The 67,960-nt window shown below is 41.7% G+C and overlaps 4 protein-coding genes across 6 annotated transcripts in view; all 4 read left to right on the forward strand.

Moving 5' to 3' along the window:
• Positions 1-6,356, forward strand: part of LOC138374621 (zinc finger protein 805) — a 15,682-nt gene extending 9,326 nt beyond the window's left edge. Inside the window, exons 3-4 of the mRNA XM_069457596.1 lie at positions 995-1,090; positions 4,572-6,356. Of these exons, the coding sequence (XP_069313697.1) occupies positions 995-1,090; positions 4,572-6,202 (1,727 nt within the window). The 3' untranslated portion in view covers positions 6,203-6,356. The remainder of the gene's footprint in view (positions 1-994; positions 1,091-4,571) is intronic.
• Positions 6,357-21,385: 15,029 nt separating this feature from the next.
• Positions 21,386-38,327, forward strand: LOC138374545 (zinc finger protein 460-like). Of its 3 annotated transcripts, XM_069457471.1 has the most exons (5): positions 21,386-21,713; positions 24,499-24,625; positions 28,701-28,793; positions 36,236-37,538; positions 37,706-38,327. In XM_069457471.1, exons 1-5 carry the CDS (start codon positions 21,684-21,686, stop codon positions 37,905-37,907), a joined length of 1,755 nt encoding a protein of 584 aa, XP_069313572.1. In that variant the 5' UTR covers positions 21,386-21,683; the 3' UTR covers positions 37,908-38,327. The 3 variants fall into 3 exon arrangements, with proteins under 3 accessions (XP_069313572.1, XP_069313571.1, XP_069313573.1); XM_069457470.1 differs by having other exon boundaries at positions 36,236-37,806; XM_069457472.1 differs by lacking the exon at positions 28,701-28,793 and having other exon boundaries at positions 36,236-37,806.
• Positions 38,328-50,132: 11,805 nt separating this feature from the next.
• LOC138374619 (zinc finger protein 304) lies at positions 50,133-56,585 on the forward strand. Its single transcript, XM_069457595.1, has 3 exons — positions 50,133-50,223; positions 52,386-52,512; positions 54,403-56,585. The coding sequence occupies exons 1-3, from the start codon at positions 50,188-50,190 to the stop codon at positions 56,226-56,228; spliced, it is 1,989 nt and encodes a 662-aa protein (XP_069313696.1). The 5' UTR covers positions 50,133-50,187; the 3' UTR covers positions 56,229-56,585.
• Positions 56,586-65,677: 9,092 nt separating this feature from the next.
• Positions 65,678-67,960, forward strand: part of ZNF547 (zinc finger protein 547) — a 5,977-nt gene continuing 3,694 nt past the window's right edge. Inside the window, exon 1 of the mRNA XM_069456963.1 lies at positions 65,678-65,800. Within this exon, the coding sequence (XP_069313064.1) occupies positions 65,678-65,800 (123 nt within the window). The remainder of the gene's footprint in view (positions 65,801-67,960) is intronic.

The raw sequence follows: 67,960 nt of genomic DNA on the forward strand, positions 1-67,960 counted from the left end.
ATGCTTGTCGTTTCCTCTTTAGCATAGTGCTTGAGAAGCCAGGATCCGGAGCAAGACCCCTGGTGTCCAGTCCCAGCTCTGCTACTTAAAAACTTGTGGCCTTGGGCAATTTACCGAACAAACTATCTGTGCCTCAGTGTGTTCATTGGTCAAATGAGCAATTGTCCAATCTCCTTCCCAGGGCTGTGTCCAGGGTAAATGTGTTATTGTATGAAAAGGGCTCAGAAGAGTGCCTGGGTGACCAGAGTGTGTGCAGGGGAGCCCTTGGGATTCCCGCTGCCACTGATACTCTTGTTGTCATCCTCGTCATGATTACCATCATGGTCAAGAGAGGATGCAGCACATTCTGGGCATTGTGGTGGAGCTTTGTGGTTAAACAGCACAAAAAGTGGAGATGCCACCACCTGGGTTTCCTTATTGGCTTGGCCACTCGCCAGTTCTGTGCTCTTCAGGAATCACTTTATCTGCCTGAGCCTGGTTTTCTTTGTCCATAGAATAGTATTGGTAGTGATATAGACTTCCTGGGGATGCTGTGAGGAAATCCTCAAGTTGAATCCTCCATTTAGTCCATGGTCTAGAGGAAGGGTGCTATAAAACATTGGTTAGGGTGTGAAAAAGGACTGGGATCAATGAAGACACATACCTTATTTTGAATGAAATGAGTCAATATTTGAGTCAGTTTTTCTCTAAAATATTCCATAAATATTGTTCAACTTTGAAACGACATAATGCCTTTGTATTGCTTGGCACAGTCCCTTAGGGGTGGTTCTATCCTATAAATATTAGTTTTTGACTTGCTATTAAGAGTAAAGCTTCCATGGCAACATAGCATGACATGCTCTTGGTTTCCAGGTCATGTAAGAGCTTTTAGTTTGGGTGGATGGGAGCAACTTCATTCCAAGGTCTGATCCTCATCCTGAAGTCCCAGATTAGATGGAGGGTATTTATTTCTTTTTACCAAAATCATGTGTCTACTTTCTTTCTCCATCAACAGGTTGTCCCATTCCCAGATCTGAGCTGATCTACCAGCTAGAGCAAGGGCAGGAGCTGTGTACAGTAAGGAAAGACCTCTCTCAAGGACGCTGTCCAGGTAGGAGCCACAGTCTTGACAACTGGGAGGCCCTGTAGGCTTGAGACTGGGAGGAGACCACTGGTACTGGAATCTCAGGGAAGCTTCTTGTTGTGGCCTCTCTGGGAATTGGGGGCCCTGGGGCCCCTTGACATGTGGTCCCTCTCTTCTCCCAGCCCCATCACATATGTCTTCGCCCCTTGGGGAGGAGTGAGAATGATGAACTGAGATTTGTCTTGGGGCTCCAAGTGTGTGGGCCTGAAACCTGGCTTGTCCATCACTGGCTCTGGCTCTAGCAAAGTTGCATGACCTCATGTCTTTGAATATATTTTCAGCTAAGTTAACACTAGCTGCTTCTGCAGACAGACTCCAAAATCTAAGTAGTTCAGCATAGGAAAAGGCCCTTTCTTACTCTCCCAATTTCTCTCTCTAGCTATATCCTACCTACCACCCTTTTCCTCTTTGTCCATCGCCCATTCTCTGAGTGTCAGTCAGACACCGAAACAGGTCTTGCTCATGTCTTCCTGCATCTCCTGTTTTGTAGAATCTCTAGGTGACTTTTGGGCTTCTCTGTCCCACATCTGAACTGCTGAGGGCACTGAGGCTGTCATGTGTGTTGGTTGGTGCCCCTGCAGAGTCATGATCTCTCTTCTGCGTTGGTCCACTGAGCCAGACTATGTCTTTGTGCCATCTCTCTCTAGCCCTTCAGAGTCTGTCCCAAACCTTCTCCCTTCTTCAGTTCCACATCTCCACTTTTGTATCTCAAAGGCACCTAAACTCTCAGGCTGAACGAGAAACTTGTGATCCTTCTCACTTCTTCTACCTCACAAGTTATTGAATGGTCCTGCCATCCAAGCAGGGTAGAAGACTGGATCCAGCCTGAGATGACTCATCAACACCTACATTTCCATCAGTCCCCACATCCAGCCATCTTCAAATCCTGTCCATTTTACATCATGCAGGTCTTGTGAATTCATCCCCTCTGCCACCTTCTTCAAATCTGTCCCCATACTTTATTCCAAGGATTCATCATCTCTTTCCTAGGGAATTTTAATAGACTCCAAATTGCTCTATCTGTGTCTGCTTTGTGCCTCTGGTCTGCTTTGTGTCCTGCATGAGGTCTGGCACTCAGGCCTTGTTCCAAACAATTAGCACTTCCCCATCCACCAGTGTCTCAAGTTTTCATGTTGAAAACAAAGTCCTTATATTGCTTAGACATCAGCCCTTACGTGGTCATCTCAACCTCTCATAATGCATAGCTTCTGTCCCCTAGGGGAAGAGGTGTTGTCCCTGACCACAGCGAATTCCTTCCCCAGATTCCAGATCACACCGCTTCATGGACATTCCTTCTTCACTTATATTCTGCTTGTTTTGTAAATTCTTTCTCAATGTAAAAATGTGGTTAAGTTCCTTACACTTGAAGAAAATGAAATAAATACTCATGGCTCACAATGTATTCATATATTTATTCACATTCTGTGCACTTAATTGTTTACATACTTTCTCATATAAACAGTGATGCTGTGGACATTGATGAATATTCATCTTTCATATATGTAGGGGCATTTTTTCATAGTATTTCTTGGAGTGAAATTACTGGGTTATAGGCTATAGAGATGTTCGAGTTTGCAGGATCATTTCCATTGTTTTCTGAATGGGCCTCTGCCAGTTTCCATTCCTCTAGGAATGTATGGGAGGTCCCATTGATCCATAACTTATCCAGTATTTGATATTGTAAGGCACCTTAATGTTTGATGATCAAATCCACACAAAATAGTGTATCTTGTGTTCTTATTTGCATTTTTCCCATTGCTAAGGCTTAGCATCTTACAAGATTTTTGGCCAATTTGTATTTTCTTTTGTGAAATGTCATTTCATGGTAATTGCCTGTTTTCCTGTTAACTTGTTTGCTTTTCTCTTTTTGATTTGGTTTTTGTGCATTTCAGACACCTATGTTTTATCAGTTATATTTGCTGTAAATATATTCTTCTAGTTTTTTTAAAAAAAGTCTTTATTCTCTGGAGTATCTTTTGTTGAATAGAGGTTTTTATTTTAGTGGTCTGATTTATGAGTTTTCTTATAGGATTAGTGATTTTGTGTCTTATATAAAAATGTTGCTTTACTCCAATATTGAAAAGATACTCTTATTTATTTTATTCTAAGTTTTAAAACTTGGCATTTTACATTTAAGTCATTATCAACCTGAACTTGAATTTGTGTATAGAAGGTGATATAGTTATTTTCATTCCCCTTGTGGGTAGCCAATTTTTCTTACCTTGTTTCCTTAATAGTGTCCTTTTTACCACTGAGCTGCTGTTCCTCCCCTGCCATCTACCAAACCTCCATCTGTGTGAGTGGATTTCTGAGTTCACCATTCATTTTTTATTGCCATTTTGCATTGAACGCAAATACAAATCTCTGTGCCAGTACCACTCTGCCTTGTGAGCCCTGTACCGGGAGTGGCACTGCTCATCCCGTCTGTTACCTAGGTCAGAATCTCAGGAATCAGCTCCCTCTACTCTCATCTTTTCCTACATTCTCATCAACACCATCCTCAGTTCCTTTGTACATTCTGTCTCCTAAGGCCACAGTGCTCTTTGTACTTTCTCTTTGTGGCAAATCCTTTGCAGTCAGTAAGTCTCTCTTCATTGGGTACCTCCTACTGGAAAACTCCCCTGATTTCTTTCTACCCAGTGTTAGCCAAACTCAAGGTTAAGGACACAGTTTTGCAAGACTGCTAAGTCTATCCAAATCCTCTAGTTCCAACTGCAAGTTCAGGGATTTCCCAAAAGTATCCTCAGTTTTCATAATTTGTTAAACTTCCCTAAAACCTATTATGCTCACAGTTATGTTTATTGCAGACAAAGGATACATATTACAACAGACATGGAATGTGGGGCTGAAGGAGTTCCAAACACAAAGCTTCCATGTCCTTAGGGACTCGTTATCCATCCAGCATCAGTCTATGGTGAGGCACGCAAAGTATTGCCGACCCAGGAAACTCATCAGAGCACTGGTATTCAGTTTCATTGAGCTTCATTACATAAGCACTGTTGATTCAATCATTGCCCATGTGATTCAGTCTCCAGCCCCCATCCCTTTTCAGAGGTTCAGTGGATATCTTGTGGCTGAGAACCCTAATCTATTCACTAGTTGATCTTCCTGGTGAGGCTAGCCCTTAACCAGAGTCATCTCTTTAGAACAAACTACCTAGGGGCCTATAATGAGTTACCTTTGTGTAAATATTCCATCTGGAATTGAGGGGTATCTCCACTCTAGACCCTGTCTCCTTATCCAGCCCCTCTACCTGGTCTCACTTTCAAGGAGTCAAGAATCCAAAGACCAGAAAGAAAGAAATTACAAATCTGGAGTTCAGAGATAGCAAAACATAGCAGATATTAAGACACTATTTACAACTTCATTTTTTTCACCAAAACAGTGATTTTGTTTCTTCTGTTTTGACATTACTAACAGACCCTTCTGTTTGTTGGATTTCTTTCAGATGACAAAGGAAAACTCAAGACTCCAGAACTTACCACTGGTGAGCCAGCTTTGTCTGAGGGAGTCTCACTCTGGGGACAACTAATGGAAAGGGTATCAGGGGAACTCCAGTTGGGGCAAGCCAAGGACCCAAATGGGCCATGTGAAATGCAGGAAGCACACTGGAGACCACCAGTAGATCCCCAAAAGGGGAAGCTTCCTGGGAAAACGAGCTCTGAACATGATAATTTAGGGACACCTGATGGTATGTGTTCAAGGATTGTACAGGAGCAAGTCTCTTTAGGAGATGCTGTCTATGACCGTAACTCACATGGATCAGGTAAAGATCCCATATATCAGGAAGAGGAAAATATCTTTAAATGCAGTGAATGTGGAAAAGTGTTCAACAAGAAATGCCTTCTTGCTCGGCATGAGAGAATTCACTCTGGAGTGAAGCCCTATGAATGCACAGAATGTGGAAAAACCTTTAGCAAGAGCACATACCTCCTTCAACATCACATGGTCCACACTGGTGAGAAGCCCTACAAGTGCATGGAGTGTGGAAAGGCCTTCAACCGCAAGTCACATCTTACACAGCACCAACGGATTCACAGTGGAGAGAAGCCTTATAAGTGCAGTGAATGTGGAAAGGCCTTTACCCACCGCTCCACTTTTGTCTTGCATAACAGAAGCCACACTGGAGAAAAACCCTTTGTGTGCAAAGAATGCGGCAAAGCCTTTCGAGATAGACCAGGTTTCATTCGACACTATATCATCCACAGCGGTGAGAATCCCTATGAGTGCTTTGAGTGTGGCAAGGTCTTCAAACATAGGTCATACCTCATGTGGCACCAGCAGACTCATACTGGGGAGAAGCCCTATGAGTGCAGTGAATGTGGGAAAGCCTTTTGTGAAAGCGCAGCCCTGATTCACCACTATGTTATCCACACTGGGGAGAAGCCCTTTGAGTGCCTAGAGTGTGGGAAGGCCTTCAACCACAGGTCATACCTCAAGAGGCACCAGCGGATTCACACTGGGGAGAAGCCTTACGTGTGTGGTGAGTGTGGAAAGGCCTTCACCCACTGCTCTACTTTTATCCTGCATAAAAGGGCCCATACTGGAGAAAAACCTTTTGAGTGTAAAGAATGTGGAAAAGCTTTTAGCAATAGGGCAGACCTCATTCGCCACTTTAGCATCCACACTGGAGAGAAGCCTTATGAGTGCATGGAGTGTGGAAAGGCTTTCAACCGCAGGTCAGGCCTCACAAGGCACCAGCGGATTCATAGTGGAGAGAAGCCCTATGAATGCATTGAGTGTGGGAAAACCTTTTGCTGGAGCACAAACCTCATTCGACACTCCATCATCCACACTGGAGAGAAGCCGTATGAATGCAGTGAATGTGGAAAGGCCTTCAGTCGCAGCTCATCCCTCACTCAGCATCAAAGAATGCATACTGGCAGAAACCCTATCAGTGTAACAGATGTGGGAAGACCTTTTACAAGTGGACAAACCTCAGTCAATATTCAAGAACTTTTACTGGGGAAAAACTTTTTGAATGTAACCACTGAGGAAAATCTTTTGCAGGAAGAAACATCTTACATAGCATCTGATCATGCATACCAAAGAGAAACCCCACAAGTATCTTCACTGTGAGAAAGCCTGTTGCAGTATATCACTTGTCACCTAAGGAGTCATATTAGAAATTCAGCCAGTTTAGAGCCTTATTCTCCATCTAAGAATTCACCCAGGAGAAAGATTCAGTGGTTATCTGTGCACTTAGGAAAATCTTTAGCTACATCTTTCTCCTTAGTTTACAGTGCAATGTTATCTCAGGAATTTTTACAAAAAGAAGGAGGTGACAGAAAAAAGAAAAAGAAATACAAGCACTGCTTCTTTCATACTACTCTTGTATATACATTCATTGCTATCCAGTGTAAGGAAAGTTAGACAGCTGAGGGCAAGTCTAGAATCTTAGTGAATGTCTTCTTTGTTCCACAACATTGTCTCTATCCTGGAGAAGCATACTTTTTTTGAAAAATACGAAGGCTTGAGTTATGAAATACTTTTATATTTAAAGAGATAGGGAAACATATATGAATGGGCACATTTTATTGCATCACTTAAGACTGTTTAGGTCTTTATTTTTTAAAAAACCCCTTTTTTAATGTGGTTCTTAACACCTAACACTCAGAATTTTTGATTCCCATTTGTTGGTTTACTTGATTACTATAGCTATATGGTAAATCTCAAAATTGAGTAACGTGATTTTTTTCTCTTTATGCTTTTTGTTTAAAGTGATTTAGCATTCCTAGTTCTTTTGACTTTCCATATATACTTTGAAATTAGTTTTTCTGTTTTTTTTTTTTTATTTGTTTGTTTGTTTGTTTTTTTTTTGAGACAGAGTCTTACTCTGTTGCCCAGGCTAGAGTGAGTGCCGTGGCGTCAGCCTAGCTCACAGCAACCTCAAACTCCTGAGCTCAAGCGATCCTGCTGTCTCAGCCTCCCGAGTAGCTGGGACTACAGGCATGCACCACCATGCCCGGCTAATTTTTTTCTATATATATTTTTTTTTAGCTGTCCATATAATTTCTTTCTATTTTTAGTAGAGATGGAGTCTCACTCTTGCTCAGGCTGGTCTCGAACTCCTGAGCTCAAACGATCCGCCCACCTCGGCCTCCCATAGTGCTAGGATTACAGGCGTGAGCCACCGCGCCCGGCCTAGTTTTTCTGTTTTTACAAAAAATTTTTGCTTGGATTTTGATAGAAATTAAGTTAAATCTGTAGATCAGTATGTCAAGAATCAGCATCTTTACTATGTTGAATCTTCCAATTCATGAACATGGCATAACTTTTTATTTATTTAAGTATTCCTTGATATATTTCATTACTGTTTTATAATTTACACACTATAGCTCCTATACATTTTTCATATGATTTACATGTTCCTATCTTTCTTAGTGATTGGAAATGGCATTGATAGTTAAACATTCAGTTTCCACATCATGTTTGGTAGTATTCAGAAATATTCTTTTCTTGTGTTATTGCAGTAGATAGGATTTCCGGTGTGATATTGAATAGAAATAGTGAGAAATCATCCATGGCTTGTTCCTGATATAAGGCAGAAAATGTTCAATTTCTCATTAGTGTAAGTTTTTTGCATAGAGTTTATTTATCAAGTTTAGAAAGTTTCCCTCTAGTCCTAATTTGCTGATATTTTTGTTACTATCAATGAGTATTGGATTTTGTCAAATGCTTTTTCTCCATCAATTGATGTAATTATGATGTTACTTCCATAGTCTGTTGATATGATGTATTAAACCAGCCTCACATCTTTGGAATAAGTTCTACTTGGTCATGGAGTATAATTTTATTTATGTATTTTGTTACACTATTCCATTTGCATGTATTTTGTTGAGGAATTTTTCCTCTAATTTCATAAGTGATAATGATCTGTAGTTTTCTTCCATTTTCTTTGAATTATTATTATCTGGTTTCGATGTCTAAGTGATTCCAGCCTCCCAACATGAATTGGAAGGAGTTCTTTTCTCTTCTGTTTTTTGGAAGACAGTGTGTAGAATTGGTGTTATTTGTTCTTTTAATGTTTGGCAGCATTCTCCAGTGAACCATTTGGGCCTGGAGATTTTTCTTTTGGATGATTTTTAATTATGTATTTATTATATTTAATAGAGAACTATTCAGAGTATTTCATATTGGATGACCTTTTATAGTTCTTTTCAAGGAATTGTTCCATTTTATGTAAATCTTCTAATTTGTTTGTAGCATTGTTTGAAATATTCTCTTATCCTCTTGATAGCAGCAGGATTTGTACTTAATGTCTCTTGTATTTTTAATATTGGAAATATATCCATTTTCTTGTCTTTTTAAATTTTTTAGACATTTATCAATTTTGTTGCTCATTTCAACAGAATTGATATAAAGAACCAGCACTTTATATCACTGATTTTTCCCCACATTTCTGTTCTTAATGTCACTGATTTCTGCTCTGGTCTACATGTATTGTATTCTTTCCACTTACTTTAGTTATTTTTGACTCTTAGTAATTTCTTGAGGTGAGTGTTTAGATTATTGATTTGAGGCGTTTTGCTTTTTTGATGTAAACATTAACTTGTATAAATTTACCTCACAGCACTATTAGCTTCATCCTACAAGTTTTTTTTTTTTTTCAAGAAAACTGTTAAAACTTTATTGAGATAATTTTAAGTCAAATATCCAATATAGCAGCAGTCTGTAGTGTTTCAGCTTGTCTTCCTTTAAACCTGTGGTTGTCCTTCACCTCCTTCGAGCACCTCCACGGGCTTTAGATTTGGTAGACTCTCCTCTTTGACGTCAGGACCCAGGCATTCACCCCCATCCTTTGGCTGAGACAGTGCCTGGAGATCAGCTTCCAGGTCAGGGCCTGGACCCTCAGGTGCTCCTGCATCTCTCTTCTCTCCAGGAGTAACATCCTGAGTTGCAGTTGGTGGCTCCTCCTGCGGAGGCTCTTCAACACTGGGTTGTTGGGCAACCACAGGCCCAACCCGCTTATGAAATCCTTGCTGGTTTCTTCTTAGTCTAGGCCTGTATGTTGATCCTCCTCGGTGACTCATATTTCTCACTGGGGTCCGGGTCTCAGAGAAGGAAAACGAAGACGCGACCTCTCTTTCCGCAGCCCTGCGTGCAGCAGCAGCATCCTACAAGTTTTAATGTTTGTAATTACATTTTATTCAATTTGAAACTTCTTGATTCCTTTTGAGACATCCTCTCTAACCTATGAATTATTTAGAAGTATATTGTTTAATTTTCTAGTGTTTGGAGTATTTCCTGGTATCTATTTGTTCTGTGTTTCTAATTTGTTTCATATTTGATCTTACTGTTTGTATTTGTGAATTTTTTTTTTTTTTTTGACCCAGGATATGGTCTATCTAGTATAGCTGCTTGAAAAGAGTGTGTGTTCTGCTGTCATTAGATGAAGTTTCTGTAAATGTTTATACAATCCTTTTGGTTGGCAGTGTTATTGAGGTCTGCTGTCTTTGCTGATTTGCTGTCTAGTATTTCTGCTAATTGCTGTGAAGGGGTGTTGAAGTCCTGAACTATATAATTGTGGAATTATCTGTTCCTCCTTTAAGTTCCATCAGTTTTTGCTTTACATGATTCAAAGCTCTGTTGTTTGGTACATATACATATAGATTTGCTAAGTCTTCTTGGTATATTGCCCCTTTTATCATTATATAATGTCCTTGTGTGTTCCTATTAATTCTCTTGGCTCTGAAGTATACTTTATTTGATATTGATATGGTCACTCGTGCATTTTTTTGGCTAATGTTGGCATGGTTTATATTTTTTCATCATTTTATTTTAAACCTTATCTATGTAACTACATTTTAAAGTAAGTTTCTTATGAACAGGATATACTCAGGTCATGAAAATATATCCATTTTTCATATTTCTGTTCTTTAATTGGTATATGTAGACTATTTGAACTTAAAATAATTATTGATAAGTTAGTGCTTATGCCTGCTGTTTCATGATTTGATTTTTTTAAAAATTTCCTGTTTATTCATTTTTGTTTCTATTTTTTGGTCTTCCTGTAAGTTCAACATTGTTTAGAATTCCATTTGATATATCTGTAGTGTTTTTTAGTATATCTGTTTGTATTATTAATTTTTTAGAGGTTGCTCTAGATATTAGAATGTGCATGTATAACTTATCACAGTTTAATGGTATCAACAATTTAGCACTTGGATGTATAGAAACCTTACTTCTATTAGGTCCCTTTACCTTACCTATTAATATAATTGTCCTAAGTAGTTCCTCTTCAAAAAATAAGTGTTATGTTAGAAGATGTACTTTTTGCTTCATTTGTCAAACATTTTACAAAAGCATTGTCTGCTTCTTTACCCATTCCATTGTGTTTTCTTTTTACATGGAATCGCAAGTCCTCTTCTGTTAACATTTCCTTTCTATTTGGTGAACTTCTTATAGCCTTTCTCCTAGGGTAGTTGTGGTGACAGATGGTCTCTTTGTTTTTCTTTCTCTAGAACTGTCTTTATGCTCCCTTTATTCCTGAAGAATATTTTTGTGGGATATAAATTTTGAGGTTAGCAGTTTTTTTCTTTTGAGAAGCATGCCTGTTTATTCTGTCTGCAATGGTTTCAGATGAGAAATCTGCTACCATTGTTCCCCAAATTGTTGTTTCCCATTTCTTAATGCATTATTTCTCTCAAGCTGTGTTCAAAGTATTTTTTATTGTCTATAGTGTTCAGAAGTTTGATTATGATAGATAAGGCATGGAATTTTTTGAGTTTATCCTGTTTGCTGTTTGCTCAGCTTTTTGATCTGTAAGTTTTGCCTTTTGCCAAATTTGGGCAATTTTCAACCATTTCTTCAAATATTTTTTCATCTTCATTCTTTCTTCTCTCTTTCTGGGACTCCAATAACATGAATGGTAGATCCACAGGTCCCTTATGATCTCATTTCTTTTTCCTTCTTCCAGTCTGTTTTCTCTGTTTTTCATATTGATAAATTTCTATTGGCCTTTCTTTAACCTCTATGATTCTCTCCTCTGTCATATCGAATCTTCTATTGAGTTTGTCCAGTAAGTTTTCATTTTCGTTTTTGTGTTTTGCAATTCTTTAATTCCCATTTGGTTCTTTTGTACATCTTCTATTTCTTTAGTTCTCTGGTGGTTTGTCTTAATATTTGGATAGAAGTCCTACATTATCTGAAGGGATGGAAAGACCTGTAGTCTTTTCTGTTGGGATCCTCAAATATTTTTGTGAACGGGTCTTATAACTGAGGGTGATAGGCAGATCATTCAGAGTTGTGTTCTCTAGGGCAAGTTTGTGTGTAAAATTCCCAACCTCTCTCAGTCTTGTGTTCTCAGAGGAGAAGGGTCCATTTTCCTTGTAAGATCACCCCTACCCTTTGTGGTTGGATACACACTCCCCTCCCTGAACCAATTTGTCTAGGCTATCTTTTGTACTCTATTGTTTAGTCTTTATTTTCTCCTTATTAGTGACTGTCTTTCCCATAATCTATGGCTATGTTCAAGTCTCAAGCTTCATCTCCAGCCTATTTCCACCCTGCTTTCCCATCAGTCTCTGCCCATTCCTTTTCTTTCTTTCCCTCACAGACATGCCCTGTGTAACTGTTCTGTTAACTACCTGTCCCCAGCCACTCACTCACATCCCTTTTATTCCACAGATACTGCTAAATGGCTCCCACCACTGTCTCCTGACTTGAGCAGGTCACACAAAGATTCCTGTTGACCCCCCTCATCTTCCTTTTGGGACCTGTCCACCTGTATACAACCTATGTACTACCCCTCTCTGTCTTGAAGATCCTTTCCTGGCTTCTGTGAATTCCTTTCTCCTGTATAGTGTTGGTGTCTTTCTTCCATCTATTAAACAATTTTACTTCTCAGGATCCATCATGACTGTTGCTTTTCTAACTTGTGTACCTCATGGGTAAATTAATTTCCCCCTGAAGGCATTTTACTCTCAATGATCTATGTAGTTTACCTTAATCTGTGTCTCCAGATTGAATGTTTCTCGTGTTCATTACCCACTAGTCATCCTTCTACACCTTCTGTGTGTTCATACACAATGAGCCTATATGCATGTGTCCTGTGCCTGTGGCATTGGCCATGGGGATGTACCCCTAACAGTCATAAGAGCAAACAAACATATGGTATTACTGTGTATGAGACATGTTTTTTTCTTTTCTTTTTTTTTTTTTTAAGAGACAGGGTCTCGCTTTGTCACCCAGACTGGAGTGCAGTGGTATGATCATAGCTCACTACAGCCTGGAATTCCTGGGCTCAAGGGATCCTCCTGCCTCAGCCTCCCAAGTAGCTAGGACTACAGATGCACAGCACCTCACCTGGCTAATTTTTTAATATTTTTAGATATGAGGTCTCACTATGTTGCCCAGGCTGGTCCAAAACTTTTGTCCTCAAGCAATCCTCTCAACTTGGCCTCCCAAAATGCTGGGATTAAAAGTGTGAGCTTACCATGCCTGGCCTCAGACATTGTTTTGAATGTTTTACACATTAGCTCTTTTAACCTTTACAACAACCTTATGTGGTAGGTAATGTTATTGCCCCTCTTTAACAGATTAGAAAACTAAGGAACGGAAAGATTAAGGAATTTGTCAAGGTTTCGTGATTATGAAGTTTAGATTTAGGGATTGGAAGCCAGATAGGCTGGCTTCAGAATCCATGTCCTTAACCGCTTTATTCCCTTTCACAGAATGGGCCTTTGTTTCCTGGTCACCATTCATTTTTACTAAAATGGATCAAACAATGCTCATTTATCTGTAATGCAGTATTCTCATTCGACAGTGTATCTTGGCTGTCCCTTCAAGCAAGTGAGATAAACCAAACTCACTCTTTAATGTCTTCATAATCTGTTGTAACTATGTCGAAAATACAGATTATCTGGGTTTGAGGAAATGGAGGTTGGGAAGTGGGGAGGAGGAGTAGAGAAGGGCGCTTAGGCTTGCATTTGGTTTTAGGTTTTGTGTTTGAGGTACTGGAAGAATATATCAGTGAATCCCACTAACTTCTGCCTTGTTACCCAAGTCATACACATTGCAACCATCTCTCCTTTTTCTTTCATCATCCCCACATCCAGCCACTGCCACTTTCTCTTCTACCTGTTTGTTCCTTAGTGGACCCTTAATATGTGTGTGTTTTGGTGAATGGTGACACACAACAGGATATTTCTGTTATAATTTTTGGTTCTCTCACAGAGTGTTTACCACAAAGCTGTGCATGTAGGTGGCACCATATATGATATACCTTGATCTTGAAGAGAATCTATATGGGCTTTTATGGACAGATGTATGAGATTTTAGAAATCATGATGAATGATGGTGTTAGAATCCACAAGACCTTCCCCCAGGTTCAGTGATTTTCTAGGAAGACACAGGACTCAGCATTTTGTCATACCCAATGGCTATCATTTATTACAGCAAACGGATACAAAGCAAACTCAGTAAAAGGAAAAAGCTTATAGGCTAAACAGAGGATACCAGGCACAACCTTCTAGAATCCTGTCTCAATGAACTCACACTACGTGTACTTAATTTAAGCTCTGTCTGGTACTTAAGACACCACCTGTGAAATGTCTACTCGGGACTCTTATTGGGTATTCATTGCCCAGAGTTTATATTGGACACATTTTCTAGCACACACCACAATGCTCTAGAAGAATAGTAGGTGTTCAGCATAAGGCACATTGTTTGCACAACAATTTAGGTGCCTGAAACTAGTTCTCATTTCTGGGAACAGTGGGAAACCTCCTGAAACCTAAAGTCAGGGGTGAACCTTGCAATATCAAGGGATAGCAATCTCAGGCCTGCTGTATTGTCCTTTTTCACAGTAACTTAAGTGGACTCAAATGCTAAGTTCAAATTTCTGTAACAAACATTAGGCAAATACAGTTTTCTACAACAAAAATAAATCATAACTTTGAGATGAAGTCTTATATACTTGTTAACCATTGTAACCAAGAAACAAATTCACAGTGGATTTTTTTTTTTTTTTTTTTTTTTTGAGACAAAGTCTTGCTCTGTTGTCCTTACTAGAGTGCCATGGTGTCATTATAGCTCACTGTAACCTCCAATTCCTGGACTCAAGCAATCCTCCTGGCTCCCCAGTAACTGCTGGCTAATTTTTCTATTTTTTATAGAGACAGAGTCTTGCTCTTGTTCAGGCTGGTCTTGAACTCCTGAGTTCAGGCAGTCCTCCCGCCTCGGCCTCCCATCATAGTGGAAGTTCTTAAACTAGCCAGGATTCAATTTAGTGATGACAGGAAGTGTTGTGAGAGTGGACCTTGCCTCTGCCTAATATCCTACATAGATAATGGCTTTAGGTGATTTGACTTGGAAATATTCCCTTTATTAACCTTTATTTCTGCAAAGATGTAATGGCCAGGTAAATGCTGTGTATTTCCATAGCATATATGTCAATTTCTCATCTACTCTTTGTTCTTGCTATTGAAAGTTGTAGCCTCTGGCTGCAACAAAGAGATAATATGGGGTTCATAATTCCTACACCATTAAATGTGGATAACTTGAAAATAAAGAATATGTTGTCGCAGGCTTCATAACTTTCGTGGATGTCTGTGAGTTTCACTTGGAGAGGGAGTGGGAGCAGTTGGCCCTAGCTGAGAGGGCTCTCTACAGAGATATAATGCTAGAGAACTATGGGAATCTGGTCTCTTGGCATGTGTGCAGCTACCCTTTGTGCACAGATTGAGGCCCACATATGTCCTTTCCTCTCTCCATTGTGGGAAGCTGAGGTACCTTGGCAATGCTCAATGACATATTTCAGTCTTGAGGATTAGAGATTTTTAATGTTTGCTCTGTGATTATTTTTGCTTATAAGCAAAAGTGTGTGTTACACATCTCACCAATTGAATGGTCCCAGCTAAATTGTAAGCGGGCAGCTTATTTTGCCTCTTTTGGAGCACTGTCAAGAGTGTGGCCTGGCAGACAGACTTCCTGCTTATACTTCCTGTTACTGCTCTTTTCTACTGAATAACTTTAAGGAAATTCATCTCAACTCTGCCTCCTTTTAATTTGGAGATCTGTGTATTCAGCATGTATTTTTATTCTGCTATTTTGACAAATGGTACCTTGCTGATCCTGAAGAGACTGCCCATCCCAGGACTAGCTATTAATAATTCCAAGTGGTGGTAAAGGACTCCCCTGGGTATGCACCTTTCACGTGCAAACTAAACAATCCAGAGCCTATAGCTGGCAACTACCTCCTTTATCAAGGAATCACACAAGGAGCCACCATCTCACTGCCATAACCGTCCCAGAGCAACTAGGGACAGTCCCTGCTGAAATTCAAACTAGCCAATCCTAAGCCTGTGTAGCTTGCTTAGTTTGCCTTGACCATTATTACCTGCAAAAGCACAATAAAGGCTCTTGCCCATGCTTTTCCCTCCTGCTGTTTGACCAACCCTCTATTGTCCCCACGTGGCCCTACACAGCATGGTGTGTGCTGCTCTCTTGGGAGGTGCTCACAACAAAGTAGCACTATGATGGCAGTATCTCCTGATCTGCTGGCCTCATGATACCTGAATAATAAAGTTGGCATTTCAAAATACCACCTCAAACCATTAACAAGGTGATAAATTTAGAGTTTACAGAGCAAATCAGCCATTTCCAAAGAATTCCATGTAACTTCCAAAAAACAGGGTGTTGTTAGTGCACTAAGGAAGACTAGGTGGACAACCTTGGATGGAGGAGGAGTCAGTGCCCAGGAGGACTGACCAGGTAAGTTACTAGTAACCAGGCATTGAAGGGACTGCCGTGTCAGTGGGATACCAGTAATCTGAGTGGTTGGAATTTTAGGAGTGTAGTTCCAGATTCCCTTCTTGTTGCCTGACACTGCTGACAAGGGCCAGGCACAAGTAATTGAGGGCCCCAGATAAAGAAACATGCCTTCGGGTATAATTCTGTATCATTCCTCCAACTTGCTGAGGTGTAAAGGAAGAAAGTCTGCATGCTGTTTCCCAGTCCTACCTGCATTTGTTTTCTTGATTATCCTCCCATTCACAGGCATCCTCATTACTCTCTCCTGCCTGAAAGCATTTGTAGTTGTGTGACCTTTCAACATATGTTTGCTACTCTTGCTCCTTCTAGTTCCATTTCATGCCCCTGCTCTCAAGTAAAACTCACAGACATCTGAAATATTCCCTTCTTACCTATCTCTTGATCCCTGAAATCACACTTAAGCAAGGATCACCCCCTTGGCCCATCGCAGAGTCTCCCTCTGACTCTTGCCTTAGATGTCATCACAGCCACCCACAAGCCTGGGTGATTACTGCATCATGACTGTCCCATCAACTAGATTTCCAGCTCCAAAAGAGCACAGACCTTAACATGCATTTCCTCCTAATTGTTCCATGCACATACGTGGTTTCTAGTTCATAGATGTTCAGATATTTACTAAGTGAACAAATGGATGAATGGCCTTAATAATTTTGACATTGTGTTAATAGATTATTATGTGGCATTCACGCTCCAATATCACCTCAGACTTTAAGATTTGCTAGAAGGATACACAAGCCTCAGAAAAGCTTCTATACTCATGGTTACACTTTATTACAACAAAAAGATACCAAGATCACCAAAGGGAAAAGGCACATAAGTTAAAGTCTACAAGAAATCAGCCACAAGATTGTAGGTGTTACCTCCCATTACAGTCACATGGAGACTCAATTCTCCCAGCAAAGATGTGTGACAACACGTTCAAAGTATTGCCAGTCAAGGAAGCTCACCCAAGCCTTGGTTCCCAGGGTTTCTACTGAGGGTCATTCACGTAGGAATGCAGTACCCACATGACTAATTACAGATGCTCATCCTACAGCTCTTACAGATAGCAAACATACAGGGTCCCAGGGCCTGTGGCATACAACAACAAGCATTCACCATGAGTAATTTTGTTAGCATAGATTATCTCATGGAACTGTTACAGCAAGGCCTATAACCTCAGGCATAAAGGTTATAGCAAGGCAAGATACTCCAAGGAGTCAGGTGGTCTTTCTGGAGCTGGTCAAGGGCCAGCTTTCTTTACAATGTGTGGCATTTGAGCAACTGAAGCCTACTGAATTGACACTTTCCTGCATAATCCACCCCAATGTGCTTTCACTTTAGTTCCATTGTCTAAGTGTTCTCTCTGAGACATAGTTTCCTCAGATATATAGTTGGGGACTCATAATTCCTCCAAGTCCAAGCTCAAATATAACTGTCTTCTCAGACCTGTTCCAACCACTCTACTTAATATTGCACAACTGCTTTTATCTCACTCTCACTAATTCTTAGCTGCTCCAGTTTTTATTTCTAACCTTCTATATTTAGGAGTTTTTGCTGTTGTTACTATTTTTAAATTTTTGGTCGTTAGAATGAAGGCTCCTCACAGACACTAATGTATTCTTTTTTGCTATATATATGTGTGCGTGTGTGTGTGTACATATATATTTCCATTGTTTAGAGCAGTGCCTGTCACAAGATAGCCAAATACTTGTTGAGTTAATTAATGAATAAGTTAAATATATAAAAAGATACTTTCAAATGGTTATGAGTGTTATAAAGAAAAATAGAATAACGTTGGCCTCTATGAGGACAGAATGGTAGATGTGAGCTGAGGCTCATCTCCTGAACCATATATCTACAATCCACATGAGACTGACTCAACATTGTGACTTTTAAATTGCCTTGCAAAGTGCATTTCCTCAGCTTCTCTGAGAAGTATTTGTAGAGTGACTGTTAAGTGGATTTTACCATGGGTCTACTAAACCCCCGTGGTCTCTGTAGAACTGTTGGGTCAAACGTGGCTGTTGAGGATACTACTTTTTTGTCTTTTCTCTCATAAGCCAGCCTCTGGCTCCAGGGAGAACTTCAATACCAGGTTGACAGTCATGGTTTGGGACCAAATTATATTTTTGCTCCTGGCTCCATGAGAACAAGACAGATTCTACAGAAGATGAAGGAAGAGGCTGACTGGAGCAAACAGCAGTTACAAGAGGATTTCCTATGAAATGAGACTAAGATGAATACAAAGCAGCAGATTCCAGAGGAATTGCAGGGTCAGGACCTATTTATTACCTTCCTGATGAGAAAGTCTGAGTGTTGTTGATTCTTCCACCTATAGACCATTGATGGCATTTGAAGAGAGAGTTCAGAATTACATTGCTTTCAACAATGCCCAGAGACATAAATTGCTCTACAGCCTAAACTAAAATCGGGCTTCATAGGTCCTAAACTAATTGTTTGATGTTTGTTCTGCCCCAAGTTGGCTACCTCAAGTGGGCAGAGGTTCTTCCCAGGTTCTCTGCTTTTCCTTTCAGCCAATATCTCTGGATCTAGGCTTTAGAGCTGAGAGTAGGGACAATGACCCACTTCTGACATTTCTGCTTTTATTTTTAATTTTAATTTTAATTTTTTTTTTGAGACAGAGTCTCACCCTGTTGCCCAGGCTAGAGTGCCATGGTGTCAGCCTAGCTCACAGCAACCTCAAACTCCCAGGCTCAAGCAATCCTTCTGCCTCAGTCTCCTGAGTGGCTGGGACTACATGCATGCGCCACCATGCCTGGCTAATTTTTTCTATATATATTTTTTAGTTGTCCAGATAATTTCTTTCTATTTTTAATAGAGATGGGGTCTCACTCTTGCTCAGGTTGGTCTCGAACTCCTGACCTCGAGTGATCCTCCTGCCTCAGCCTCCCAGAGTGCTAGGATTACAGGCATGAACCACCGCGCCTGGCCCATTTCTGCTTTTAGAGCTAAGTGTTCAGTGGTGGCGGCTGGCTAGTAGCCTCCTATCTTTTCAACAATCCTCGGCTAGTATATAACCACTGGCTTTCAGTGTGGCAGGTTGATGAGTCCCCAGTATTCTCAGTGGCATCGTGCTACCCAAGGAAGAACCTCCACCTCACAAGCAGTTGATGGGTGGAGGAAGGGAACCCCTGCCTCTGGGGTCACATTCACTAGGAATTTAGCCTTAGCAACATGTATTTGATGGCAGTATGTGAAATGCTGATGTCCTTAAGTTTTTTTGTATGTATAGTCATGAGGTTTGTGTGCAAGTTTTTTCAAATTGCCACAAATCTCCAACAAATTTTCCAATGTATTTATTGAAAACAATCTGCATATAAGTGGATCCACACGGTTTAAAACTGTTGTTCAAGGGTCAGCTGTACTCTGAAAATTGTGTAGAGGAAGCTTGGAAAAAGTGTGGATCCTTCATGACATCTTAAGGTATCTAAAAGCTTTAAACTTCTATTTGTGTGAGATAATTAAAGACAGATAAAAATCCTTAGTGTTTAAGTAACTTGTAATGGAGACCCTGTGATATGTTTTATGATAGGTGTTTTAAAGTCACTACAGTACATACATAGCTTCCTTCACCCTCCCTGACTCAGGATAATCCTGTCTCCATGACACAGGACAAAAAAATCTTTATAGCTGTTCTACAAGTGAACCCCAAACCATTTAATTTAATCATGAGTCACACACACTTGAAAAGATGGACAGCGTCTCTCTCCCAATTTCAAAAATTACTACTGCCGATGATGAATAACAGTGCTCCTTGCATGCTACTTTAGCCACATTTCTCCTTAAGTCTGTTATAAACAGCATCTTCCGGGAAATTAACGAATCTCCATTTCTTGACCTAAGGTCTTGTTACAATACTTTCCTCCACCTCAAAATTAAATCTCTGGAGGACATGTTCCACACATCATTTCCATTTTCATAACCATATGTATCCTCACCTCATTAAAACCTGGACTATATTCTCTCACCTTCACAGCCATGAGAAGAAGAGAAAGAAGAAAGAAGTTACCAATAAGGACTACTAAGACTTTTCATGATATAATTCTCCATGGGTTGTTAGAATTACTAACATGACTTTGTTGGTTTCTTGTCTGCAGCCAGTTAATGTTTTTTGGTCCAGAGTTTACCTTTTTCCCTTCATTTCTCCATCTATGCTCATTCTTTTTATGGTCTCACCCAATATCATGACTTGAAGTAACAATGTAAGGTAACTACTCCCAAATTTACACATCCAGGTGATCACCTTCTACCAATGTTCAATCATAGTTTGAGTTGCCTATCAGGCACAGACACTTTGCATTCTCATCAACATTTCAAACTGACTGTGTTGGAAATTGGACTCCACCTTCTCTTAAGTCACCACTACTTGCAGCCTCCCCTCCTCAGGGATTGTCAAATCCACTCTTCGCATCCTCTGGAACCATTAAATTTTTCAAAAGTCCGTGCATCCTGTGGAGAAGGCGCTGAGCCAAAAAAGGCCTAAGAGAGGCTAGTCAATCCCATCCCAACTTTTTGGGGAGGTGTCCGGCATCCTCTCTTTGGTGGTTATTTTAAATACTCATTTATCCGTTTTCCCTATAAGAGAATCGGGAAGTCCCAGGCCCAGTCCATGGCAAGACTAAGTGCCTCTGCACTTGGCCTGACCCTGGGTGATTGTTCCCACTCCTGGGTCTCGATCTCCCTGAGCGTGGAAAGCATGGTTTGGTCCCTATGACCTGTGACCTCTGTAAAAGGGCAGCCCTGAAGTGACGCTGGATACTCGTGCGTGTTAGGTCTGGAGCAGAGAGACACACGAAGCCTCATGTGTAGCAAAATGCTGTTTATTTTGAGCATCTGGGTGCAGATAGGTGGAGGCTGAAAAAAGTGTCCACGAGGGAAAAGGGGAGAGCCTTGAGTTTTATAGAGGGTTTTTTTGGGGGGGAGTAAGTGGGCCAGAACAGCTGCTTGTAATAAATTCTTCAAATAACCAACTCCTAGGACCCTTCTGCCCCAGTCACATCCATCCTTTTGCTCTGGCTTTGTCTTTATCAGGAGAGCTAGAGAGGGATAGCCTTCTTCTCTATCAGGGAGGGAGGGGGAAGGAATGCTGGCTGCAGTTGTCTGTTAGAACTACAAAGTCCAGGGACTCCCCCGACTCCTGCGGCTATTGTTTTTACAAGCCTAAATTTTGCATTAACTTCATTCTGTCCTACACATACTTTTTGGGTTCCCACCTGGAACAAAATGAACAGTGCCACCTACCCGAAGGAAAGCAGGCTTGGAAACTTCTCCAAGCCTGGCCCCGTGGGAGGGAAAAACTGCATTACCCAGAAAGCATTGCCCCGTGCGCCTGCCGCAAGCTCTGGGCCAATGACAGCCTGGGACAGAAGCACTTCCTGTGGCCTATGGCCGTAGAGGCGGGACTTCCTATCGTATCGTGGTGACGTCATCCCGCCGCGCCGTCTCTGTCCTGCGAAGCTGTTGGTCGTGGAGCGGTGGCCGGGTTTTACCGGCCGAACAGGGAAGGCAGTGAGGAGGTTCTCCCCACCCTCCGCGTGTGTGCTAGCCTGACACGTCTGTTCTTCACTAGCAGGGTGACCCGTGGGCGCCCGTCGGGGCCTTGACCTCTGCACCCGCCCTCCGTCTTCACAGATCTGACGCGGTGTCCTGGGCTTTGTGTAGGGGGGAAACTGAGGCTTGGATTGCGAAAGTCAGCCGAGGTCATCTCCCCAGGACACACAAGGGCTGGGGTCTGCCGAGCCCGCGGGATCCCCGGACCCCGCTTGGTCCACAAGGCCCCAGGATGGCAGCGGCGTGGACGGACCCGGCGCAGGTGAGTGGACGAGGGTTTTGGCCTTCGTGCAGCTCTGCTGGTTCGGAGAGGCCTCCCGGGACGGGTGGGAACCGAGAAAGCCACTGGGTGTCTCTTTGTTGTGTTTTACTTATGAGAAGTGGTCGTGGCTTTGTTACGGCAAGTGTTACAGCGAGTGGTCCCGAGGACAAACCGAGCGGCACACGGAGAGTTGGAGAATCAACGTTTATTCGCCGGCGGGCTCAGAGGGGTCTTGCCACCAAATTCTGAGCACCGTCTACCCAATTTTTCCCATTTTTATTAAGTTGGGGTGATCCAAGGGGAGGGGTTTCAGGTGACTAATGCCCGCCAGGTAATAAGTTTAGTATTTGCACTAGGCAATAGGATTAGTGTTATTCTGATGTGCCAGATGTTAGGTTAGTGATATGTTAATGTACCAGGTGTTAGGTTAGTGTCTTGCACCAGGTAATTAGGTTTAGTGTTATGCTGATGTGCTAGATGTTAGGTTAGTGGTATGCTAATGTGCCAAGTGTTAGGTTAGTCTTATGCTAATGTGGGTCTTCTGGGAGGGGTGGGGGTCTCTGGTGGCTGCTGTGCTAAGTAATAGATGGGGGTTTCCCTTATCAGCTTGTCACTTATATTATTCGCAGTGTTCCAACAGCGTCGGGCCTCTGACACGTGCTCAGTGTGTGGTTCAAGGATGAATGATGCTTCTGAGGGCTCTCATCACATTTAGCATCAGTGTGACCTCACGTGTTGCCTGCAGGTCCCTACCCCATCCACCCTAGCTGACCTCTTCTGACCTTGTCCTTCGGTTTCTCGCTGGTCTGTTGCTCTATAGATATCATCCTGACCATGCAGAGTTCTCTTGCACTTCCCAGCGTTTGCCTTGCATTTCCCTTTGCCTGGGACACTGCCCCTATAACTAACTGTGGGGCCTCTGTCTCACATCTTTCTGGCCTCTGCTCAGATGTCACCTATTAGGAGAGGCCTTTTTTAGCAGTTCATGTGAAAGTGGTCCCTTCTACGCATCCCAAGAGTCTGGCATTTTTGTGCAGGGGATCTGGCAATATTAAAGAAGCCTGCTGTATTGAGTTGTTCCAGGATGTTGTAGGAGCAAAGACAAAACAAAACATTGCAGAGAACTGTAGAAGCTGACCTTCATTGAGTCCTTGCTGTGGGTTGACAGGCAGGCATTATGTATCACCTCATTTAATCCTCAACTCCTTTGACTTAGGTTCTTTTGTCATTATTGTTTTAAACAAGAGAAACTTGGGGCTCACAAAGGTACAGTTACCTGCCCTAGATCACTACAGCTCTTAAATATCTGAAACTAGTAACCAGTGCAGTGTGAGTTTTTACCCTTTTCCTACCCACAATGGGTACAGAGCTCTGGGGGTGACAACTAAAGAAACCTTTACACAGTGAGCAGGCCTCCTTCTAGCAGGTGAGCTTGGACGTGTGAGAACATGATATTTCAGGCAGGTGGAACTGTATGGACAAAAAAATGGTATATTGGTTGTCTAAGGATTCCCCAGGGGACCTGTTTGGTTCCCACTACCCCCTTACCTGCTGACACAGGTCTTGGGAGGACTAGATCATGTGGCCTTTTGCTGAATGTTCCTTCCTTCTCAGCCTGGGCGGACATCCTGGCCAGACAGGGTCCATGTTCTCATGGTTATAGCCTGCTGTGTCCTCTGTGACTTCTTTTCCCTGTTTCTGAAGTGTCCTGGCCTCATGGATACTTGCCAGGAGGACTCAGGTAGAAAAAGAAGTGATGCCTCATTGTGGATTCTCAGTGGGTGTTGGCAAGGCCCTGAATGAGTAGCAAAGGCAATGGGAGCTGGTACAGGCCCTGCCACTTTGGAGGTAGATACCTCTACCTCAAGTGACTTTTCTATGAATTGGGTGATTTTGACTGTGCTCCTCTGTCCATATCCATGGAAATATTTTTAGGTTGGTTGAAATGGATGTATGGATTTAAAGTGCTTCACCTCCTCATTAACTGTAGACTGACTGTATTAATGGAGGAGTGTGAGTCGATCTGATTAGAAGATCGACTAGAGAGACTATAGGCAGGAGTTCAATTCCTGCCTATACTCATAAGATGTGTGACTTCAGGTGAACTGATAGAGTTTGTGGGGCTCTGGTTTCTGAGTGTAACATGGAGACAATGATGGTGTTGACCCCAGGGGCTGTGGCACTTCACCCCAGGTTCCTTTACAAACATCTTTTTAAAATCTTTTGACTATTCTGGGTGAAGTGGATAAAACTGTTGTATTGATCTGTAAATTGAGACTCAGAGAAATGAAGTGAGGTCCTCAAGGTCACACAGTAGGCAAATGTTGATTTCAGGATTTTAGTGTTAGACCGCAGAAGTCTGGCTGGGGACTTTTAGTCATTTTGTCATGGCCTAGAAAGCCCCTCAGCATGAGGCAGGAACACAGTGGGGACTGGAAAGATTTAGGTGCTGGCATTGGTATTATTATTTTTTTTTTTTTCCCATTCCTCTGATATCTCAGAACATTTATTTTCTTTGCCTTACAGTCCACTCAAAATGATCCTAACTTTGTTTCAGTCTCCAGTGGCTTCCTGCATGGGAGGCTTCTCTCTCCTCTACACTCTGATAATCCTTCCAAGGTAGGATCTGCTTCCCCCTTCAGCCTGGCACAGATCTGGGCCCTCTGGGGCTACTGGTGATTTGGCACTTGGTTCTCTATGGATCTTTTGCAGTGCTGGAGTGACAGGTTCTAATCCTATTCCACAGTCCCAAGGCAAACACTGCTACCTCTGTTTGACTTTGCAGGTGTCTGTGACTTTTGAGGATGTGGCTGTGATATTTACCCAGGAAGAGTGGAGGCAGCTGGACTTGACCCAGAGGATCTTGTACCAGGAGGTGATGCTGGAGACCTGTGGGCTTCTAGTCTCTCTGGGTAAGGCCTGTCTTCTCCCCTGTTTGGAACACCTGAAGCCTCCTTCATTCCACCCTCTGGCGTCAGGCCTGGCTGGTTGAAAAGGCGTTAGGAGCCCACTATCCTGCTCTGTATAACTTCATTCATTTTCTGGAGTGATCTTCTTGTATTTCAGTTAGAGGTATAGGGAAGAAACATAGTTTGCCTTTGGTCACAGCCAAAGGTGAACAATGTGCTGGAAGGATATGGCGGTGTTTTGCAGAACCCAAAGGCAGAATTTTCAGCGGAGCCCCTTGAGGGACTGACATAGTACTTGGGAGGAAGCCTAGTTGTGCCCTGACCATTCTATATGCCATAATTCATGGGAGAAGGTCAAAATATTATATAAACATTAAGAGGAATGTGAAAGAAGTCGATTCTAATCTTCATGGATCACTTTGAGGGGTTCAGGACTTCAATGGAGGAAGTAACTGCAGATATGGTAGAAACAGCAAGAGAACTGGGGTTAAAAGTGGAGCCTGAAGATGTGAAACTTGAATGGTTAAGAAATTGCTTCTGGGCTGGGCGCCGTGGCTCACGCCTGTAATCCTAGCACTCTGGGAGGCCGAAGCGGGCAGATCGTTTGAGCTCAGGAATTTGAGACCAGCCTGAGCAAGAGCGAGACTCCATCTCTACTAAAAAGAGAAAGAAATTATATGGATAGCTAAAAATATATATAGAAAAATTAGCCTGGCATGATGTCGCATGCCTGTAGTCCCAGCTGCTCGGGAGGCTGAGGCAGTAAGATCGCTTGAGCCCAGGAGTTTGAGGTTGCTGTGAGCTAGGCTGATGCCACAGCACTCTAGCCAGGGTAACAGAGCAAGACTCTGTCTCAAAAAAAAAAAAAAAGTTGCTTCTGGTAGTTGAGCAAAGAAAGTGGTTTTCTGAGATGGATTCTATCCCTGGTGAAGATACTGTGAATGTTTTTGAAAAGACAACAAAGGATTTAAACTATTACATAAACTTAGTTGATAAAGTAGCAGCAGAGTGTGAGAAGGTAACTCCAATTTTGAAGAAATTTTACTGTGGTAAAATGCTATCAAATAGCATCACATGGTACAGAGAAAGGAAAGTGTAAATTGATGCCACAGACTTTATTGTTGTCTTATTTTAAGAAATTGCTGGAGCCACTCCAGCCTTCAAAAGCCACCATCCTGATCAGTCAGTAGCCATCAACATTGAAGCAAGACCCCTACACCAACAAAAAGACTATAACTCACTGAAGGCTCAGATGATCATTATAATTTCTCAGCAATAAAGTAATTTTTTTCTTTCTTGAGACAGGGTCTCACTCTGTTGCCCATGCTGGAGTGCAGTGGTGCAATCATAGCTCACTGCTAAAATTCCTGGGCTCAACCCAAGAGTTTGATGTTGCTATGAGCTAGGCTGACGCCACAGCACTCTAGCCCAGGCAACAGAGTGAGACTCTGTCTCAAAAAGAAAAACTCCTGAGCTCAAGAAATTCTTCCCCTTCAGATTCTCCAGTAGCTAGAATTACAGGTATGAGCCACTGTGCCCACGATAAAGTTTTTTTAATTAAGGTATGTGCATTGTTTTTTTAGACACAATGCTATTGCACACTTAATAGACTACAGTATAGTATAAAATATACAGCATAGTGTAAATATAACTTTTATATGTACTGGAAAAACAGACAATTTGTGTTTCTCACTTTATAATAATTGCTTCATTCCAATGGTCTGGAACCGAACGGCAATATCTTTGAGGTATGCCTGTTTCTATTTCACAGGGCTATTGTGAGATAAATGGCTTAGAACAGTACCTGGTGATAGGTGGCTGTGTGCAGGTTAGCAACTGTGACCGCAACTGCTGTTACTGAGGTGATCATCATGGTCATGATCATTATCATCACGCTTAGACTCAGCATTTTCTGGGACAACAATGTGTAGCTTTTTGCTAGTGATAACTAGACTCAAGTTTCTATCTTTGCTTGGCCATTCACCATTTCCCTAGTTTTGGCAATATGCTTTATCTGCCTGAGCCTCAGTTTCTTCCTCTATGAAACAGTGGTGATTGCAGTACATATTTCATGCAGGTGCTGTGAGGATGTCCAAAAGTAGCATTTTATGAGCAAGGCCCATAGGAATAGCAATATAACGCTTTGCCTAGGATGTAAAAAAGATTTACATGCCTGGGTGTGGTGGCTCATGCCTATAATCCCAGCAGTTTGGGAGGCTAAGAGAGGAGAATCAAAAATTTGAGACCATTCTGGGCAATGTAGTGAGACCCTGCTCTGCAAAAAATTAAAAAAAATAGCTGAGTGTGGTGGCACCCTCCTGTAGTCCTAGCTGCTGCAGAGGTTGAGGCAGAAGGAGTCCTTGAGCCCAGGAGTTTGAGGCTGTAGTGAGCTATGATTACATTACTGTACTTCAGCCTGGTTGACAGTAAGTCCTTCTCTTAAAAAAGAAAAAAAAAAAGGACTTAAATCAGTGAAGACACCTCTTCTTTCTAAATAAAAGATATTTTAAAATATCATTTCTTTTCTAAATTAATGCTTAACTTTTTCACTTTTTACAAAATGCAATGCATTTAAATTGCTTGGCACAGTCCCAGGGATGTGGTTGCACTACATAAATACAGTCATGTATTGCTTAGCAATGGGAATATGTTCTGAGAAATGCTTTGTTAGGCAGTTTCATCATTGTGTGAACATGACGGAGTGTACTTATGTAAAACACGGATGATATAGCCTACTACATACCTAGGATATATGGTATAGTCTATTGCTCCTAGGCTACAAACCTGTACAACATGTTATAGTACTGAATACTCTAGGCAACTGTAACACAAAGGTAAATATTTGTGTATCTAAACCTAGAAACGCCAAAACGTTGTTATGTGGTGCATGACTGTGTTAGTTTTTGACTTACTGTTAGAAGTGAAAATCCCATGGCAGGGTGGCAGATTCATTAAGCACCTGGATTCCAGAGCCACACCACAGTGTCTTCTCAGGAAGTGACATTTGAGCTGAGATTCAAAGCTTGATTGGAAGGATTAAGGGAGAGGAGCAAGCAGCGTTCCAGGTAGAAGGGCCAGCATGTATGTGCAAGGGCCTTGAGGTGGTGGGACGCATGATCCTGACAAAGCTGAAAGGACGGACGGATTCACCTTTTGTACTGTGCTGTCATGGAGCCTGTTGCCAGGCACGTAGCAGAAGTGAGTGAACATTTGCTTCGAGATGATTGATGGTTCAGGATCTGACAGACCAGGCTTCTGTGGGTCCTGATGCCTGTGCCACTAACTTCTCTACAGAGTCCTCATGTCTTTTACCGTTTCGTATGTGTTCAGCTGCACATGACAGGTCATCACATACGATCTTCACCCTGAGGGACAGTATTATCTCACATAATAAGAAGCTCATTTGGCTGGCTCCCAGGTTGGGGAGTGCCAACCCTGTTGTCTGTTTCTTTACTTCCCTGGTCCAGGTCTCTAGGCAGCTTCCCTCACTGAAGTCCCAGGATGCTGCATGACAACAGAAGTGGCAGAAACTCTCATTCAGCCCTTCCTGGAATAAAGGCTTTATCTCTCCTCAGAGTGGCTGGTTTAAGTCACCTGTCAGCCTCAGTCTCCTGGTGATCGGGGATGTCATTTGCAAGATGAAGCAGACCAAGGCTTTTCCACCTGCCATGGGGGATGTAGTCACCTGGGGAATGTTTAAAATCTACTGATGCCCAGGCCTCACACTCAGATTTTGTTTCAGTTGGTCTGCAGTTGCAGCGAGGCATTCCTAGGTGTTAATGATTCACAGGGAGGTTAAGGCCCTGTGACTTGTATTAATTATCAAATCCCTTCAGGAAAGATATCTGAACCGTGTTGAGATTCTATAAGAAGGAGTTCAAAGGGAATTGATGCTGTCTACACAGGCCCAATTATGGCTTTTTCACAGTTGGTTTCCAGGTCATAGTTGAGGCTTTTGTTGACTTCATGAGAATAGCTTCATTTCAAGGTCTTCCCCATCCTGAAGTGCCAGACTAGATTGAGAGGTTTCTTTCTTCCAACAAGACACCCTGTGTCCTCTTTTGTTCTCCATGCACAGGTTGTTCTTTGTCTAAACCAGAGCCGATCTACCAGTTGGAGCACAGCCAGGACTTACAGGTGGTGGAGGAAGATCTCTCTCAAAACTGTGCAGGTAGGAGCCAGCAGCTGGGAAGGCTGGGGTGATGACAGATGGAAAGGTGAACACTGCCTCTGAATTTTGTGGGAATCTTCTTGTTGTGGCCTCTCTGGGGGTTTGGGATCCATGGAGCCATTTAACCTGTGGTCTCTGTGCCCCCTACCCTGCTCAGCCCCCTCACACTTTTCACTGCTCATGGGGAGGTGTGGAGTACATTGAATAAGTTCAGGCTCTTGGCCCTAACTGCTTAGGCTTTAAAACTAGCTTTGACATGAAACAGCCATGTGACCCTGGGGAAGCTGCATGATCTTGTGCCTTTGCATGTAAGTTTGGCTACATTAAATCTAGCTGCTCTAACAGGTATACTCCAAGATTTTGGTGGCTCACAACATGAAAACTATTTTTCTCATACCAGGGGCCTATGGGTCATTGAGGAGCTCTATACCACACAGTTATTCACAGAGCTAGGTGCCTTCTGTCATCGGCATGAGGTGTTAAGGCTTCCCTGGCATCCTCCAGCTGGTAGCAGGGAAATGAGAGAAGAGAAGGGAAGGTGGTACACCCACTTCCACACACATTACTTCCCCTCACATTCCCGTGCTGAGACTTTTGGCCACACTTGGGTGCATGGGACTGGAAATGTGGGTGCCCAAGGAGAAGAGCAAATGGTTTGGCGAACATCTAGTCAGTCCACTATGCTCAGTTAGTTTCTAAAGAATTGTAGTAGTGCAGGGCATGATGGCCTGTGCCTGTAGTCCGACCTACTTTAGAGTCTGAGGTGGGAGGATCACTGGAGCCCAGGACTTCCAGACTATGGTGGGTTATGATTGGGCCTGTGAATAGCCACTGCAGTCCAGCCTGGGCAACATAGCAAGACCCCATCTCTGAAAAAATAAATAAAAAGAATTCTATTCCTAATAGTTTTTATGTCATTGAGTTGTTTGAGAATGTGATAGACTATGCATGAAAGTGCTTGACACTGTGCCTGATGCATAGTGACTGGCTCTGTAAAAGAATGGTAGTAACATTCATACCATGTTACTAGTTTTAATGAAAAGTAATAATATCTCATATTTCCATCTGAACTGTGAGGAAACAAGGCCTTTTCTGCTCGGCTATACCCCTTTCCTATCTTCTCCCTCCACCCATCATCTGAGGGTCAAAGAGATATTTAGAAGTAGTCACTTTTCTAGAACCTAAAGGTGCCATTTGGCCTTCTGTGCCCCACATTTGGGCAGCTGAGGGCGCTAGGGCCATCACGTGTGGTTACTGGCACCACCGCAGAGTCGTCTCTCTCCCCTCTATTAGTCCCGGCTTGCCCAGCCCAGGAACGTGTCTTTCCAGCCCCTCTGCAGCCCCTCTTAGTCTGTTCCCATCCTTCATTCTTCAATCCCACATCTGTGAATGTGGAAAAGGCACCTCAAGCTGAACATGCCTGAAAAGGAGCTCATGATGTTGCCCACTTCTCCCATATTCCAAGTATCAGTGAATGGCCATGCCATGCAAGTAAATTAGAAGACTGAGTACAACCACAGACAACTCCTATACACCTCCAAATCCATCAATCCCTACGTCTAGACATTTACAAATCCTGTCCATTTTATATCATGCATGTGTCTTGAATCCATCCCCCTCACTGCCTGCATTAGACTGTGTATACCCCTAGTCTCATCATCTTCTGTCTGGGTGATGCCAAACCACTCTGATCTGTTCTCCCCACATCTCTGTGCTTCTGCTCTGCTCTGTTTCCTGCATCAGCTCCCCCAGCCTCTCAGACCTGTTCCCAACCTTTGCCCCTTACCTAGTCACTGATGTCTCAGCATATTTTTATGTGGAAAATAGAGTCTATGTTCTTTTGTTGCCTGATTCTCAACCCTTACAAATTCATCTAAATCTCTCACATGTGTTAGCCTCCATTATCACCTCCCTAAAGGAGGTCTTGCCCTGACCTCGGCCAATTCTTGCCCCAGAATGTAGATCATACCTTTTCAGGGAACTCGTTTCTTTACTTCTTTTCTGTTTCTTTTCTAACTTTATTCTCTACTCAGCATAAAAACATGCTCAATTTCGTTACATTAGGGGAAAGCAAAACAAATAAATTTTTCTCTAATGGCTTCACACTGGTGTTTGTTCTACTTTCCCTGTGCAATCAATCTTCTTGGTGAAATTGTCTCATACTTGTAAGAAATGTATACACTTGTGTTTAATATCTTCCATTTGCTCATATAGTCTTTTCCTTTTTGAATGAGATATAACTCATGTTGTGTAAAAATCTTAAGAAGTCTGCTTGATGAATTTTTGTTTATATGTAAATGCAAGTAACCACCACGTACATCAATACATAGGCTATGTACAGCACCTCATCAGGGTCTTAGGCCCTCAGTAGCCTCTTCTGTTCTTCCATCCCATATTTAGACTCTGTCAGCATAGATTAGTTCTGACTGTTCTTGAACCCCCCCAGAATGCTGTCTGTCATTTCTTTCTTCTCTGGATCATCATGTCTATGAGGTTCATTTCATATGGTTGTATACAGTTACAGTTGGTTCATTCTCAATATGCTATAGTAGTATCTCGTGTGAAAACTGCTATTCATTTCTTTCCTCTCTTGATGGAAATTCTTGTTTTTAGTTTTTGGATATTATGAAGAATGCTGCTGAGGATATTGTTGTGCATGTTTTCTGTGGATGTAAATGCTGGTTTCTGTTAGGAATATACTCTAGTGTGTGTATAGGTCGGATCATGGAGTAGGTATATGTTCAGCTTTAATAGAAACTGCCTAGCCATTCTGCAGAGTGGCTGCACCAACATACATTCCCACCATTGGCCTGTGAAAGCTTCCATTGCTCCATATCCTCGTCAGCACTTGGTAACTTTCCCTTAACTCTTTGAGTACTTGTGGTGCTGTTTGTACCACAGCAGTGAAACCATCGTAAGGTCACTGCTTTCATCTGATTTTCAAACACAACAGTGAATATAATGATAAATGGTGATGGCCTATAATTTATTGAACTCTCATGTGATGTCTAGCATTGTGCCAAGTGCTTCCTAGGAATTTTCCTGTTTAACTCTCAGTACAGCCTATGAGGTAGAAACTGAGAGTCTCTTAGTTTTTCAGATGAGGAAATTGAGACTGGGAGCAGCTAAATGAATTTATTTAACACCAACTGTCTTGGTATAGGCAGGATTTGAACTGAGGGGTTCTCGCTGCAGAGATACACTCTTAACATTGCAGCAGTATCAACTCATGGTACAGCACAAACTTTTTGGATTTTACTGTGCTTGAGCATCTGGCCCTTTTGAATTCTCTTTCCTTTTTCTCATGGATTTTCATTCTCTTCCTACTGTGATCTCCACTTTAATATTGGCTTCATTAGGCAACTCAGAGCCCATCCTTTTTACTCTTAAATACTTTCCAAGGTTAATCCCTGTGTTTTTACATTTTCAATTTACATACTTCCCTGTTAGGTCCCAGATGTATATTCTTTAACTAACTCATAATAAAATATGATAGCTAATATGCACTGGTTTCTTTCTTGGTGCCCTGCTCTGTGCTGGACATGGATATGCAGTGTTTTACTTCATCTTCACTACAGTCCTATAAGGCAGACTCTATCTTTTGCCCTATTTTTTTGAAGATTAATGTAGGCTTATGGAATTTGAGTGGCTTGCTAAGTGCCACAATAAAAACTAATATTGAGTTTTGCTGGAACTGGGCCTAGGATTTTTCTGGTTGTTTTTGTTTGTTTGTTTGTTTTTTGTGGGGGGACAGAGTCTTGCTCTGTTGCCTGGGCAACCTCAAACTCATGGCCTCAAGCCATCCTCCTGCCCTCAGCCTCCCGAGTAGTTGGGACTACAGATGCACACCACCATGCCTGGCTAATTTTTTCTATTTTTAGTAGATGCAGGGTCTCACTCTTGCTCAGGCTGGTCTTGAACTACTAACCTCAAGTGATCTGCCTGCCTCGGCCTCCCTGAGTGCTAGGATTACAGGCTTGAGCCACCACACCCAGCCATGTGGTCTGAAACTATAATATACAAGTGGTCTCTAACTCTTCTTAGTGGACCTCAGGTGTTCATATTTTGATTAATCATAAACATTGGCTTATGACACACTCTGATCATTGATCCATGAATAACCTTGATTAATTAATATGATAATTATTTGCTTATTTATTTCATAACAATATCACCCAACTCAAGAATGAGAACATTACTCATACCCTATTATTAGCAAGTTTGAGTTGCTGTGACAAGAATGCCATAACCTCAGTGGCTTGAGCAACAAACATTTATTTCTCATAATTCTAGAAGCTGAGAAGTCCAGGATGAAAGTACTGGCACATCTGGTGTCTGGTGAGGGCCTACTGCCTGATTTGCACATGGCCATCTGGTATCCTCAGCGTGGTGGGAAGAGGAGACAGGAAACAAGCTCTGGTGTTTCTTCTTATAACGGCATTAATCCCCTCATGGAGGCTCCAGCTTCATGACCTAATTGCCTCCTAATGGCCCCATCACCAAATAGCATCACATCAGACATTAGGGTTTTAACATATGAACTCTATGGGACACAAATATTCAGTCTGTAGCACCAGCCTGCCTACCTCTATCCCTTTTCCATTTCGTGACTCCTCCACAGAGACAACATGGTTTTATTACCCCGTTTCTTTTTTGTGGGAAAGCTTTTACGTATAAATTCAGTTTGTTCAGTAGATCTAGGACTATTCAGATGTTCTGTTTCTTTTTATGTCAGTTTTGGTAATTTATGTCTTTCAAGGAGTTTGTCTGTTTCTTTAACTTGTCATTTCAGTATTTTTCAGGATTGCCTTACAGTGTGTCTGTGTATGTGTGTGTGTGTGCATCTAAATAGTGTATTGCACACTTTTAATTTTTTTTTTTTAATTTTTTAAAACATGGTGTTATGGTTGATGTAGTTTTCTGGGATATGCTTCTTTAACTTGTGTTATTTAACTTAAATTCATGATGCCTGATGCTGTAGGCATCACTTATTCCATTGGTCGACTGTATCACAGTGTACTCATCTATTTCCTAGGACATTTAATTGTCTACGTTTTTTTTATTCCCACAAAAGTCCTGCCATGAGTTTTTATGTACACGTATACCTTGTGGACGTGTGCAGAGTTTCTTATGATAATGTTCCTAAAAGTAGAATTATTGGATTATAGTTTATACTGATGTTCAGCTTTTCAAGTTAATATCCATTGTTTCCTAAAGGGGTTATGCTAATGTACACATCCTCCAGGAAAGTCTGAGAGATCCATTGATCTATAACCCAACAACTGATATACGCCTCTTTTTGCCATTTTTTTAGTCACATGGGTACTTAATCGTATCTTTATGTTGTGATTTGCATTTTTCTCATGACATGCATTTAATTTTCTCATTACATGCATTTAAGATGCTGATGTGAGCATCTTATCACATGATTTTTGGCCATTCTGTATTTTCTTCTGAGAAATGTCATTTCAGATAAATAAATGCCTGTTTTTCTACTAACTTATTTGCCTTTCTCTTTTGGATTTGTAGATTCTTTGTACATTCCTAATAAAACTAATATAAACACATTTTATTAGTTATACTGTGATATATTCTTCTAGATTTTAAATTTTAAATCTTTTCAATCTCTTTAAAGTATCTTTTGTTGAATAGAGTTTCTTATTTTACTATAATTTTTAATCCCTTTCTTTTATGAGCACTACTTTTGTGTCTTGATTAGGAAATCTTGCTGTACCACAATATCAATAAGATATTCTTGTTTATCTTATACAAAAGTTTTAAGAGACCAGGAGTTTGAGACAAGCTTGGGCAACATAGTGAGACCCCTGTCTCTACAAAAAATAAAACATTAGCAAGACATGGTGATATGTGCTTGTAGTCTCAGCTAATAGGGAAGCTGAGAGAGGAAGAGTTCAAGGCTGCAGTGAGCTGTGATCGCACCACTGCACTCCAGCCTGGGCGACAGTGAGACCTGTCTGTAAAAACAACACAAAACATAAAAAAATGTCAAAACAACAACAAAAATCTTCATGCTTGATATTTCAGTCTTTATCAAACTGAACTTGATTTTGAGCGAGATGGTATGATATAGGAATGCAGTTTTATTTATTCCACATGTGAGTACCGAGTTTTTCTGTGTCCTTTACTAAATATTTCCTTATACTACTGAGGTGCTTGCTGTACCTTCTCTGCTATCTATCAAAGTTCCTTCTGTGTGTAAATGGATTTCTGAGCTCTCTACTCTTTTCTCTTTGTCAGTTTCTCTTGTTCCTGCGCAAGTACCACACTATCTTGGAGTCTATAATTTCAGAATAATTCTCTAGCTTGATGGGGTGGGTCCCCCTTTTTATTTTCCTGCAGGGATATTTTGGACTTAGCTTTTTCATGTACACTCTAGAATCAGTTTTAGAGTTCCCTGGTAAAACCTGTTGGAATTATATATGCATTTATACATTGATTGAGTAGAATTGATGATTTTATATTAAGTCCATATAGATATTGTTGTCTTGAAGTAAAGTTTTATTTTTCTCTATCAGATTGTGTCTTTTTCTAATCTTTTCAGGTTGCTGTTTTAGAGTTATATTGAGTTTATAGATCAGTTTTGGGAGAATTGATAACTTTATGTTATTAATTTCTTCATATAGATTTTTATTATCTTTAAATAAAGTTTTATAATTTTTTTTTCAAGATTCAGTCTGTTTTGTTAGCCATTTCACTTTATATGTTCCTCTGACACAGTGGACTCAACATGTCTAGTCAGATCGTGTTCACCTTGTGTCTTAGGAACCCTGTCTTGGCAGTGACCATGACCATCTCCAGCTGTCCTTGAGGCAGAATCTTGGGCATCAGCTTTATCTCTGGCCCCACATGTCTCTGTATCCTCACCAACCCACCTGTCATACGGCCGCATTCTCTCACTGTAGTTCCCTGGATTCTCAGGAGACTCTGCCTTTGTACGTCTATTTCCTCAGGCTGAAGGATCCTTTCCATCTTCTCTATATGGCAACTGCACCTCTCCATTAGGACTCAGCTCATGAGGCACCACCTCTGAGAAGACTCCCTGACCTCTTCATGTCTCCCATCTAGGCTGCATTAGGTGCCCCTTCCCGGGCCTCTGTAGCACCTTGACATGTTCTTGCTTTGAGTATATTCACCACATACAGCATCATCTTTACTCTGTCCACCCATCCCAGTCTTGACTGTGAGCAGGGCTCTCTATTCCAGACGCTCCCTAGTCCCGGCTTCTTCCTCTGTGTTTCCCTTTAAAAGTGTCAAGAGTTCAAGCACCAAAGAGAAAGAAATTGCAAACCTGGATTTCAGGGATTTCAAATCATAGCTATTTTCAAATCATCACTATTCTCATCTTCTCACTGAAATAGAGATTTTGTTTCTTCCATGTGGCTATGCCTACTAAGCCCTTTTGTATATTGTATTCCCTTCAGGTGACAGCACACAACCCAGGACCACAGAGCCTACCCTTCCTCATCTGGCCTTGCCTGAGGAAGTCTCACTCGAGGAGCAACTGACACAGGGAGCCTCAGGGGACTCCCAGCTAGAACAAGCCAAGGATCAGGATGGGCCATCAGAAATGCAGGAAGGTCACTGGATGGACCTGCAGAAGGAGACGCTCCCTTGGAAAATGAGCCCTGACCATGATGGTTTGGGGACAGATGATGGTTTATGTTCAATGATTATACAGGAACAAGTCTCTCCAGAAGATGGTCTCTATGAATGTGACTCATGTGGAGCAGTTTCGTATCCCTTGATCCAGGAAGGGGAAAATTCCTATAAATGTGAGGAATGTGGGAACGTGTTTAAAAAGAATTGCCTCCTTGTTCAACATGAGCAGATTCACATTCGGGTGAAACCGTATGATTGCACAGAATGTGGGAAAGCCTTTAGCAAGAGCAAACACCTCCTTCAGCACCACATCATCCATACAGGAGAGAAGCCCTACAGGTGCTTGGAGTGCGGGAAAAACTTCAACCGCAGGTCACACCTTACACGGCACCAGCAGATTCACACTGGAGAGAAGCCTTATGAATGCAGTGAATGTGCAAAGGCCTTCAACCGCAGATCACACCTTACGCGGCACCAGCGGATTCACACTGGAGAGAAGCCTTATAAATGCAATGAATGTGGAAAGGCCTTTACCTACCGCTCCAATTTTGTCCTGCATAACAGGAGCCACACTGGAAAAACCTTTGAGTGCAATGAATGTGGGAAAGCCTTTTGTGAGAGTGCAGAGCTCATTCAACACTACATCATCCACACCGGGGAGAAGCCCTATAAGTGCATGGAATGTGGGAAGTCCTTCAACTGCAGGTCACACCTCAAGCAGCACCAGCGGATTCACACTGGGGAGAAGCCTTATGTGTGCAGTGACTGTGGAAAGGCCTTCACCCACTACTCTACTTATATCCTGCATAAAAGGGCTCACACTGGAGAAAAACCTTTTGAGTGCAAAGAATGTGGGAAAGCCTTTAGTATTGGGAAAGATCTCATTCGCCACTTCAGCATCCACACTGGAGAGAAGCCCTATGAGTGCCTAGAGTGTGGAAAGGCCTTCACCCGCATGTCAGGCCTCACGAGGCACCAGCGGGTTCATACTGGAGAGAAGCCCTATGAATGCATTGAGTGTGGGAAAGCCTTTTGCCGGAGCACAAACCTTATTCGACACTTTAGCATCCACACCGGGGAGAAACCATATGAATGTGTAGACTGTGGGAGGGCCTTCAACCGCAGGTCACCCCTTTCAAGGCACCAGCGGATTCACGCTGGAGAAAAGCCTTATCAGCGCATCAAGAGTAGGAAAGTTTCTTGCCAGAGTGAAAACCTCATTCAGCACTCCATCATTCACACTGAGAGTAGCCCTATGAGTGCAGTAAATGTGGAACAGCCTTCAGACGCAGCACATCCCTCACTCAGCATCGAAGGATCCATACTGGAAGAAACCCCACCAGTGTAATAGATGTGGCAAGACTGTTTATAAGTGTACAAACTTCAGTCAACATCCAAGAATTTCTATTAAGGAAAGATTTTTTTCATATAGCTACTGAAGAAAATCTGTGGTCAGAGGAAACATCTTACTCAGCTTTTGGCCATTCATACTGAAGAGAAAGTCCTAAGTGCTATTTCTATGGAAAAACTTGTGATAGATCCTCATTTGCCATCTGAAGAATCATGTTAGAAATTGACCCAACCTAGATCCTTATTCTGTGCCTGAGAATTCACCCATGAGAGTGACCCACTGATTGCTGTGCACATAGGAAAACATTCAGCCACATCTTAGTTTACAGTGAAATATTTTCTCAGGTATATTTAAAGAAAGGAGAAAGAGACATAGAAATGAGAAAGAAATGGGAGCACAGCTTCTTTCAGACTTCCTTGACAAATCCGTGGCCATTTGTCATTTCTTGTTTTATTTGAGGAGAGGTAAATTTTTCAGAAACAGAAGGGCCTTGCCCTCTTTATTTTTCCCTGTGCATACATTCACGGCTATCCAGTGTCAGTACAGTTAGACAAATGAGGCTATTTTTTAAAATGTTCTATGAAAGCCTGCTTTGTTCCACAGCATTGTCTCCACCCTTGAGAAGCAGGAGCATAAGTCTGTGTGAGAAATATAGAAGCTTGAGTTACGAAATAATTTTATCTTTAAGGAGATAGGATATACATGTGAATGGACATATTTTACTACACACTTGAGACTCTTTGATTTTTCAAAAACCAAATTGCTTCTCCATGTGTTTTTAACCACTCAATACACATTTTCTTGATCTTGATTTACTTGTTTATTTCTTTTTCCTTATTCTTCTGTGGGATTGGGATACTAGTGTAACTGTACATAGTGATAACCCAGTGGAGCCCTAATTCTTCCCTGTGATTGTGATTTCTCAAATTTTTACTCCTCTTTGGAATGACTTCCAATTCTACCTGAACAATTTTCTAGAGGTCTTATTACAGCCAAAATAAAATAAAACATATAGCTAAATTAAGTTATAGGATTATGATAAACTCAGAAAAACAAAAGTGAAGGAATCTCATTTTTCATTTTATAAAAGATTGTGTGATGGCTGTAAAGTGACTGAAATTTTAACAGGTGAATATGCATGTGTATCGCAAGTAGGTGTGAGTTTCACAATTACCACCATGGACTTAGTCCCCATTGTAATAACTAATATATTTAGTCAGGATAATTTGGAATTCTTCCTTTAGTATTTTTTTTTTTTTTTGCTTTTAATTATTTTTAATTGACACATAATTGTATACATTTATGGGTGTGATGTTTTACTACATGTATGAGTAATGATTAAATCAGGGTAGTTAGCATATTGGTCACCGCAAACATTTATTTCTTTTTGTTGGAAACTCAAAATCTGTTGTAGTTCTTTGAAAATATATAATGTTATTGCTAATTATACTCAACCTACAAACCCAGAGAACACTAAACCTTTTTCCTTCTGTCTAGCTGTATTTTTTTCTATTCTACCTACTGCAGTTAGTTGTAATTTTGTATCCATTAACAAACGTCTCCCTATCCCTTCTCCCCGCTATCTTTCTCAGATTGTATTAACCACTGTTCTACTCTCTACTTCATTAGATGAACTTTTTTAGCTTCCAAATATGAGTGGAAACATGTAGTATTTATTTTTCCATGCCTGGTTTATTTCATTTAACATAATGTCCTCCAAGCTTATCCATGTTGCTGTGAACAATGAGATGTCATTCTTTTTCATGGCTGCATAGTATTCCACTGTCTATATATGCTGCTTTTTTTTTGACCATTCATCTGTTGATGGATGCTTAGGTTGATACCATATCTAGGCTATTGCGAATAGTGCTACAATAAACATGGGATTGCACATATCTCTTTGATACACTGATTTCCTTTCCTTTGGCTATGTATCCAGTAGTGGGATTGCTAGGTCACATATTTCTATTTTTAGTTGTTTTTTTGTTTGTTTTGTTTTTTGAGATGAAGTCTCATTGTGCTGCCCAGGCTAGTCTCAAACTCCTAGGCTCAAGTGACCCTCCCACCTCAGCCTCCTGAGTAGCTAGGACTACAAGCACATGCTGTGCCCAGCTCGGTTTTTAGGTTTTTGAGGAACATCCATACTGTTTTCCATAATGGCTCTACTAATTTACACTCCTACCAACAGTGTATAAGAGTTCCTTTCTCCACATCCACTCCTGTTTCTTTTTTGTCTTTTTGATACTAGCCATTGTAACTGGGGTGAGATGATATTTCATTGTCCTTTTGATTTACATTTTCTTGATGATTAGTGATGTTGAGCATTTTTTTCACATCTATTGGCCATTTGTATGTCTCATTTTTTGTTTTTGTTTTTTTCTGTCACCTGGACTGGAGTGTACTGGCATGATCATAGCACACTGCAGCCTCCACTTCCTGGACTTAAGCAAACTTCCTGCTTAAGTCTCCTGAGTACCTAGGACTACAGGTGTGTGTCACTGCACCCAGCTAATTTTTTTTTTTTTAATATAAATGGGGTCTCACTATGTTGCTAAAGCTGGTGTCTAACTGCTGGGCTCAAGTGATCCACCTGCCTTGGCCTCCCAAAGTGCTGGGATTACAGGCGTGAGCCACCACTTCTGGCCTGTATGTTTCGTTTTAAGAGATGTCTCTTTAGCCCATTTTAAAATCAGATTAGTGGGGTTTTTTCCTGTTGTGTGAGGTGTGTATTCTGGAGATTAATCTCTTGTCAGATGAATAGTTTGCAAATATTTTCTCCCATTGTGCTGGCTTTCTCTTCACTCTATTGTTTCCTTTGCTGTGCAGAAGTTTTTAGTTTGATATAATTTTATTTGTTTATTTTTGCTTTTATAGCCTGTGCTTTTGAGGTCTTAGCCATAAAATTTTTGCCCAGACCTATGTCCTGAAGCTTTTCCCTTATATTTTCTTCTTAGATATAAGTCTTTAATCCATTTTGAGATTATTTTTGTATATAGTGAGAGATAGGGTCCTAGTTTCATTCTGCATATGGATATCCGTTTTCTTAGCACCATTTATTGAAGAGACTGTCCTTCCCTCAATGAGTGGTCTTTGTGCCATTGTCAACACTCATTTAGCTGTAAATAATACAGATTTATTTATTGGTTCTCTGTTTTGTTCCATTGGTCTATATGTCTCTTTTTATGCCAGTATCATGCTGTTTTGGTTACTATAGCTTCATAGTATATTTTGAGGTCAGGTAGTGTGATAGCTCCCATTTTGTTCTTTTTGCTCTGGATTGCTTTGGCTATTCAAAGTCTTTTGTAATGCCACATGAATTTTAGGGTTGCTTTTTCTGTGAATAATTTCATTGGTATTTTGATAGGGATTGTATTGAATTTGTAGATCACTGTGGAAGTATGTTAATTTTTACAATATTCTAATTTATGAACATAGGCTATCTTTCCATTTTTTTGTGTCCTCTTCAGTTTCCTTCATCAGTGGTCTGTAATTTTCATCGTAGAGGTCTTTCACTTGGTTAAGTTTATTCTTGGGTGTTTTATTTCTGTTGTAACTATTGTAAATGGGATTGCTTTCTTGATTTCTTTTTTAGCTACTTTTTTGTTGGTGTATAGAAATGGCACTGATTTTTGCACATTGATTTTATATCCTGCATCTTCACTGAATTTGTTTATCAATTCTAAGAGTTTTTTGGTGCAAATTTTAGGGCCTTACATTTATATGATCATGTCTACATACAAGGAAATTTTTGACAACCTCTTTTTAAATTTGGATGCCCTTTATTTCTTTCTCTTACCTGATTCCTCTGGCTATAATGTCCAGTACTATGTTTAATAAAAGGGGTGAAAGTGGGCATCTTTGTCTTGTTCTAGATGTTGGAAAGCATTCAGCTCTTTCTTGTTTAGTATGATGTTAGCTGTGTCCTTGTTATTTACAGACTTTATTATGTTGAGGCATATTCCTTCTATTCATAATTTGTTGATAGTTTTTATCATAAAAGGATGTTGAATGTTATCAAATGTTTTTTATGCATCTATGGAATTAATCATATGGTTTTTATCTTTCATTCTGTTGATGTGATATGTCATCTTTATTGTTTCGTATATGCTCAGCCATCCTCTTATCCGTGGGATGAATTCCACTTGGTTATGATGAGCACTCTTTTTGATGTGTTGTTGGAGTCAGCTTGTCAGTATTGTTTTGAGGAGTTTTGTATCTATGTTCATCAGGAATATTGGCCTTTAGTTATGTTGTGTCCTTGTTTGGGTTTGGTGGCAGGGAAATGTGGGCTTGTAGAATGAGTTTGGAAGAATTCCCTGCTCTTCAATATTCTTAAAGAGTTTGAGAAGAATTAGTATTTAGTTCTTCTTAAATGTTTGGTAGAATTCAGCAGTGAAACCATGAGGTTACAGACTTTTCACTGATGGGAGATTTTTTATTACTGATTCAGTCTTGTTACTCGCAGTTGGCCCATTCATTTTTCTATTTCTTTTTTTTTTTTCTTTCACGTTTTCTATCTTCTTGTTCAAACCTAGTAAATTGTATATGTCCATGAATTTATTCATTTCCTCTAAATTTTCTAATTTCTTAGTGTGGTGTTTTTCATAATAGCATCTACTAACTTTGTATATTTCTGGTGTCAGTTGTAATGTCTCATTTTTCATTTCTGATTTTGTTTATTTGGATCTTTTTTATTAGTTTAGTGTAACTAATGGCTTGTCGACATTGTTTATCTTCAAAAAAACCCCAGCTTTTTGTTTCATTGATCTTTGGCTTTTTTGGTCTCAGTTCTATTTATTTCTGCTCTGATATTTGTTATTTGTTTTCTTCTAATTTGGAGTTTGATTTGTTCTTTTCTAGCTCCTTGAGAAGCATTGTTAGATTGTTTATGTGAACTCTTTATTTTTTGATGTAGACATTATTGCTATAAACTTCCCTCTTAAAACTGCTTTTGCTGCATTCCATAGGTTTTGATATGTTCTGTTTTTATTTTCATTTGTTTAAAGAAGTTTTGGGGTTTCCTTCTTAATTTCTTCATTGACCTATTGGGCATTCAAAAGCATGATGTTTCATTTCCATATTTGTACAGTTTTAGAAGTTCCTCTTGTTAATGATTTCTTTTATTCCAGTGTGGCCAGAAAAGGTACTTTATGTGATTTTATTTCTTTTAAATTTGTGGAGATTTATTATGTGGCTTAACATGTGGCCTATCCTGGAGAATGTTCCATGTGCTTAGGAAAAGAATGTGATTCTGCAGCTGTTGGATGAAAAGATCTGTAAATGTCTGTTAGGCCCCTTTGATCTACAGTGTCATTTAAATTTAAGTTTCTCTGCTGATTTTTCTGTCTATATGACCTGTCCATTGCTGGAAGTGGAGTGTTGAAATCCTCGACTATTACTGAATTGGAGACATCTCTCCAATTAGATTCAATAATATTTGCCTTTTATATCTGAGTGCTCTGGAGTTGGGCGCATATATATAATATTTACAATTGTTGTATCCTCTTGCTGATTTTATCTCTTACTATTTTAACTTAAAGTCTCTTTTATTTGATGTAAATATAGCTACTCCTGCTTTTGGTTTCTGTTTATGTGGAATATCTTCTTCCATCCCTTCACTTTTAGTCTATATGTGTCTTTACAGGTGAAGTAGGTTTATTGTATGCAGCATAGAGTTCGATCATTTTTGCAATCTATTTAAATAGTTTATATCTTTTAAGTACAGGATTTAATCTGTTTACCAAGGTTGTTATTGATAGGTGAGGACTTACTCCTGTCATTTTGTTAATTGTGTTCTGGATGTTTTGTATATCCTTTGCTCCTTTTTTCCTCTCATTGTTTATCATTGTGTTTTGGTAGTTTTCTATAGTGATAAGATTTGATTCTTGTGTGCCTGCTCTGCTAGTGAGTTTTGTAATTTTTCATGGTTTCATAATGGAATGGTGATTATCTTTTCATTTCCATATATAAGACTGCCTTGAGCATTTCTTGTTAGGGTGGTCTGGTGGTGACTAATTCCCTTAATTTGTGCTTATCTGGGAAAGACTATTTTTCCATCATTTTAAAAGGACAGAATACTATACCTAGCTTTGCTGGGTACAGTATTCTTGACTGACAGTTTTTTGTGGTTTTTTTGTTTGTTTTGTTTTTGTTGTTCTTTTAGCTCTTTTGGATATATTAATATCATCTCATCTCTCCTGGCCTGTAAGGTTTCTGCTGAGAAATTTTCTGTTAGTAAATGGGACCCTTATTTGTGACTAGATAGATGCTTTTCTTTTTGCTGTTTTTAGTATTCTGTTTTTATCTTTGACTTTTGTCAGTTTGACTGTAATGTGTCTTGGAGAGGACCTTTTTGAGTTAAATCTATTTAGAGACTTTTGAGCTTCCTGTATCTGGATGTTCGTATCTGTCCCAAGACTTGGGAAGTTTTCAGCTATTATTTCATTAAATAGTGTTTCTGTGCGTTTTCTCATCTCTTCACCTTCTGGAACTCTGATAATACAAAAAAAAAAAATTCCCTTTAATGGTATCTCATAAGTCTTATAGGCTTACTTCAGCTTTGTCATTCTTATTTCTTTTTTAATTCTCTGAATGTGTAGTTCCAGACAACCTCCTTAAATTTAGAGATTCATTCTTCTGCTTGAGCAATTCTGCATTGAAGTTTTCTATTGTATTTTTTATTTCATTCATTGAATTCTTCAGTTGCAGAATTTATTTGGGTTTTTATTTTTTGGGGTTTTTTTGCTTGTTTGTTTGTTTGTTATTTAGACAGGGTCTCACTCTGTTACCCCGGGTAGAGTGCAGTGGCATCGTCATAGCTCACTGCAACCTCAAACTCCTGGGCTCAAGCTATCCTCCTGCCTCAGCTTCTTGAGTAGCTGGGACTACAAGGTGTGTGCCACCACAACTGGCTAATTTTTTTCTGCTTTTGGTAGAGATAGAGTCTTGTTCTTGCTCAGGCTGGTCTTGAACTCCTGACTGCAAGCGATCCTCCTGTCATGGTCTCCCAGCATGCTAGGATTACAGGTGTGAACACTTCGCCTCTATTTGGTAATTTTTTATGATATCTATTTCTTTGTTAAATTTTTCATTCATATTTTGAATGATTTTCCTAATTTTGTTGACTTAGCTTTCTCTATTTTCTTGTATCTTACTGAGTTTTCTTAAGATCATTATTTTGAATTCATTTTCTGGCAATATGTAGATTTCCTTTTCATTGTGGTCTGTAAATATAGAGTTATTGTTGCTTTGGTGGTGTCATGTTTCCTTGCTTTTTCATATATCTTGTGTTCCTGCATTGATGTCTGTACATCTTGTAGAACAATAGCCTCTTCCAACCTTTCTAGTTGGAAAGTTGCTTTCATAGAGACTTTCACTAGCAGCTGGGTTTTAGTGTGCCAGTTGAGAAGGGCATGGTGACTGTTTCTGGATTGGTGTAGTGCTGTGATCTATGTTCAGCTTCTATAGCTGCATTCAACGTTGGCAATAGCTGCGAGTTCCTCAATGGCCTAGGTTGTAAACATTTGCAGCAATGGTGACATAGGTTGTTAGGGTCTTTGGTGGCAAGGGCTTATTGTTGTCCTTTTATTCTCATTTTCCTCACAATGGGGATACTTAACCAAGAGGGTACGTCTTGATGTCAGATTTGACATGGCCTACAAGTGGCTGCAGTGGCTCTGGGTTCCAGGTGCAGGTGCTCAGGGCAGCTGTGGGGTCGGGGTCCTAGGCTCAGTATCTCATGCACTTATGTGGCATCTGGGTCTTGGGATGTAGATTTCCTCTCTGTGGCAGAGTTAGATGTAGATTGCCCACAGAGCCAGCGTCTGTGACTAGAATGCAACCCCTAGCAGCTTGGGCCCAAGTGGCTGGGTTGTAGCTTTGATTCTACCCCTGGGGAGCAGGACACAGTACTGGCCCATGTCTGGGGAAGAAGGGTGCTTTGGAGATTTGGTCCCAGGGAGCAGGGTATAGCTGCAATTTAGGAATCTGAACCAATAGGACTCATTGGAAACTTGGGTCCCAGGGGATGAGGCACTGCAAAGTGGTGACTGTAGACCTTGGGATGTTGAGGCTCTGCTGTATCCCAGATGTTATGAGGCCAGGTGCATCAGCAGAAAGTACCCCAGAATGGTGGAACAGAGGTATTTGGGCTTTGGGGGATTGGGAGCAGCATTGTGATAACTCCTAGGGAGAGGAGTGTCTCAGCAGCTCAGACTCTAGGGATCTAGTTCACCTCCAGGGAAGAGGGTACTAGAGTTGTTTGGCTGTCTCAGCTCTGGAATGCACAGCTGCTCAGCTCTGCCAAGGCACTGCTTCCCCACAGGCAATGTGTCTCTTCAGCTCAGGCCTGCGGTGCATGACTCTTCTGGTCAGCCCAGGCACCATCTCACTGGGATGCAGGGTGCTGCTTCAGATAGGTACTGGGATTCATGACTGCTTGGATTGCCAAGACACTGTTACCTGGAAGGCAGGTACTGCATCATCTTACACACAGGGGAAACATGACAGCTCTGGTTGGCCAAGGATATGACTTCTGCTCAAGTACAGAGGGGTTTGACTGCTCTGTGTGGTCGATGCACCATTTCCCTGGGATGCCTAGCATTGCTTCAGCTCTGGCTTAAGGGGGCAGGATGCAACACCAAATGCAAGAAGCTTTTTTCCTTAGGAGTCAGTGTGTGCAGCTTCAGCTCAGGCCACTGGGGGCAGGACACAGCAGTGACTGAGGTAGGTGAAGAAGCTATGTCAATGCAGCATTTCCCCAGGAAGCAGTGCACAGCATTGACTCAGAACCCCCTAGAGCAGGGCATAGCCATGACAGAGAGGTAAATGGTACAGTTCTGCCAAAGCACTGTTTCCCCAGGAGGGAGTGGACAGCTTCAGTTCCAGTGTGAGGTGGCCCCCCAGGAAAAGGTGGAACAGCTGCTTGCAATTTAGCTTGGGGAATTAGGCCACCAGGTGAGGGTGGTTCAGTCATGGCATAGCCTCAGGGATGAAGGAGTGCCAGGCACACTTGCCCCTGGAGCAAGACACACCCCAGCAGTAGTTCCAGCTCCAAGATAGCATAGCACAGTAGCTTTGTGGGCTGCAGGGGGCAGAGCATAGTGTCAGCTCCTTTTCTAGGGAGAGTACAGTGGTGTGGGCTTCAGGCAGCTCCCTCAGCTGGGCTTAGTGCCTGTGACAACTACAGAAGACCCCAGTGGTGAGGACCTTAGGTGTCCATGGTGTTGATGCGGCTGCTGGGATCCTATTGTTTACCTTTTCCCAGTAGGGAGAAATTCATCCTGGTTTCCATCTGATCCTGGCTGGGGGATGGGATTGTGGGGGCCAGGTGTTTTCTCCCATTCTCTATGTGGCTATCCTGATTTCCTTTGCTCACCAGAGTTTCTGTTACTCCTTTGATGTGCACCAGTGTTATCCTGTAGTTATTTTCATTAAAATGTAATTGTTTATTTGTTGTTTTGGCTGGCTTTTTGTGTGTACGGGCACATTGAGGGGTTACTAATTGGCTTCCTTGCTGACTTCTTGCTACAGATATTTGGTTGGAAACATTTTAACTTGTCATCTGTAAATAACTAGGAGTACATTTGCTGTGTCATATGGTGTGTATGTATTTACTTGATGTACCCGTATAGGAAATTCCCAAATTGTTTTCCAAAAGGGCTGTACCATTTTGTTTTCTCACCCACATTGCATGGGAGCTCCAGTTGTTCTCCAATTTTGTGAGCACTTGGTATTGTCACTCTTTCATTTTTCCAATTTAACAGGTGTGTAGCTGCTGTCTCATTATGGATTTAAGTTGCATTGCTAAAATGACTAGTGATATTGATCATCTTTTCATATGTTCATTGTTCATCAAAATTTTTGTCCAATTTTAATTTTTTTTTTTTTTTTTTTTTTTGGAGACAAAGTCTCACTCTCTTTCCCTGGCTAGAGTGCCATGGTGTTACCCTAGCTCACAGCAACCTCAAACTCCTGGGCTCAAGCGATCCTCCTGCCTCAGCCTCCCAGGTAGCTGGGACTACAGGCATGCGCCACCATGCCTGGCTAATTTTTTCTATTTTTAGTTGTTTGGCTAATTTCTTTGTATTTATAGTAGAGACGGGGTCTCGGCTCTTGCTCAGGCTGGTCTTGAACTCCTGACCTCGAGCAATCCTCCCACCTCAGCCTCCCAGAGTGCTAGAATTACAGGCGTGAGCCACTGCGCCCGGCCTAAATTTTCTTAACATTGGACTGTAATAATTCATTTTATTTTTTAAATATTCATAATGCTATCCCTTTGTCAGATATATGTTTTGCACATTGTCTTTGGTTTAATTTCTTAGCAGTGTCTTCTGAAAAGTGGATGTTTTTAATTTTGATGTAATCCAAAACATTTTGTCCTTTATGTGTTCTTTTGTGTCCTATCTAATCAGACTTATCTCACTCAATGTTGCAAAGCTTTGACTTATGTTTTAATATAGGTGTTTCATATTTCTCATTCTTTCATGTGGTCTAAGACTCATTTTGAGTTCATGTTTTTATATGGTCTAAGGTAAAGGTTTCATATTAAAATTAAATATACTTATATTTCATGACCAAACAAGTCAGTTTGGGGTCATACACATTAGTATTGAGTGCTTTCTTTCACCAAAATGCATGTACACAATGGTTTAAAACAATTTTATAATAACCAAGAACTTTAAATAATTCAAATGACAACTATTTCTAAGATGCTTAAGTAAATTGTGAAGCAGTCATTAAATGGAAGAAAACATAGCAATTAAAACTGCTTTCATGCAACAAGATGGATTAATTTCCTATGAAAAAATACTTGAATTTGGGCCTGCACAGTCCCCAGCCTGTTAGTTGTTTGGAGTTGCTATGGGCCTCATAGAGCAAAGTGGAGGGAAGACAAAGTTGTTTTGTCCTCTGAAATGTCCTCCTACACAGTTGGCTTTGGCATTCAACAGGAATAGAATGGCAGGAATTGAGGTCTCATGAGTCTGGGTGTTCAGTTGATGTCGACAGAGAAAATTGTGATTGTAACCAGAAAATCCATAGTGGGTGAAGTTACCCACTAGAACTCGTCACCATCAACTCAGTCTAGGTTTCATGGCAGTCATGGAAGTGGATTCATTAAAAAAAATAATCATAAATGCAGCATCCCCCCTAAAAAACAAACAAAAAACTTGAGTGGCAGGGACATGTTGGACACCAAGTAGTAAATACTGTAGAAGTCTGTTGATACTAACCAGACAAATCACATACATGGTGATAGATGACATTTGTGAGTATTAACTGAGGGAAGGCAAATTTGTGCCTGAGAAGCTATTGGGGATGCCTTTACTGCATGGGAAACATTTACATGGGAAACAAGTGTAGATAGTTTTCAAGCGAGTTACACTCATTGTTCAATTTAAAACATTACCACACTAGGAAAAAATTTTTCCTTGGAACCACTGTGTTTTATTATGAAAATAAAATAAAAACTTAAAAAACAAAGCGATCCTTTCTAATGAAAATTTTGTTATTTTTTTTGTTTTCTGTGTATGAGTTATATGCAACTTGAAAAATAGTTCATGAGGCTCGTGTGAGTTACACATGCTTCAGGAGGCCCTGGGCTCAAAACTAGCATGAGTTAAATACAACTTACATGGCAGTTAATGTGTTAAATCTCAGTCCCTAAAGCTGAGAGGTGAAGCCCCTCTCCCCGGGCCTCAGAAGCCGGAGGATTAAAGGATGAGCCACCTGCTGACGGTTTCTGAGCTGTGGCACTGCCCCCGGTGACCACGGAAATCTGGGTGCCTTCCATTTAAGAGGAGCTCCGGCTCTCCAAGATACTGTTCCCCGCATATTCCTCTCCGCTCGGTGAGCGGCATCTCTGGCGGCGCCCATCCTGGCCGGATGCAGGGCGCAAACTACAACACACAGAAGTCTCTGTCCCGCGCGCCGGCGGTCGGAGCTGGGCCAGCGGACGCCACAAGCCTGGCGCTTCCCGGTGCCGGTGGCGGCAAGGGCGGGACTTCCGGCGACGCGATTGTTATGTCTTTTTCCTGCGCCCAGGCTGTCTGTACTGGCTGTGAAGGCTTGGAGTCCTAGGTGGGGTCGGCTTCACACCCAGCTCTTCGGAACCCAGCAAGGAAAGGCAGTAAAAAGGACGGGATCTTCCCCGCGCCTTCGGGACGACCCACAGGCCCTGTCTTGGGCTGGGCGGCCTCCCGCGGAGGTGCCGCCGGGGCTGCGCTCTCGTCGAGGCCTCGAATCCGCCCCCTGCCCTCGTCGTCCCGGAGGTGGCACCTCAACCTTGCGCGCGTTTCTACTACGGGAGACAGGCTTGGAGTACCGCAGTCGGCACAAGGTCGTCCAGCCCGGCGGAGCTGTGCGGGTTCGGCTGAGCCCCCAGGGCGCTCCCCGATCGCGGTTTCTCACGACCTGGTTCTGCTCATGGCGGCGGCGGCGGCGCTGGTGGGCCGGGTTCAGGTGAGTGGAAGGTCCCTCAAGCCCACACCGACCCGGTTTGTGTGTCCCATTCCCAATGTCAGCGGGATAAGGTGTGGAAGAGTTTTCAAGGCACAGGAGCCAGCATGTACAAACGCTTGGAGATAACAATCAAGAGTTTCGGAAACCGCAAGTTTCTGTTATGCCTGGTGAGAACGGGGAGGGGCGTGGTCAGGGGTCAGACCTGGAATGGCAGCCTGAGAAGCTGGGCCTCTCTTCTGAGCGTAGGGGGAGCCATGGAAGGTTTGGTACGGGGAAGGGAGATACTCTGACTCAGGTCTTAAAAGACTCCCTCTGGCTGCAGAGTGGAGAGATTGGGGGGCTCAGGGGTAGACAGATCAGGATGGAGTCTACTGTTCAAGTGAGTTTTGATGGTGTGTGGGCCAGAGTGTGGTGGCAATGGAGGTTAGAGAATGTGTAGGTTTTGTGTATGTTTTATCAGTATAGCTGAGCATGTTTTCTGATGACACATAGTGATATTCTGGGACTCTTCACCTGTCTCTGTCTCTGCACTTGAGTTTGGGGGCCCTGAAGGGGCATCACTTCTGGCTCAGCATCCTGAATCCAGGCCAGGAGTCACATGGAGTTATGTGAAGAAGTTCCAACTTATGGCAACCAATGGGATGAGGACTGGAAAGGTATATTAGGAGGAACAGATGGGTGCAAATGCTTGGAGGTGAGATTGAGTTGGGAGTGCTCAGGAAACTTCAGGTCTTAATTATATGTGTTGGAAACAGAGAGCGGGGGTAGGAGTCAGGCAGGAATGGCTGGCTGAGGAGCTGGATCTCTATCCTGAGTGGTGAAAGCCATGAAAGATGTGAAGCAGAGGAGAGAGATGACCTGACTCAGATCTTAACAAGCTCTCTCTGGTTCTCAGGTTGAGAGCAGACTGTGAGCATGAGGGAGGAGTCTACTGTAGTAGTGCTGATGGTGTGGCTGTGGAGGTGAGAGAAGTTGTGAATTTTTTAAATCTGTTTTTTATAATTAGTAGGGTGATTGGATTCTTTGGTGTGAAGGGTGAATGAGAGAAAAAAGAGTTGTGGATGACCCCCCAAGGGTTTTTATTTTTTAGCTTTAACTGGTACAATGTTGCAAGTGCCATCAACTGAGATGGAGAAGTTGGTGGCAGGGGTAATTTTTAGTGGTTATATCAGGAGTTAAGCTTTGGTCATGTTTAGTTTAAGAAGTCCCAGTGACCCCTTAGTTGAGGCATTAAGGGAACACACAGGTTTTTTAGTTCTGGGGAAGGGTTCTGTTGAAGAAGTTCAAAAGGTAGCACCAATGTGTGGAGTGGGATGGAGTGTCTTTAAGTCGTGGTGGCAATGCTGTTAGTAAGAAAGGTGAAACTGAGGGACTGAGAACTGAGCCTGTAGCTTAGGCACTTGAGTGCCTGTGGTACATTTTATAAAGACAGATGAGCACTTCCTGGACATTGCGTGTAGAGTGGCATGGGGTCTGGGGGATACCATGGAGGTGTATATGGTGTGGGCCAGGAGCTTGTCAGTGGTGGTTGGGGTCCCAAATGTGAGGAAGGTATGGTCCAAAGACAGATGTGCATGTTGGGAGGAAGGTGACCTAATGGCCCTAGGATTGGCAGCTTATGGGAGAAGGCTGACCTAAGTTTGGTTGTGTCTGAGAGGGATGGTCTGGATGACACCAGGAGAACTGGTTGGTAGGAGAGTACATGGGGGCCTTCATACCAGACACAGAGTTTAGACAGCATCTGTCTGCACACTTGTCTGGTTTTGCTCTGAGCTGGACACAGTGGTCAGAGAGACATGAGGAGAGAACAGGCACCAGTGGTTCCAAGGCCTGGTATCTCCTCTGAGTTGGGAGGCTGGGGAGAAGAGGGGCCAGGCAGCGGTGCAGAACCTGTGGCCTTGAGGGCCACATGTGGCCTTCTGGATCCTTGAGTGTAGCCTTTTGATTGAATCCAAATTTTACAGAACAAATTAAGGGATTTGTTCTGTGAAGTTTGGATTCAGTCAAGGGGCAACATTTGGGGATTTGGAGGGCCACATGTGGCCTTGAGGCCACAGGGTCCCTACCCCTAGAGGGGGTAGGTGTGTGAGTGGATAGACTGGAAGGAGGAGGGCTCTGGGGTGAGATGTTGCCTGAGGGCTCAACTGTCCCCATAATGGCAGGATTGTGTGACCTTCGAGGATGTGTTCGTGTACTTCTCCCGGGAGGAGTGGGAACTCCTTGAGGAGGCCCAGAGATTCCTATACCGTGATGTGATGCTTGAGAACTTTGCACTTGTGGCCACTCTGGGTAAGTCCCTGTTTTAGTTATCTATTGCTACATGGCAAATAACCCTAAAATTTAGTGGCTTAAAACAATAAAGATTCATTATCCCTCAGTTTTAGTGCATTAGAAATCTGTTCACAACTTATATGGGTGCTTTTGGCTCTCGTGAGGTTTCAGTCAAGTTCTCAGCCAGAATTATGGTCTCATCTGAAGGCCCATCTCAGGAAGAATCCACTTACAGGCTCACTCATGATTGTTTCCAGATTTAGTGTCTTGTGGCTTGTTGGACTGTGAGCATTAATTCCTTGGCGGATGTTTTCCAGACGCCTCCCTCACTTCCTTCATCAGTTGGCCTTTTTGTAGTAGATTTCATAACATGGTAGCTGACTTCTCTTTGAGCAAGTGAGAGTGTTCAGGATGGAAGCCCAGGATTGTAACCTAATTTTGAAAGTGACATTCTATCATTTTTGTCATCATCTATTCCATAGAAATGAGTCAGTCATTCCAGCCTACAATCTAAGGGAAGAGGCTCACACAAAAGCAAGAGTACCCAGAGGTAGCACTCACTGGGGTCCATCTTAGAGGCTGCCTTCCACAGCCCTTTCTACTGCCTCCGGTGTCCTTGGTGGGGTTTGGTTCTTCCCCTATTCCCCAGGAGCAGCTCTTTCTATCCAGTCAGATCAGTGGCTTTTCTCTCTCCCTTCATAGTTTCCCAGACTAAGTGCTGTGGGTGCCAGAGCTGGGCTGTGTGCAGTGTCCCCTCCCTCGCTGAGTACTCCCAACATCTGTTGCCCCAAAGCCTTGCAGAAAAATGTTAGAGGTGCAGGAATTTTTCAATCTGTGAAACAGATTCCACGTAGCTTATACACTCACTGGCTAGGTGACTGTCCTGATCTTTGGCACCTCTGTTTCCCAGGTTCTGCCCCTATTCTCTAGGTGACATTTCCTAGGGCCTGACTGTGTCAGGAATTGCAGGTACTGACACGGTCACTTGTGACAATCACAGGACTGTTTTGCCAAATCTTCCTTGGAGGTTCCTTTTTAACATTTTCTTTTTTTTTTTTTTTTCCTGTGGGGTGAGTCTGCCCACACCACTCACCTGCCCTTTGTTTTCTTTACAACATTGATTTTCTAGATCCTATGCAGTTGTCCAGTTGGAGAGGGGCAGAAAGCCTTGGGTATCCGACAGGGCAGATATTACTCCACCCACAGTTAGGGAGGTCTAGAGAGGGTCTGCTGAATGGGATCTGGGGGAGGGTGTCCTGTTAGGGCTGTGTTTAGATCAAACCTTCAACCTTTTTTTGTGTTCACAAGTGTTTTTGGACAAGGCCCATGGCAATACCTTCTTTCTACTTTTCTTTCCCCATTCTTGGCACTTTGCCCACTTGTCATTTCTCTCCTATCTTCAATTACTTGGATATTTCCTCATTTCTCTGATCGCCATGTTTTCCTCATTCTCCTCTACTCTCTCTGCAATATTTTATGACACTGGCTTACTTTAACATGTCATGAGTTATGTACATTAAGTAATCCTTGAGAATTGTCTGCTTACTTGGAGTCAGATTTTCTTGGGCGTGGACACGCCCTTCTGCATAGAGCTCACCTGACACCAGCAGCCAAGGCCCTGCTGAAACACTTTTGCAGAGGAATGAGTTAGAGACCTCACCTCTATGCCCTATCCATTACTCCATCATTGTCATTAGGTCTTTACCCATCATTAGGGTTCCTCCATTCTGTGACTTTTAGAGGCCTGCCACTGACAACCAGCCCTTCCTTAACTGATCTTAGCTCCATTGTCCTGCCAACAAGCCAATAGACTCTTACTGACATGTCACACGCACATTTGTGATGGAGCTGCTGCTTCCCACCAAAGTCCATATGTACTTCATCAGGATTTCTTTGCTTTCCTTTCAGGTTGTTTGTGTGAACCATATGATGAGGAGGTACCTTCTGAGCAGAGTGTTTCTGTAGAAAAAGTGTCACAGGTCAGGACTCCTGAATCAGGTCCATTCATCCAGGAAGCCCACCCATGTGAGATGTGTGACCCACTCTTGAAAGACGTTTTGCACCTGGCTGACCACCAGGGATCACACCTTATGAAGAAACTGTATACGTGTGGGCCATGTGGGAAAGGATTCTCCTTCAGTGCAAAATTTTACCAACACCAGAAGCAACATAGTAGAGAAAGTGGCTTCAGAGGGGATAATGGAGGGGCTTCATTTGTGAAGAGCTGTGCAGTCCACATGTTTGGGAGATCCTTTACATGTAGGGAGGAAGGGATAGACTTGTCAGACAGCTCTGGCCTCTTCCAGCACCAGACCACTCACGATTGGGTGAGTCCATATGAAAGGACAGCATGCATGGAATCTCTCCCACGCAGTTCCAGTCTCAGGCAACATGAGGGAGACAGTGATGGACAGATGGTTTTCAATTGTAGTGATAATGAGAAAGCCTTCCTGAACACCTTTACTCTCCTTGACAACCAGATAACTCATACTGTGATGAGACCCTTCAGATGCCTACCATGTGGAAATGTGTTCAAGGAGAAATCAGCTCTTATTAATCCCAGAAAAATTCACAGTGGAGAAACATCTCATGTGTGTACGGAGTGTGGAAAGGCCTTTACTCATCTGTCCCACCTAAAAATGCATCAGAAATTTCACACTGGTAAAAGACATTACACATGTAGTGAATGTGGGAAGGCCTTTAGCCGCAAAGACACACTTGTTCAGCACCAGAGAGTTCACACTGGTGAAAGGTCTTATGACTGCAGTGAATGTGGAAAAGCCTACAGCAGAAGCTCTCACCTTGTTCAGCACCAGAGAACTCACACTGGAGAAAGGCCTTATAAGTGCAGTGAATGTGGGAAAGCCTTTAGCCGTAAAGACACACTTATTCAACACCAGAGATTTCATACTGGAGAAAGGCCTTATGAATGCAGTGAATGTGGGAAGTTCTTTAGTCAAAGCTCCCATCTTATTGAGCACTGGAGAATTCACACTGGGGCAAGGCCTTATGAGTGCATTGAATGTGGTAAATTCTTTAGTCATAACTCCAGCCTCATTAAACACAGGAGAGTCCACACAGGAGCAAGGTCTTACGTGTGCAGTAAATGCGGGAAAGCCTTCAGCTGCAAAGACACACTTGTTCAGCACCAGATAATTCACACTGGGGTAAGGCCTTATGAGTGTAGTGAATGTGGGAAAGCCTTCAGCCGTAAAGACACACTTGTGCAGCACCAGAAAATCCACACGGGAGAAAGGCCTTATGAGTGTGGTGAATGTGGAAAATTCTTTAGCCATAGCTCCAACCTCATTGTACACCAGAGAATTCACACTGGAGCAAAGCCCTATGAGTGCAATGAGTGTGGGAAATGCTTTAGCCACAACTCCAGCCTCATTCTACACCAGAGAGTTCACACTGGAGCAAGGCCTTATGTGTGCAGTGAATGTGGGAAAGCTTATATTAGTAGTTCCCATCTTGTTCAACACAAGAAAGTTCACACTGGAGCAAGACCTTATGAGTGCAATGAGTGTGGAAAATTCTTTAGCCGCAATTCTAGCCTCATTCTACACCAGAGGGTTCACACTGGAGAAAAGCCTTATGTATGCGGTAATTGTGGGAAAGCCTACAGCAGAAGCTCCCATCTTGTTCGGCACCAGAAGATTCACACTGGAGAAAGGCCTCGTGAGTGCAACAGTTTTGGTGACTCTTTAGCTGCATCTCTTAAACTTGTTTAGCAACAGAAAATTCACACTAGAGAAAGGCCTTATGAATGCAGAAAATATGCTATTTGCTTGTTCAACCTTACGTGACTCACACCAGAGAAAACCTCTGTGAGTACCCTTTGTGAGAGAACCAGCAGGTGAACCTGGTATGTGCATATATCCACCCTCGGGAGATTCTTCATAAGCACCATATACATGGGATGCTTTCATGAGGTCTTTTGCACTTTCTAAACTGCCCGGGGCTTTTGACAGTTATGTCACTGCCAGTGCCTGTGGTGGAAGCCATCTTATTGCTACCAGCTGTATGTCAATCACTCACATTTTGCTCAGGGAAGGCAGACCTCTGTGCTCGCTCCCCTGTTCCCTGCAGGGAATCATGAGTGTTCTGAGCCCATTGAAGGCCCTCATTTTTTCCCTCGTGATTAGGTTCTGAGTGGACATAATCTAGCTCTATCCAAAAGGATCTGAGCCAAAGTCTGCTAGGGATTTTCTGACAAGGTTTCCCTTCATGGAAAATGTTGACTGTAAACATGATGGTTGTGACTTATTTGTTCTACTGCCAAATCATCCAACTTTGGACCTTGCCTGTCCAGTGCTGCTCTGATTACTACAATGACAAAGGCCTATTGTGGCAGCCTTTGCTCTTGGGGGTTTTGTTTACTCTGTAGAATGGATTGAGAGAAGAATTGGGTTCTGTCAGTAGGAAGGGAGGAATACCTTTTGTGGGCACCATCTTTATGTGCCTCAGAGGGGACCACAGGATGACAGAGAACAGTTCTCAGTCTAGTTCAGCCTAATTTGCACCATTCTCCTAGGCCTGCTAGGAAAGACTGAAGAACTTTGTGTGCCTAATTCTGTGGCCTGGATGTCAGGATTTCCTGTGAGCCCAGTGTTCATCGTGAGGGCATGGTTGGTGAGAAAATCTCTAGTGTTTGTGGAAACAATAGTTGAGTCCCTTGACTCACATATTCCTCAGCATTGTTGAAGGATTAATATCTTCTGGTCCTGTACAGAAGCCAGTCTCTGATATCGAGAATCCCATAGGCAAGTGCCATTCATTGTAAGATCTACAGGGCAAGATAAGAATCATGATTGGTATAGAAACACTGAGATTCTGGAGTGGGGATGACTGTGGCAAACAAGATTTTTACATTGTAAAGGGGCGTCCACAAATGTCCATGCAATTATGACTGTGTGGAATGAGGTACAGAAATTTTCAGGATATCCAGACATCTGTATTTCCTGTGGCCAAGGCCACTGTCAGAGTAAATAATCTAAAGATTTCTGAATTTCTGTACCTTCCTGGGCAGCTGACCTTATGGCCATCACTGCACAGGCAGGAACCCCAGTACTGACAGAAGAGAAGGCCAGGGATGGGGATTCTCTGACCCAGCCAGCATTCCTAGTGACTGAGGTAGAAATGGACTTCACTGCTCTCCAGTTTTTGCTGACATTGAAGCAGGGCTCACTCTCCTAACATGTAGAGAGAGGGATGTGGTAGAGCCAAAATAGTTGGCAGATCTAACTTTCTAAGAGGAACGGTAGATATGGATTTGTATGGGGAACATTTAGTTGTTAACAGCTTTATTGAGTTATGATTGACACACAATAAACTACAAATATGTAAAGTAAAATGTACTATGTTTCAGCATGTCTATACACCTGTGAAACCACCACAATCAAGATAATGAACATACCCAACACAACAAATGATCCCTGTGTCCCTTTATAATCCTTACATCCTAATACTTCCTTTTTTTCTCAATTTGCAAACAACAGAAATCATTTTCTAGAATTTTATAAATGAAATCATACAGTATGTATATTTTAGGGGGTGGGGGCTCTGGCTTTTTTGTTTTTGTTTTTTTACTACACTTAACTATTTTGAGATTAATCCATCATCTTGTTGCATGAATCAATAGTTTGTTCATTTGTATTAGTAGTATTCCATTGTATACTACAAGTTTTCTTTTTTTATTCATTTAGTTGCTAATGGATGTTTGGATTGTTTCCAGTTTTTGGCTAACACAAATAAAGCTCCTGTGAATATTTGTGTGCAAGTTACAGCTGAATAATATTTCATTGTATGGATGTACCAGTTTGTTTATCCATTTACCTATTGAAGGACATATTAGTTGCTTTCAAGTTTTGGCAATTATGAATAAACCTGCTACATTTGTGTACAGTTTTTTGTGTGGTTGTATGTTTTCAGCTCATGCAGGTACAAGTCAAAGAGCACAATTTGCTTTATAATATATTAAGTGTTGTATGTTGAGTCTTGTAAGAAAATGCTAAACTGTCTTCCAAAGTAGCTGTATCTTTTTTTTTTTTTGCATTCCAACCAACAATAAGTATTTCTGTTGCTTCATGTCCTCGTGAGCATTTAGCATTGTCAAATGCCACTCAAATAGGTATGTAGTGGTATGCCAATGTTGCTTTAATTTGAAATTCTCTAATGACATGTGAACATATTTTCATATTCTTTTACCAGTGTCTTTTGTAGAGCAGAAATTTTAAATTTTAATCAAGTTCAACTTACTCAGTTTTTCTTTCATGGATTGTGTTCTTGATGTTGTGTCTAAAAAAATTAATGCCAACCCAAGGTCACCTACATTATCTCCCATGTTATCTTTTTGAACTTTTTTAGTTTTGTGTTTTATATGTAGGTCTATAATCTATTTTGTGTAAATATTTATGAAAGATGTAGGGTCTAGATTCATTTTTCAAAACATGAAGCTGTCCAGTTCTTCCTGCACCATTTTTTGAAAAGACTATCCTTTTTCCATTGAATTGCCTTTGCTCCTTTGTCAAAGATCAGTTGACTATATTTGTGTGTATCTATTTCTGGGCTCTCTGTTCCTATTAATATTCTTTTTCATCTGTTGAGATAATCATGTGTGGGTGTTTGGAGTACTTTTTTTTTTTTTCCTTGTATGCTGTATTAATTTTCAGATGTTCAACCAACCATGCAGTCTTGGGAGAAATCCCACTTTGTTTTGTCTTGATATATAATTCTTTGCATGTTATTGAATCAGTTTTTCTGATATTGTGTTGATGTATTTTGCTTCTATATTGATGAAACATAATTGGTTTGAGCTTTTCCTGTGATGTCTCTGGCTTTGGTATCAGAGCAATTCTGATCTCATAGAATAAGTTAAGAAGTATTTCCTTCTCTTATTTTCTGGAAGAGTTTGTGAAGGATTAGTGACAGTTCTTTAAATGTTCGATAGAATTCTCTAGTGAAGTCATTTGAGCCTGGGATTTTCCTATGAGAAGATTTTCATAAAATGTTTTGGGAAGGATTCCATCCTTCTCAATATTGTGGAATAATTTCTGCAGGATAGGCACCAATTCTTTATAGGTCCAGCAAAATTTGGGTATGAAACCATCTGGTCTGGGACTTTTCTTTTTAGGAAGGTTTTTTATTGCTGCTTTAATTTCGGTACTTGATATTTGTCTGTTCAGGAATTCTATTTCTTCCTGATTGAGCCTAGGGAGGCTGTGTGTTTCTAAGAATTTGTCCATTTCCTCCACATTTTCAAGTTTATGTGCATAGAGGTTTTTTATAGTATTCATAGATGATATTTTGTATTTCCGTGGTATCTGCTGGTATTTCTCCTTTTTCTTTCCTGATTGAGCTTATTAGAGTCCTTTCTTTTCTGCTTCTCTTTAATTTAGCAAGAGACATCTCAATGTTGTTTATTTTTTCAAAGAACCAACTTTTTGTTTTATTAATCTTCTGTATAGTTTTTTTTTGTTGTTGTTGTTGTTGTTATTGATTTCATTTAGTTCTGCTCTGATCTTGGTTATTTCTTTTCTTCTGCTGAGTGTGAGGTTGGTTTGCTTGTCTTTTTCCAGTTCTTTGAGATGATTCATTAGATTGCTGATTTGTGATTTTTCTGTCTTTTGGATGTAAGCATTTATGGATATAAATTTTCCTTTCAGGACTGCTCTAGCTGTGTCCCACAGATTTTGATAACTTGTGTCTCCTTTATTATTTAGTTCAAAGAATCTTGTAATTTCCATCTTAATTTCTTCCTTAACCCAATAATCATTCAGCAGAAGGTTGTTCAGTTTCCATGACTTTGTGTAGAGATGAGAGTTTCTGTTAAAGACAACATCACCCTGATACCAAAACCAGAAAAGGAGGCAACAAAAAAAGAAAACTACAGACTAATATCCCTTATGAATATAGATGCAAAAATTCTCAACAAAATCCTAACAAACTGAATTCAAGTGCTTATCAAAAAACTAATCCATCATGACCAAGTGGGCTTCATCCCAGAGATGCAGGGATGGTTCAACATACACAAATCTATAAATGTAATTTAACACATAAATAGAAGTAAAAATAAAGACCATATGATTCTCTCGATAGATGCAGAAAAAGCATTTGACAAAATGCATTTGACAAAATTCAGCACCCTTTTATGATAAGAACACTTAACAAAATAGGCATAGATGGGTCTTACCTAAAAATGATAAAGGCTATATATGACAAACCCACAGCCAATGTCATACTGAATGGAGAAAAATTGAAAGCATTCCTGCTTAGAACTGGAACCAGACAAGGTTACCCTCTATCACCACTTCTATTCAACATAGTGCTGGAAGTCCTAGCCACAGCAATTAGACAAGAGAAGGAAATCAAGTGCATCCAAATGGGGACAGAAGAGGTCAAACTATCGCTCTTTGCTGATGATGTGATCTTATACCTATATCCTGAAAACTGATAGAAAACCCGAAGATTCTGCCAGCATGTGTATACACTTGTGAAACCACCACAATCAAGATAATGAACATACCCAACACAACAGAAGATCCCTGTGTCCCTTTGGAATTGACAAACAAATTCAGCAAAGTCTCAGGTTACAAAATCAATGTACAGAAATCAGTAGCATTTCATATGCCAATAATAGTCAAACTGAAAAGCAAATCAAAGGCTCAATACCTTCACAATAGCAACAAAGAAAATAAAATACCTAGGAATATATTTAACTAAGGAGGTGAAAGACCTCTACAGGGAGAACTATGAAACACTGAGGAAGGAAATAACAGAGGACATAAACAGGTGGAAAACCATACCATGCTCATGGGTTGGCAGAATCAACATTGTTAAAATGTCTATACTACCCAAAGTGATCTACAGATTCAATGCAATCTCTAATAAAATGCCAACATCATTTTTGCAGATCTAGAAAATATAATTCTACACTTCGTATGGAACCAGAGAAGACCCTGTATAGCAAAAACAATCTTAATCAAAAGGAACAAATTGAGAGGCATCAATTTCCCAGACTTCGAGCTATACTACAAAGCTATAGTAACTAAAACAGCATGGTACTGGCACAAGAACAGAGACATAGACCAATGGAATACAACTGAGAACCCAGATATAAAACCATGCTCATATAGCCATCTGATCTTCGACAAAGCAGACAAAAACATACACTGGGGAAAACAATCCTTATTCAATAAATGGTGCTGGGGAAATTGGATAACCACATGTGGAAGACTGAAAGACGATCTGTACCTCTCACAAAAATCAACTCCTGGTGGATAACAGAGTTAAACCTAAGGGATGGAACCCTAAGAATTCTAGAAGAAAATGTTGGAAAAACTCTTAGAGACATTGGTCTAGGGAAGGAATTTATGAAGAAGACCCCAAAGATAATCACAGCAACAACAAAAATAAATAAATGGGACCTGATCAAATTAAAAAGTTTCTGCACAGCCAAGGAAACTATCACGAGAGCAAACAGAGAATCTACAGAAAAGCTCCATGGCTTTTCAGGCATGAGACCCCTTAGGCTCTGAGTTTGGAGCATGCTTAGCTGTACTCCCAGATCACTGGTATATGTCCCCCAACTAGGCAGTTAACATCTGCCCTTATTTCAGGCTTCTGCTCAGGCAATTCCTTCACCTCCTATCCTCTCACAGCCTCAGACATAGTATCCCTAAGTCCCAGTGGTCTTAATCCTATCAATAAACTTTTAAACTAACAATGAATTGAACTTGATGCCTAAAGCAAAAAAATTAGAAAATAAAAAGTGGAGTTACCATTTGCCTGCCAAGGAGAGCTGTGGTTGTCAGGTAGTCTCCTCAGACAAAGACAAAGCTGCTATTATATAAACTTTTGTGACGTCTGATGTTCAGCGATTGGGGACTTTCAGATGTGATCATGTTGAAAGATTGATGGGCTTTCAGGTGCATTAGTGTTATCACAACAGTTGACCAATTGACTCATATAAATAGGGTCACCAACATGAGGCACTTGCTGATTGGCTGTTGCCTAGCAGCTTGGGACTGTCACTGGTTGCTGACTGGCTTTCTTTGGGACAGGGCCTTACCAGTCCTAAAGAAGAATTTTAGAAGTTTGGCCTAACAATGATTTGCTAAATTTCTGAAAGTTTGTTACTGAAGTGAAGCTGTTGCTGAAGAGCTGGATTTCCAAGCATATGTGCTCATCCCAAGTTAACTCTAATTAACAGTGATTACTCATTCATGACTTTGGATTTGGGCCAGAGAAAAGTCTTTTCCTTAACTGAACGTGAAAAATAAGCAATTTAATTTTCTTTTCTTTCTTTTTTTTTTTTTTTTGAGACAGAGTCTCACTCTGTTGCCCAGGCTAGAGTGAGTGCCGTGGCGTCAGCCTAGCTCACAGCAACCTCAAACTCCTGCGCTTAAGCGATCCTCCTGTCTCAGCCTCCCGAGTAGCTGGGACTACAGGCATGCGCCACCATGCCCGGCTAATTTTTTCTATATATATTTTTAGCTGTCCATATAATTTCTTTCTATTTTTTGGTAGAGGTGGGGTCTCGCTCTTGCTCAGGCTGGTCTCGAACTCCTGAGCTCAAACGATCCGCCCACCTCGGCCTCCCAGAGTGCTAGGATTACAGGCGTGAGCCACCGCGCCCGGCCGCAATTTAATTTTCAATCCCTGTTTCTGGTCTTCCCAAAGTCAAACTTGCAGGGCAACATATGTATTGTCTAAATTTTTATTTGTGGGGATATGATTTTTAGCTAGTGTTGCCACTAAGTGATTTAGTTGCCAATTACAGTGTAAGAAAAATAGCTCTAACTGCTGACTTTTTGTAATGTATTGGAAAAAGCTGAATACAAGCTTTCTGACAAGTCAATATAGGATGCAGGAGAAATTATTAAGTACAGGACATGTCTTTGAACTGTTCCTGGGCCTTAATTTATAAAGGTTAGTTAGTAATAATACAGGTCAATGCCACTAAAAGAAAAGTTTAATGTTGCTCAACTCTTCCCCTGGAAATGAGAGGCACTGAAAACCACACAAGTCACAAGAAACTCTGTCACATGCAGGAACCAGGAAGCAGAGAAGAGAGTAATTGGGACTATGTCTTTTTTTTTTTTTTTTTTTTGATTATACCACAATTTATTTTTATTTTTTTATATGAATTCTTTTTTTTTTCAAGTTAAAAACAACAGTTTCATATTTTTTTTCCCCCACCCCCCCCCCCTTTCCCGAGTCAGCACCTTCAAGTGTTACCACTCCCCAAACTGTGCGCAATGCACTCATTGTGTAGGCACCGGGACTACCGGGACTACCCCCATCCCCTCCCCCACCCCCGGGACTATGTCTTTATAACTAAAGTGGCAGGGAATAACTAGGTGAGGACATCCCCATGGGCAGGAAGGGAAAACACATATTAAGTTTTGTGGTTGTGAGGATTTTATATTAGTTTCATGCATCTAAGTGACTTGTAAGAAAGAGAAGTAAAAAAAAACTTTGGCTGTTAGTTTCACCCTGTGATTAATGAATATGAAATAGACAAATACAGAATCTAAGAAAACACAGAACAGTCATGTATACACACAGCAGCTGGCAACCCTATTCCAAATTTGTCCCATGCACCTACTATGGATCTGAAAGCCAGTACCTACATGCTCACTGTATATGTGGTAGAGCAGTAAATACTTATCACCACAAAGTTTCCCTACTGATTTTTGTCTTTGTGGCAAGTCTTTCCATTTATCATCTCTACTTATCCCTCCAAGCAGTTAATGAACAATGTTTTCAAATATGAAAAAAGAATTACAGTTTGGAGTCAGAAGAATAATGTGTCCAAGGTTCCAGTACAGCCACAGGCTCAGCTTCATTCTCTGACTTCTGACTTCACTGTCTCTCCCTTAACTTTACTGAGATCTTACCTTTTTTCCCCCACATGCGACAGATAGGTTTAGAGAGCTACTTCAGCCACTTAAAAAAATAACTACATAATCATTATTAATAAATTTCAGTAATTTCCATTTCACAAGTGTTTTTCACAGATAATTTCTTTTTTTTTTTTAATTAATAATGTACTGGTATTATTTCACAGATAATTTCAACTCCCTGTGCAGACACTTGTAAAATGCAGGTGAAATGATAAATCACTTCTCAGCAAGGAGATGAAATCATGAAACTCCACGCCTTTTCTTGGGGATAAGAAGCCCTCTTTGCAGGTGTGCTTCAGTTATGAAAATGGCAGACAATGTTCTCTCAGGAAATGGCACATGATCAGTCATTCTGATTTTCGGGTGGGATTGAGATTCCTAAAATAAATGTAAAATATCTTAGATGTGGAGTGATATTATTTGAATGAAAGTGTTGCTATCTTGGTAGGGACACTTACTTCTCCTGGACCAAAAATATTGAAGCTTATTAAACAAATTCCAAAGCTTAACTGTATGTGAAAAGCGACAAGATAGCTGACAGCTGTAAGTAGACATATAGTGCTTCTATGGTATGGTGTGTCCCTTTGGATGTGTAGCCTCTGAAAACTTGGTGTGCTTCATAGAGTCTGAAATAATGGGTCCTTAACATTTCTCTGAGTATCCTTAGACTGCACTCCAAGAAAATCCGGGTACGTCACCATGAAGAGCATGTCATGCCCATCCTGCATTTGGTGTCCCGGAACTGCATTTCCCAGAGTCCCTAACGGTGCCACTGGGCCTTTCTCTAGGAGAGACCAATTCTCTAAGACGTCCGGAAGAAGAGTGGAAACTTCATAACCCAGAAGACCCTGCGGCTCACGATGGCACGACTAAGCCAATGAAGGGGCGTATAGGCGCGTGAGCATCCCATGAGGGCGGGACTTCCGGCGTGTGACTGGTGCGGGGTGGGAGGCGTCATTTTTGTCACTCTCTGGGGTTTTGATCCGCTCAGGCCTAGGAGCTCTGGAACGTCAGGGAGGTGACGGAGGGGAAAAGCAAGAAAAGCGGCTTGGTCCGCACTGCACAGAGGCGGGCGTGAGGCTCAACTGATAGACGCTCGGGACTGCCGTGTCCTTGTCGTACCCCTGTCACCGCTGTTCCTGGCCCCCGTCTTCCCCGGCTTGTTTGGCGGAGGCTGCGGCGATGAGCTCAACTCAAGTGAGTGCTCGTCCTGGTGCCCTCCCCGGCTTAACCCACCTCCTAGTGCTGAAGCCCGGCCGGAGGGGCACCTGCTCATGTCACTGCAGGGCAGGCCGCCGTGTCCGGTGGACACGGGAGATCTCTTGCGGGGTCCCCGTTTCGGCCAGTATGATGAGGTGTGGGAAGTTCCCTTCCGGGACTGGTATGTGCAAAGGCCTGTAGGTGCTACTGAATGGATCGCAGTGGGAACCCGGGGTGGCTGTTTCTGCAGGAAAGAGAGGGTTTGGTGGAGTCTTCTCTGGAATGTCAACCTGAGCACCTGGAAGCCATGGAAGGTTGTGAAGGGAGAGCAGATGGAAAGGGCATGCCTAGAGTTAGAAGTTTAAAATTGGGGAAAGAGGATGGGTAAATGGAGAGAGAGAGACCAGTGAGGAGGCCACTGCAATGGACCTTAGGAATATAACGGTAGGGTCTGGGTCAAAGCAGTACCAGCAGAGGAGAGATGTGATGAGATTCTGGATAGACCTGAAAGTCGACAGTATTTCCTGCTGCATAACATATAGATTTGTGAGCAAAACAAACATCGGAAAGAATGGAATTGGGGCAGTCAGCATGAGGAGTAGGTTTCAGGGAAATCATGGGTTAGATTTTGGTTATTGTGAATCTCAGGGGTTTCAAGTTGCTGATATCACATGGGTAGGGGGACAGAAAGGTCTGGAGTTTGAGGAACAGGGCTGGGGTGGAGATATGAAAGTAATAGATCATTAGGCTGTACCCGGTTCATTGACAGATTGAGTAGGGAAATTTAGAAGTTGTTATCAGATGTGCTCTGCAGTGAGGGAGGAGAGGGCTGAGACTTGAGGGGCTTACCATGGGTTAATCCACAAAAGTGATACCCTCTCCAGAAAGGTACAGACCTGGCATAGGAGGGATACTAGCCTGTGTCTCAAAAAACAGAGGCCTGGATGGGGTAAGGAGCTGGCGTAGGATGGAGATAGAGGTGTAAGATAGATTCTGCACCTGCAGGCTGGGCTCACTCTCAGGGCTACTCCCTGTGGAACAAGAGAAAGATCATCCAGGCTACTGGAGAAACTGGGTTCCAGACCAGGGCATTGCTTTCCCCCCTCCTCTACATGTCAGGGTGAAAGGGAGTGATTTACTGCTCCAGTCAAGGTTTCTCAGCAAGCTGCCTTCAGAGAATTATATAACAGGCAGGTCTGGTTGCAGAATGGACCAGTAGCTGACATTCTTTCTCCTCCCCTCTATACAACTCATTAACTTAAGAATGTGTGAAACACTTACTGATTTAAACACTAGCCTATATCCCTCTAAATATGTACACATAGGCAAAGCAATTAGAAGTGAAGTTATTAAGTTAAATTTCTACAAATACCTCATTATTGGTTAGACGTTAACTTACCTCTAAATTACTATCTACTTACTATGGAAAATTTTAATATCACATCCTCTAAAATCTTAAAAGCTAAAAATATACACCCAAATTTTCAAAAACCTACTACATTGTACTAAAAACAAATAGAAAATGGGCCTGAGGTTCTGGGCATCGAATGGGAGGGTGGCAGGATATAGGGAAGATTTGAAGCAGATGAGGACAATATGACTCTGATATAACAGACTTTCTCTGGCTTCGGAGTGGAGGATAGGCTCTGAAGGTGAAGGTAAAGGAAGGGAGAACTGAGAGGATGTTCTTGCATTAGTCCAGGTGGATGTTGGTGATGGCTGGATAAGAGTGGTGGCTGTGGAGGTGAGAGGAGTGCTTACCTTTAGGATATATTTTGAACTAGAGCTCCCCACATCTTATGACATAGAAAATAATGGAGCTGGGGAGGTGATATGGAAGTGGAATTAAGGGTGACCCCATGGTTTTTGGTCTTGAATGAGAGGATAGATGCTCCCTCAGCTAAGATGTGGAAAGTCAGCAGTATGGGGAATATTCAGAGAATATGAGGAGTCAGTTTTTGTCCATGTCACTAATGTTCCAAAGACTCCTAGTGGAGGAGCTCAGTTTGAAGACATCCACAACATGGTGGGTGTTGTGTGGACTGAAACCAAGCTGTGGATCAAATTTAGGAGGTGACATTTCTAGGTCATTGTCACAGTGCTGTTTGGGGATAAGGAATGAAGTGAAGGGGCAGAGAACCAAGTCTCTATTAGGCACGTGGATGTTAGGGGAGGAGTCACAAGACAGATGAGGGAACAGAGTGTTTGTGGGGATGAGTATATGTGAGAGGGTGGGATAGAGGAGTAAGAAAGGCTTCTGAGGAGAGAATAGACATGACTGGGATGGTGAGGGGGTAAATGAGATCAGTTAGGAAAGTTGATAAGCATCAGTTGGGATGGGGTGAGAGTGGAGGTGA

This window comes from Eulemur rufifrons, chromosome 24 (genome assembly GCF_041146395.1).
Source record: "Eulemur rufifrons isolate Redbay chromosome 24, OSU_ERuf_1, whole genome shotgun sequence".
NCBI classification, from domain to species: domain Eukaryota; kingdom Metazoa; phylum Chordata; class Mammalia; order Primates; family Lemuridae; genus Eulemur; species Eulemur rufifrons.

Bases quoted from the DNA above. Each gene is read 5' to 3' on its own strand.
- LOC138374545 (XM_069457470.1), top strand. From the start codon at position 21,684: ATGGCAGCGGCGTGGACGGACCCGGCGCAG. The intron at 21,714-24,498 runs GTGAGTGGACGA...TTGACTTTGCAG, and splicing joins CGTGGACGGACCCGGCGCAG to GTGTCTGTGACTTTTGAGGA. The intron at 28,794-36,235 runs GTAGGAGCCAGC...TATTCCCTTCAG, and splicing joins TCTCTCTCAAAACTGTGCAG to GTGACAGCACACAACCCAGG.
- LOC138374619 (XM_069457595.1), top strand. From the start codon at position 50,188: ATGGCGGCGGCGGCGGCGCTGGTGGGCCGGGTTCAG. The intron at 50,224-52,385 runs GTGAGTGGAAGG...CCATAATGGCAG, and splicing joins CGCTGGTGGGCCGGGTTCAG to GATTGTGTGACCTTCGAGGA. The intron at 52,513-54,402 runs GTAAGTCCCTGT...CTTTCCTTTCAG, and splicing joins TGCACTTGTGGCCACTCTGG to GTTGTTTGTGTGAACCATAT.